The sequence below is a fragment of the Populus nigra genome, chromosome 4 (genome assembly GCF_951802175.1).
Source record: "Populus nigra chromosome 4, ddPopNigr1.1, whole genome shotgun sequence".
Classification (NCBI taxonomy): Eukaryota; Viridiplantae; Streptophyta; class Magnoliopsida; order Malpighiales; family Salicaceae; genus Populus; species Populus nigra.
In genome coordinates this window covers 2,687,118-2,758,180 of record NC_084855.1, presented here as the reverse complement: position 1 = coordinate 2,758,180, position 71,063 = coordinate 2,687,118, and the positions used below count along the sequence as shown (strand labels likewise).

Genomic DNA, 71,063 nt, shown 5'->3' with positions numbered 1-71,063 from the left:
GCATGGTTAAGCTAAAAAATATGCATTGCTGCGACTGCTCTTGTCATTTTGATTCTTTCAATGCTAGAAATCACTAATTAGTTTAGGGAGGATAAATGCTTTGCAGATGGGGAAAACAAAGTTGTTTCTAAGAGCTGAACAGATGGCTGAGCTAGATGCCAAAAAAGCAAGATTACTTCGCAACTCAGCTACAGTTATCCAAAGGCACTTTAGAACTTACACCACTCGTAAAGATTACATTGTATTGCGGAAGTCCTCTATTCATATACAATCTCATTGGAGAGGTGAGTCAATTAGCAACCATGTAGTCTGTTTTTTGGATGTTGACATGTATCCGAATTTCTTAGCTGATGTTCTTTATAGAATTTAGGTGGAAGTTTTTCGTGGTTACTGGGTCACGGCTTGAGTCGCTTGACTCTCTTATTTCCTGAACAGTGCATTTTTTTCTATCTGGAGATTTGATCAGCTAGTATCAATAGTTCTTATTTCTTATTTCTAATTTCACGCTAATCTTGACGTATAGGAAGACTTGCTCGTGAATTATACAAGTACAAGCGAAAGGAGGTGGCAGCAGTCAAAATTCAAAAGAATTTGCGTAGACAATTGGCCAGAAGGGCATATACCGATATTAGAATATCTGCACTTGTGGTGCAAACAGGTTTTCGGGCAATGGCTGCACGGAAGAATTTCAGATATAGAGAGCAAACCAAGGCAGCAACTATTATTCAGGTTATTTACCTAGCTGATTCGATGTTCCTTGACAAGTGCAATTGCAGATCTAGTTGTTAGCCATGTTCTACCAGAAAGATCATTACTTAAATTAAGTATTTGCAGACTTGTTGGCGCTGTCATAGAGCTGTGTCATACTATAAGAAGCTGAAGAAAGCATCAGTTATTTCACAAAGAAGATGGAGGGGAAGAACGGTCAAGAATTCAGAGGCCGCAATTATCATCCAGGTTATTACCTATCTGTTTATTTGCTCCTTGACAGATTGTATACCTGGCTGTTTGTGATGTTCTGCCAGAATGATAGTTATTTTAAGATATTTTCAGGCTTACTGGCGTCGCTATAGAGCTGTCTCTTACTATAAGAAACTAAAAAAAGCATCAGCTATCTCTCAGTGCACATGGAGAAGAACTGCTGGGAAGGAGCATTCAAATGTAAAGATGGTAGGTATCAACATAAGATAAATCTTTAGTAACTAGTTCGTGCTTCCATTGTCATGTTTTCTTGACTGTTGATGTACCAGTTAGAAACTATCACTTGTAATCACTCACTTAAATATTTATTTCCTTTAAGTACTTATAGAGGTTCTATAAGTACTAAATCTTTGATTATGGTATAGGAGCACCTAGTACCCCTAGATTGGCTCAAATCAGAAGCTATTCCTAGTCTGGATCACGGGCTTCCAAGTAACTTCCGCTTCCATTCCTGAAGCTTCCATGTTAAAAGCCCTCAAACTTCTCTAAAACTGCAGGGAACTTACAAAACCAGCTGTTGGAACCTTTCGCTGCATGCTTCAATGTCCAGCACACTCCTCTCTTTTATTTGTAAGTCATGCATATTCGACAGTAGATGATCTGTTGGATGAGACGGTGAATAGTGAGTGAGGTTCTTGGTGGGTTCCCAGTTGAGATGATCTTGGGTTGCCTGTTGGGTTCCCTTCTCATGTCATATTTTGGTCTCATTAAGGATTTCCCGTGGAACATCAGCAATAATAGACTTGAATTTGAGAATTGAGAAGTGGTTGACAGGTTGGATAAATTTATATCTACAGGTAGGAAGTTAACGTCTCATTTTGGAAGTATTTATTGAACACACATATAAAGTAAGAATAAACATAACCCCTTGGGAATTGAGAGGCGTGCAAAATACATTATGTTTAACAGATAATTAAAGTAAAGTAATTGTATCAAAGATTGATACCTTTCTATGAATACAGCTTCTCAGTTTTCTTTCCTGAGTTGTGTGCGCTATTGTGCATTTTCTGTTTTCCTCAGGCAATAAGAGAAACAGGTTCAGATGAAGAAGAAAATTATAAACTTGAAAAACAAGTGGAGGAACTCAGATGCTGTTTTCCGTCAGAAAAACATCCAAAGGTAAGATAAGATAAGATACGAATGCCATATAAAGCAACATGTTTTCTTTGTTTGGAAAAGATTTGTATATTTTGGTTTTGTGCTTTTCCATGGGGGCTGTATTGACTGAAATATTGGTCATTGCTTCATACAATTATTGGCCTTAGTTGCAATCATGTTGTTGATGATCTTTTCTTGCCAACATATGTTGAGAATGGTTGTAGCCCTCGTGAGTTTTAGGAATGTGCCTTCTGTATTTTTGCGATTTTATATGAGTGACAATCTTTCTGATGTTCAAATTTATATATTCAGATGGACTTGGAAGAAACAAAAACACAAGAAATAGATGAGTCGTGGTTTTCTCTACAAACTTCCCAAAACAAAGTTGACGAAACAAATGCATTGCCTCCGGAGGAACATTATGCTGCACTGAGAACAATTGCAGTTCATCCTGCTGTAATAGAAACCTCAACTCCAATCTCAGATTCTAAGAAGGTTGAGAACCTCAATGCTGAAGTGAAAAAATTGAAGGTGATGATATCCACTTCAGAGCTCTGTCATTTGCCAATTTTCAATTTCACTCAGTTCAAGGGTATGATCAGTTTTAACAATTAAATAGTAGGGACAAATAGAAGGTGATTAACACAACACAAAGGCGTCTATTCCAGAAGTTCCCCCCTAATCAGGAACAAGGTTAATCACACAACTAGCAAGATGCTTTCACTGTAATAACTCGTGGGGAAGAAAATGACTTTAGAAAAGATTCAATATTCAGGAGGAAAGAACTGAGAAATTCGGTTTTTTAAGTTGAAAATGTAATCAATGTTAAAAGATTATGGGACATTTCTCTATTTGAAATTATTTTTTGTCTAATTGTAGAGTTGCTTAAATTTTTATTTGCTTTATTCAATTTGTGGCAACCGTGAAATTCATGAAAATAAGGTTAACAGAATGCCAGTATTTCATAGGGAACTTTTATTCTTGAATTCCCCCCTATCCTTATCCTTTCAGGGTGTTGCTGGTTAAAAGGCAGCATTTTTGTTTTTGCTAGTTACTGTCTTTTTACCTGGTATAGAAAAGAATTCAAAGTGAGAAAACAGTTTATGCCATTGCCAATTGAGAAAACGAATATAAATATTAACAGTTTAATGTATGAGTAGGTTTGTCAGAATACTTAAAATGGTGAAAGCATCTTACTAGGACCAGATTTTGCTAATAGTCAAAATCTCTTTGTCCTTGCTTGCATACTTTTCAAGCTAGAATTTGTAATTTATATTGTTTATGAGAAATGTGGTTTTTGGTTTCTAAATCCTATAGTTGGATTCTAATAAATGTAGGCCCTTCTTTTATGTTGGACAGGCCTTGTTGTTGTCAGAAAAACAAAGAGCTGATAATTTTGAAAGGACATATGCAGAAGTCTGCAAATTAAGTGAAAAAAGACGCAAAAAACTAGAAGAAACTGAAGGAAGAGTCTATCGACTTCAGGCCTCACTGAACAAGTAAGGATAGTGTGATAAACTGAAAAGAATAACTTTGCCTTAAGATTTATATTTTTAGATTTATGTTGCATGTCAATTATAGAGTCCAACACACTGCATCCTTGACAAGTAATGTATGAAATAAGGTGCGATATGTCTATATGACAGTTTGAACCACTCTTCACACTTTGTTGGATCTCTGCACTGTCACATCTGCCTTGTTCATGACAATTTATAAACTAATACTTAGTGTGACTAATACATGACCTGTTTTAGCGTGTCTCAGGATGTTATATTCCATGTCCGATCAATTTGCAGAGCTGAAAATGATCTTATATGCTTCATCGAACTCAAATTCAACTTCCCTACCCGTTAAAATTGATGTTCAGGCTGATGTTGCTCCCAATAACTCTGATGCCTCATCCAATGACTCTGATTTCACTTTTCCAGTTCCTGACCTTACCTCAGTTGACTTCTCTTCCCCTGATCCTAATGCTTTCCAGCTGATAGTTCAGGATCTTTCAACAACAGAAATTTCAGGTCAGCTTGCTTTCCTGATTGAAATTGTATCTGCAGATTTTCATTAAAATGAAAGCTCGTTTCATTAAATTCTTTCTTCCACTAAACAACACATGATTCAGAAATTCGTTACAATATTATTTTCCCCTTGCTTCAGTAATGAAGACTGACGTTTCTTTCTATTGATGATTCACCGTGCAGGATCTGATAACGGTGATAAAGAGGGTGCATTTGATGACTTCTTCTGATGGAACTTATTTTTGCTTTCCTTCCTTTTTAGCTATCCAGTCTGTACTTGTTGGCATGGCAGAGTAGCTCCTACAAATCCCTGTTGGCTTAGATATTAACCACATTTGCCATATAGAGTAGGCTCCTCCGCTTGGACTTCTACACACAACATCATATACATAGCTAGAGTTTCTCTCAATATTTCTACAGTAATTACCAAGGTTAAACGGTCAAAAGGTTACTTCTATGGAATTGTAAATTCATTGTTGGTACTACTAACATCCCGGATGAGTTTACCTTTTCTTCTAACAAGGGCTGAAAGTGAAAAACACAGGTCTCTCAACTTGCTGTATGAGTTTGTTTTGCCTTTCACTTTGTATTGCTTCTTACTTACTGTTCAACTATGTAAAAGTGCAAGGGAACCTGCACTGCTTCATCAAACTCGACAAGTTCATTTTAAGAGAAGCAGCATGGGAACAAGGATTTTCTCATTAATTTGCACATGCCGCGGAGCACCAAAGTAGCAGCTCGGATGCCGATTCCCTTTAGGAAAACCACCTTTGGTATTGAGATTGTCTTAAGGATTTCCAATTTTTCCAAGTATTATGCTCACTTTAAATTATATTTGATATCCCCTTTCCTTTATATCATCAACTGGCACTTCTGTTTAGTCTCGGAATGTCTTGGGCTCTTTGCTACTTAATGCGTGATCTCTGTTGTTGAAGTTGCAACATACATTCAACATTTTCTGGCTGTATTAATACTCGTAAGATGGTTCTGTATAATTTTTTCAACTTGGAGGTTTTGGAGCATCTTCGAGGGGAGAATTAGCTCATCTTTTCTTTATAATTTATGTCTAGTTTCCAACATGTTCCTACGAGTTTAATTACTTCCATTTTTTCTCTCTCTTAAATATAAGGTTATTCTACTGTCTAAACATTTTTTATTATTATTATTATTAATTATTTGATGCTTCCTCTTTTTGATTTTGAGAAGTCAAAAACAGATTAAAAATTTGATTTTTTAGTTAATTTTTTTAATTATTTTTGCTATCACAAACTAAACATCTAATTACATAGCGATCATTTAGGTTTTGTAAGTAAAAATTATCTTATAATATCTAATGAAAGACAAGATGATAAACGTATTTATGAAACACATTTAATGGTTGTAAAAATGTAATTTTTCATGGATATGATTTTTGAGTTTTCATCTTCATGTTTTTATATTTCTTACATGTATAAGATTTATTTCTCTCATAAGATTTTTCTTTGGATTTATAAAAGAATAAGAATCAGTTAAAAAATAAAAATAGTCAACATTTTGTTCAATTTTTATTTTATATTTTGGACTAAAATAAAGTAAAAATTGCTAGCGTAAATATAAAATTAATGAAAAAAATACTTCCATTTAGTAAATGAATAAAAATTTTGCAAAATCTTTTTCAGTTTTTGTCTAAAATTTGAACCAATAAAATCTTGAACAGTCCCTTTAAAAGTCAAATTTAGCAAAAAAAATAATGATTTACTATAGATGGATGGACTAACACTTCTTCACATACCAAATCCTTCAGATTCAATTGTTCAAATCATCACCTGAACCAATATATATATATTGTCATTAAACCTAACACATAAATATATATAGTCACACATCTAGTTCCCTTTGTCTTGAAAAGTTAGGGGTACTTCACAAACCACCATTTATTAATGTTGTAAGAGAACCATCCACTAGATCTCCCCTGGATTTAGCAAAAAAAGAACAACGCTGGCGCCCTAAGTTTTCAATGTACATAATTTGCTGGGGTAATATACAGATATAGCAGCAGACATTTGCAGGTGAGTACACTTGCATTGATGGGATTTTCAGTTTCTGGCTCATAACTAGCCCGAGAGTTCATGAAGCAACAGCATTTCTCACTTCATTGAGCTTTCTCTCCCCTTTTCAGCCTCCATTTAAACTAACTGGTTTGTTGTTAATTTGATCTTCTTACGTTGGATTGAACCGGAAGTGTATGTGTATAGCCATGGACAGGAACTATCTGCAGAAAAGTACCACTGTTAAAGACAAATGGGAGTGGAACAACGTGATCTTTGAAGGAGAACATTCAACTGGTATTTCATGGCCGAAAAGAAATTACACATGCAGCTTTTGCAGGAGAGAATTCAGCTCAGCTCAAGCACTTGGGGGACATATGAATGTTCACAGGAGAGATAGAGCCAGGCTAAAACAGCTGCCTTCTTGGTTTTTTGAATGTCCAAAACCTACTTCCATGTCTAACCCTAAACCTTTACCTTATCCCTCATCCAAGTTCTCACCATACCCTGATCACACTCATGATCATTCCTTGCTCTCTCCATTCCTCGCTTCTTTCTCTTCACCTTCTTACCCAGAAAAGAAATCCATAGTTGAATGTCCTCAGAGTATAAATTCAACAAGGAAGATAAGCGATATGAGAGCTGTGGTTGGTGTTGGAGAATCGAAGAAGAATTTCGTACAAGATGGTGATCAGCTTAAAGTTTCGAGGACAAGTGGGATTATTAGCTTGGACTTGGAAATGAGATGTGAAGATCCGAAGGAGGTTTTGGATTTGGAGCTTCGACTTGGCTGTTTTTAGGAAAAAAACATTGAGTACTGTCCATTAATATCCACTCTGAGTTCACACCAGTAGCTAGATCTTTGGTTCTATCGATCTCTAAGCAGCCTGATCAGCTTGCAATACCTGCCATGCATGATCCTTGCCGTCTTCGTAATCTACCATACATTACTAATGCGCAATGCTGTTTATGTATGGCTTTAATATTCAGCTAAGTATGTTTTTAATTCTAAACTCTCATGATTAGTTTGGGGAGGCGGTGTCCTTGTTAATTAGGTTAGCTGTAACATAGTCGAAGATGAAGTTGTTGAGATACATCTTTCATTGTTTACATATAATTCGTAATTAAGGAAGATGAAGAGGAATATTTTAGTTGAGTATTTCTCTTGCTAATTAACGCAAACTATTTTCCCCCGTAAGAGCTCATTTTTTCTCTCATCTTAACTCATTTTCCTGCTACGTGCCTTGCAGTTGAATTGTTGTTTTATTATTATTATTTTAAATAATTTTTTTATATATATTTTATATGTTGATATCAAAAATTAAATTTAATATATATATATATTAATACATTTATAAATTAAAAACACTTCAAAATATAACCTATACTACACTTTTAATTAACCTCTAAACAAGTAATAATTAATGCTTTGAATTTTCCACGCAACAACCTTTTACAAAAATAATTTTAATTTACATCTTAACTCATTTTCCTGCTACGTGCCTTGCAGTTGAATTGTTGTCTCATTATTATTTTTTTAATTAATTTTTTATATTTTTTATATGTTAATATATATCAAAAATTAAATTTTAAAAAAATATATATATTTTTAATACATTTAGAAATTAAAAACACTTCAATATATATATATATAACCTATACTACACTTTTAACCTCTTTAAACAAGTAATAATTAATGCTTTGAATTTTCCACGCAACAACCTTTTACAAAAATAATTTTAATTTGTTAGCAATATCTATTGCATAGTACTTGTGAAACTAGATGTGGCCTGACGAATCGACATGAAAACTCGTAGACCTGGATGGCTTGTTTTTTAAACTATGATATACAGTAACATCTTCACGCTATAACTCCAAGTCTTGGATCAATTTATATGTCGGGCCACGTCTCTTCACTCTATATATATATATATATATATATATATATATATATATATAATAGTGATTATTTTTTATTTAAAAATATATTAAAATAATATTTTTTTATTAAAAAAAACGTTATTTTAAAAAAATCAAAACGGGTTATAATTAAGAATTCCTATGCTGCAGCACTGGGACCATTGCCTTGGTACAATGATTCAAGATTTTATATCGAGGTAGTGTCTCTTCAGAAATATTGTGTTTCCCAATATCTGACCCTTCGCACGTTCCCACCATTGTCTTTGCTGGGAACATGATGGCATTTCCTTAACAAGACACACAGAGCTCGCTGTGCATAGCTACAGAAAATGACTTAGTTCCATCAATCTCCTTGTAAATAATAAAGTGGTGAGAGGGAAGGAGCGATCATTAAATTCGAAGGACGAAAAGGTATGAGCTTTGAAGCGTCAGGTAGATTACAGGGAAGGAAAATAAGAAAAGGGCAAGAAAAAATGGACATGGTGGCGTCGAACAGAACCTGCCAAAGTGCATATTTTAGTGAAAGAGAGAAGAGAATTAATGGGATGGAGAGGAAGCTGTGATTCATCCTCACGCATCCCTGCTTTCTCCCCCTTTTCACCCACCACAAGTCTTTTTATTCAACCTGCTCTTCATCTATCATTACATGGCACACTAATTAATGCTTAATGCTAATTGAGTTAATTAACAAAAAAAATTAAAAAGACAAAAGGCAAGAGACTTTTCGGGGCCACGGCCGAGGCCCCTTTCAAGGGTTTCTAGGATTGGTTTCGTGTATCAAATTAAATATTTTTTAAATCAAGTTTTAAGCATATTATTTTTATATATTTAAACAAAAAAAAAGAGTTTATTTTATATAGTAGCCTTTTTTTTTAATCGATAGATTTCGGATATAGTTAATCGAGCCATGCATATGCACGACAAAGCATGATAAACAAGTCTGTTAAATGGTTGGATTTATTATATAAACGTAGATGTTTTTACCTAGAATTGCATAATCAATGCGGCTGTGAGGGCGACAAAAAATGTTGAATCTTATGATATGAAATGCTTTTTAAAAGTAATTTTTGTTTGAAAATATATTAAAATAATATTTTTTTAGATTTTTTTATTTTTAATATCAACACATAAAAACATCAATTTTATATTTTTTTCAAATTAAATATATTTTTAAAATACATCCAAATACGCAAAAACAAAATTTATGCCATGCAATTTATGTCTTGGCATATCTTGTCCCCGTGCTATGGGCCTGCTCCGCCCTAGCTCCACTCCACGAGTTCACAGCGGGTCTCGGGGCTCCTCTCCCCAGCTCCGTTTTATATATTTCTTCAGAATTTTCTTGACGCAGCTTCCCTCACAATGATAAGCCACGCAGATCAACCAGAGTCATTAGGCCAAATTCCAAGTATATATGATGAAGGAAAGTAATTGCATAAGCCATGCAGCAAAGGGAACGTGAACAATATTTACATGGATATGCAATTATACAGAAAGAAGAGGAGCAATTTCAATACAAGACCCGGTATTGCGATTTATCAGTTATTGCTTTTATTGTTATAGTTGTTGCGATTAATATTCAGTACGTTTAATTCCAGTTTGTACGTGGGTAAACTCACATAGAGCGTTACCCACTTTTCCTTAATTCTAGACGTTATCTGTAACGGCTTTGCTTACTTAAAGCAGCCGGCTTTGCTTATTTAAGGCAGCCAAGAATTATGAAGAGGCAGATGATTTGATATTAACACAATTTGTGGTTCTTTCTCACCCGAAGAGAAACAAACAGTTTCAGCAATTACTTGCTAAATAATTGTTGAACTTATCATTGGTATCAGAGCTTACAAAGGATCTTATGGGCACTAATAAGGAACGTATTGAGCAATTGGAAGAGGGGCTGCACCGAATGGAGCTGGGCATAGCTGATAGGCTGCAAAATCTAGAGGAAACGCTTAACCGACTTTCTGATGTATTGCTTGCAAATCAGGAGCCTCCAAACCAAGTCAACCAGGAGCCTCCAAACCAAGCCAACCAGCAACGTGAAGGACAAGAAGGGGGACGCTTAATTGTCTCATCCAAGATAGCAAGACTTGAGTTTCCTAGATTCTCAGGAGATGATCCCATTGAGTGGTTTAATCGTGTGAATCAATTTTTTGCATTTCAAAACACTCCAGAACTGCAGAAGGTTTCCCTGGCTTCTTATCATTTGGAAGGGGAAGCCAACCAGTGGTGGCAATGGGTTTGACGGTTGACTGAAGAAGAAAGAAGAGTTTTATCATGGGCAAACTTTGAAAATGAACTCTGGGCATGTTTTGGTCCTTCAGAATGTGAGGATTTTGATGAGAGTCTTTCAAGAATCAGGCAAGGAGGTTCACTGCGAGATTATCAACGCGAATTCGAGCGCCTGGGCAACCGAGTACGCGGATGGACTCAAAAGGCTCTTGTAGGTACATTTATGGGTGGTTTAAAAACTGAGATTTCAGATGAAATACGCATGTTTAAACCACATACATTGAAAGAGGCCATCAGTCTGGCCCGAATGAAGGATGATCAGCTTAACCGACAGAGGAGGTTCAACAGACCAGCACCATCACCACCACTGAGATCTATCATTTCTCCTCTCAGTTTCAATCGAGTTGTACCAACGGTTCCTACTACTCCTATTCAGTGCCTCACTTGGGAAGAAATGCAAAGACGACGAGCTCAGAATTTATGTTTCAATTGCAATGAAAGATTTACTGCAGGACATAAGTGTCGTGAGCCTCGCATCTTAATGTTAGAAGGGTACGATGACAGTAACATTATGTTATGTGATAAGGAAGGTGACGACTAAGCATTTCAGGAGAATGCTGAAACAATAACCGAACCAGAAATTACACTACATGCATTGACAGGTTGGGTTGCACCTAAAACCATGCGCATCACTGCAAGAATTGGATCGAGCGATGTCATCGCACTAATCGACAGTGGATCAACTCATAACTTTATTAGCGAATGATTGGCCAATGCATTACGTATACCAGTGGTGCCTACAACATCCTTCATTGTGCGGGTTGCAAATAGTGAAAAATTGAAATGCCAGGGATGTTTTGAAGCAGTCAGAGTGGACCTGCAGGGCACCTATTTTTCCTTAACTCTTTATTCTCTTCCACTTACAGGGCTGGATTTGGTGATAGGCATCCAATGGTTAGAAATGCTAGGTTCTGTGGTTTGTAACTGGAAACAGTTAACCATGGAATTTCAGTGGAAGAACCAACTCAGGCTGTTACGTGGAATGGGTGATGAAGGCATACAACTTGCGTCTATCACTGAACTAACCAAAGCAATTCACCAGCACCATGCCATTTTTACAATTTGTTTACATATTAGTACTGCGGAGTCAAAAATACAGCCAACGCATCCGGATATGGAGGCTGTTTTGCATGAGTTTGCAGACATTCTTAAGGAACCAACAGGTCTACCACCTGTCATGAGGTTTGATCACTGCATTTCTCTCAAAGACGACACAGAACCTATTAATGTTTGGCCATATCGTTATGCATATTATCAAAAGGAAGAGATTGAGAAGCAAGTTCATGAAATGCTAAATTCCGGCCTTATCAGACCCAGCACCAGCCCTTTTTCATCACCGGTACTGTTGGTGAAGAAAAAAGATGGAACATGGCGTTTTTGCACAGATTATAGGGCTCTCAATGCTGCAACCATGAAGGACCGCTTCCCTATCCCTACAGTTGACGATATGTTAGACGAGCTCTATGGTGTTTCATATTTCACCAAGCTTGATCTTCGAGCTGGATATCATCAGGTACGGGTTAATCCTATGGATATATAAAAAACTGCTTTCCGCACTCACAACGGACACTATGAATATTTGGTTATGCCTTTTGGGTTGTGTAATGCTCCCTCGACATTTCAAGCTATCATGAATTCAATATTTCAACCTCATCTTTGAAAATTTATATTGGTTTTCTTCGATGATATATTAGTCTATAGTCCTACGTGGGACATGCATTTGATACATGTACGGCAGACTTTTGACATATTACAGCAACATTAATTTTTTGTCAAGGCTAATAAGTGTGCTTTTGGTCAATAAGAGCTGGAGTACTTAGGGCACATAATCACCAATCATGGCGTGAAGGTAGATGAAAATAAAATTACAGCAATGGTAGCATGGCCACGACCTACTAATATTTCAGAACTTCGTGGGTTTTTAGGGTTGACAGGGTATTACAGGAAGTTTGTTAAAAATTATAGCATTGTGGTGTGGGCTCTCAACAATCTCCTTAAAAAAGGCCAATTTGGGTGGCATGAGGAAGCTGAAACTGCCTTCCTCGCGCTCAAACAAGCTATGACAACGACACCAACGTTAGCAATGCCTAATTTCAAGGATGTCTTCACTGTAGAGACCGATACCTCAGGTGATGGTATTGGCGCCATCTTATCCCAGCAAGGCAAACCAATTGTATTTATGAGTAAGGCACTCGGAGTAGCAAAGAAATCTTGGTCTACTTATGCTAAAGAGATGCTGGCTATTCTTGAAGCTATAAGATTGTGGTGACCATACCTATGAGGCTGAAAGTTCTATATTCAGACGGATCAACGCAGTCTAAATTTTTTTCTTGAGCAACGGATCATCACACTAGAGCAATAAAAATGGGTCCTCAAACTCTTAGGCTATGACTATGAGATCAAATACCGGCCTGATCGAGAAAATGATGCAACTGATGCTCTCTCTCGTAAACAGGGAAGTCATATTCTTCATCATCTTATGGTTTCTCAGGTTACTTTGTGGGAGGACATGAAACAGGCGGCAAAGATAGATTTATATATTCAGTCCATGAGTCAGATCGTCGCGGATCAGTTGCACAGCAACTTTGCTTGACGGAATGGTTTGCTTCGTTACAAGGAACGAGTCATCATTCCTACAGACCCTACTCTACGTGCAAAGCTGCTGCACGAAATGTATGATACAAAAGTTGTTGGCCACTCTGGTGTTTTGCGCACTTACAAGAAATTGGGGCAACAATTCTATTGGCCAGGAATGCGTAAATCAATCCAAGACTATATCAAGAATTGTGTGGTATGCTAGAAAACCAAATCAGATACATTGGCTCCTGCAGGTCTGCTCCAACCACTGCCCATCCCGTGCCAGGTATGGGAGGACATTACACTTGATTTCATCGAGCGTTTACCCGCTTCTCAAGGCAAGGATACCATCATGGTTGTCGTCGATAGACTCATCAAATCAGCTCATTTCCTGCCATTAAAACATCCTTTTACAGCTACGAGTGTTGCAGAGAAATTTATGGAAGGCATTATTAAGCTTCATGGCATGCCAAGGTCTATAGTCAGCGATCGGGATCCAGTTTTTGTTAGTCATTTCTGGCAGGAATTCTTTAAGATGTCAGGAACAAAGTTGCAGCTCAACTCCGCATATCATCCATAAACGGATGGCCAAACCGAGGTTGTCAATCGATGTGTTGAACAATATTTGCGATGTTTTGTTCATCAGTGGCCAAAGAAATGGAGTCTTTACTTACCATGGGCAGAATGTTGGTATAATACAACATTCCACATCTCAATCGGAATGACACCTTTTCAGGCACTATATGGCCGGCATCCACCAACTATTCCATCATACCATGACAGTCTATCATCGGTGCATCAAGTGGATCAGCAGTTGCAGGAGCGAGATGAGTTACTTCAACAGCTCAAAATCAACTTGGCACGCTCGATTAATAGGATGAAACAACTCGCAGAAAAAAAGAGAAGAGATGTCTCATTTGATGTGGGTGATTTAGTCCTTCTGAAACTCCATCCATATCGACAGCATACGGTTTTTAAGCGAGAATACCAGAAACTTGCTAGTTGCTTCTATGGACCCTATGAAATTCTGGAGAAAATTGGACCCGTCGCTTACAAACTCAAGTTACCAGCAGAGTCACGTATTCATCCAATATTTCATATCTCTTTGCTTAAATAGTATCACACCAACACAGAGGTTCACAACCACAGCACAGAGATACCATCCTTCAATGATGATGGGGAAATTCTGCTGATACCACAAGATGTTCTTAATCACCGCTGGGTAAAACAGGGTGCCCAAATTATCGAAGAAAGTTTAGTTCACTGGAAGTATCTAACTGTAGAAGAGGCCACATGGGTATCTACCAAACAGCTACTGGAATTGTTTCCAGATATCAACCTTGGGGACAAGGTTGCACGTGATGGGAGAGGAATTGATAAGCCACGCAGATCAACCAGGGCCATTAGGCCAAATTCCAAGTATATATGATGAAGGAAAGTAATTGCATAAGCCATGTAGCAATAGGGAACGTGAACAATATTTACATGGATATGCAATTATACAGAAAAAAAGGAGCAGTTTCAATACAAGACCGGGTATTGCGATTTATCAGTTATTGCTTTTATTGTTATAGTTGTTGCGATTAATATTCAGTACGTTTAATTCCAGTTTGTACGTGGGTAAACTCACATAGAGCGTTACCAACTTTTCTTTAATTCTAGACGTTATCTGTAATGGCTTTGCTTATTTAAAACAGCCGGCTTTGCTTATTTAAGGCAGCCAAGAATTATGAAGAGGCAGACAATTTGATATTAACACAATTTATGGTTCTTTCTCACCCAAAGAGAAACAAACAGTTTCAGCAATTACTTGCTAAATAATTGTTGAACTTATCACACAAGCTCTCGCATCAACTTATGGTATTTCTCATTTTCTTTTTACGAGCCAAGAAAAGAAAATTAATGTCGTTTTGATTACTTCCATCAACAAGTCTATTGGTACAATGAATTTGAGATTTTTTTTCAATAATGAAGTGCTTTGTTCTTTAATTACCGCTGTAAAACATCAAATTAGACCACGAAAAATAAGATATTATCATTTTAACAAATAATTTAATCTTATAAAATCTAATAAAACTGACCCAAATATAAAATTTAACAGTAAGAAATAAATGGAAAATAAAAACAATATGTTGTCTACTATTTATATATTTGGTCTAGGGGCTAGGACGGCTTCTTTTAATATTCAAGGAAAAGGAAAAGGAAAACAATCGATTGAACTTTATTTTATAATCCAAATTCCAGATAACTTATCTATTTTTGAATAATAAAACTTCATTTTCCGATTCAAGAAGTTGACCAGAAAATGTGACCAATGACCAAGCCCGTTCAAATTGATTCTTCAATCAAATTGACCGTTTGAATGCTATGGGATTTGCATCTACGTGCTTGACCTAATGGTCAGTACATAGATTGACCGACCAAGCCTGTGTTTCCAGCAATTTCAATTCATTAATGCTCTTGATTTCCTTTTTTATAATTATAATTCTTTTTGTGTAAGTACGTCCAAAGGTTGAATAATTAATAGGGAAAAAAAAAGTCATTGTGATTTTAATTTAGATAATTCATGTGGTTTGATACGTTAGAAAGACCCCTTCATCCATTTTATTTTATTTATTTTTTTGACTTTAAGGGCTGGTTCTAATTTTTTAAGAAATAATTAAAAAAAATTAAACTACTATATATCTTTTTTATATATGCATTTGATTATTAATTTCTTACAAGATTTTTCATTTACATTGAGTTTTTTTGTTAACTTTTTTATTTATTCATGTTGGATTTGTTAATATTTGTTTTATGATTTTTTATATGTATTCATCAGATTTTTCCTGAAAGATTAATTTGAAAATCATGCATTCAAAATATATATATATATATATATATATATATATATATATATATATATATCTACTCTATCAAATTAATATGTTTCATATTTTTTCTTTCATTGGATATTATGAGACCATTTTTTTATTTATAAAACCCACATAATTAATCACTATAATATTTTCTAATTAGTTTGTGATAGAAAGGAATTAATCAGTTTTTATTAGTTTTTGACATTTTAAAATAAAATAGAAATTTAATTTTTCTAGTGTTAATAAACAAACTATATATTTTTAAAAAATTTAATTATTCTTTCTGGTAATTATATAGAACCAATGTATAATAATTTAACACGTTTTTCTCCATATTTAAGAGATAAAATTAAAAAAAAAATTGATTGACTATAGATGGAAGGATTTGTGATACCTAACAGACCAAACTATGAAGACTCATCAATCGTCTATATTAAAGTCACAGAGATGTCTTTATCAAAAACCAATATCACAGAGGCCCCTGGTGTCACTAAACAAGAGGGAATGTGGAAGAAAATAGTGTTGAAAATTTAAAATCTATCCATATCAAATTGGCATTAGTTTATGATATAAAGATAGAACATTTATGAAGTTCCGAAGTTTTTATTCTCATGTTTACATCTAGCAATAAATAGAAGTTAAAGAAAGCTGATTTGGTAGAGAAATGAAGGTCGTGGCAGCACTCACACGTAGTTGTCGTCCATGATACAGTCCACGTCCTTACTGCCCAAACTCTTCCTCTTGCATTTTTCTTGGCAGAGACCATTGACCCAGTCAAGTTCAGTGCCCTAAATTACACTCCCATTTCTCGTACCAATCTCATAGCCTGTAAAGAATTTCGATATCCGGTGATGCTCGAATGATTCGAGTGCTGTGTCTGTTTCTGGTCTTTCGAACCACTACTCGCCTTTTTGTCGCCCACATCAGGAAAAAAGGAAAATTAAATCTTCTATTAGATTTAAATAAATCTTCCTAATACATAGGCGCATGCCATGGTCTTCACTAGGAACCAAAAGGGTACGTTAATTGTTAAGAGAATCATCTCAATTAATTAAATAAAAATAATTTATTATTATTCTCTAACATTAATTAAATCATATATATTAACGTTTTTTCCTTGTGTGTGTATATTTACGAAACATTACTGCATAAATTAAGTTGATGTAGAAAAAAAATTAAGTATAAGATATAATTCCCTGGCTGCCACTTGTGAATAAATATTTTTATACATCGAGACTGATGTAAGATGCAGTTTTATTTAATGATCTGACGTCCCACCAATCTCAGTGCTGCCATTTTCCAAGCACACTATATTTACCTAGACTCCAAAAAACAAATCGGCCTGCGCATATATGAATGTGCATATATTACCAGCTTCAAATAAAATTGAATTTTGAGGGATTATTAGGAGAGCTTGGTTTAAAGTATAGATCAAATTAATTAATAGTTTTTTTCAATGTTAATATATAATTTTTTCCATATTATTTTTGTAATTGATATGTTATTAATTATTTCATTTTATAATTATTATATCATGTCATTAAATATAAAAGAATTCATATTCTAAATATAATTTATTAACCTTGAGGAGTGTATCTCAACTGGTCAGACTTTAGATTTGCTCTCTAAAGATCACCAGTTCGAGTCTCATAAATCTCAGGATCACCGGAAACTTACATGGTCGTTAATTTCAGGGCCCGTAGGATTAATCGAGGTGTACGCAAGCTGATCCGGACACCCATATTAATAAAAAAGAATTTATTAAATTGATGGTTTGGATAAACTTAATAATTTATAATAAACTCATGGTTGGTCCATAAACAATCTTATATGATGAACTAGAAATAAGTTCTTTCAAATATTCATTGATGGATATTGTGCTACTTAATTTAGGAAAGCCAAGATTGTTTTTTAATTACCAAATTAGCTTCTCAAAAATGCTAAACGCTCTCTAACCTGCCAAATTAAGCAGGTTAAGACCAAACCTTCAATTCTATGAAAAATATATAATTTTGAATCACCTGTGATGATATTTATGCGATGTTGACTGTGTGGTGACATAAAGGTGATGTGTTTTCCATTAGTTATGGCCTATACTTGAAGACAAAGTGTAAACCACAAGAACACACTGTTCCTAGGTCATCATATATTCATTAGGAAGTTTCCGACATCTTTCCCTTGTGATATGTGAAATGCAACCTCAATTATAACATAGACTGGACGATTATATGCAAAAGACTATACATTCTGTGCCATTCTTTGTTTTTGGCTAAACTTTTTGTGCCATACTTGCGCTCCCCCAAGAATTTTGATCAGACCAGGCAATATATACAGGTAACGGTTGACCACCATGGAATAAACACTAAAAACAATAAGATTGTTGAAATTAATTAGCAAATATAAGTAACGGTTTGCCCTTTTAGTCAAACCATTTGATATATATATATATATATATATATATATATATATGGAAACAAGTGAGCATCAGAAAGCTCCTTCAATTTCGCTCGATAGAGCTAATTAATTAGCAATTCATAGTTTTGTCGACTTGACCTAATTAATTAATAAATTTGGCAGGCCCGTTAATTGTGAATTGCAGCTAGCTGATTTTTTGGCAAGAAGTGTATGATTCAATAGATACTTGAGGTGACTATGCAAGAGAACTTAATAAATGGCAATGTAACCTTGATCATGGAGGACTTTTAACCTTTTGCATGGACTTTATAGATGTTCTCAAAAGATACAGTTGTCGACCATAAAAAATCAAAAGAGAAATGTTTTCTTTAAATTTTTTTATTCAATATATAAAATGTTGATTTCATTCATAAAAAAAGTAAAAACTACCAAAATAATCAAGCTTAATGGAAAATAGATGTGAAAATATATGTATAATATGCTATGGGATGCTATATTTCCATGTATAAAAATGAATTAGAGAGAAAGAAATGAGAAAATTAAGACCGCGTTAAGAAAGCCAACATATATAGACAAAAGCTACAGGAGGTGTCATAAGGAGACAAATGAGGAAGAATTATCCTTAAAAAAATGACTGTCTGTAAAAGATGGATCCACTAATTAACTACAGCCGGCTAACAGAAACCCTCTCCTAGCAAAAATCTAAGACTTTTCTCTCTCAAAATACCTTCTCCCTACAACTCGTCACTTAGGTAATGTCTATGTCCTTTGTCTGTCTCTTGTCTCTCACCCTCTAAACCTTTACATCTCTATAATATACCAACATCTCCACCCAGCCTTCCTTGCTCACTAAGCATTATCCCACTATTTCAAGTGAGAATCTTGCAAGTTTTATCATGGAATCAAACCAACATGATGAAGACTCGAAGAGCTCAAGTGACGAAGAGGAAATTACCGACCGATCCGATCAAGATACGGGCACCGGCCGGTCCTATGAGTGTGTTTTTTGCAAGAGAGGATTCACTACAGCACAGGCTTTGGGAGGACATATGAATATTCATAGGAAAGATAGGGCCAAGTCAAGGCCTAGCTCAGTTCCTTCACTTTCAAGCAAAGTTGATGAGGATTATGCAAGTTTTCAAGGCTATCCTCCAATTCAAAGCTACCCACCTCACTACCCTACGCCTCATGAGGTACATATAAATTACCAAACGTTTTTTCCGGCATCGACAACATGGGGTATAGGATCCTCATATGCACAGCAACACAATGGTGATTTCTATGTGCAAAGTCCACATCATTTGTATCCATTCGGAGACGATTGGAGAAGGAGTCTAAGCCTGCAAATCGGTCCATCCCATGTGGATGATAATACCAAAGAAAAAATAGAAGACGGCATTGGAGCAGATGATGAATTGGATTTGGAGCTTAGACTTGGTCACGATCCATAATATTCTAATTAGGTATTTGAAACTTAATTACTTAATTATATAGCTGTATTTAATTTATTGTGCAGCTGTGGATTCTCCGATATTTTCATCGAGTGAGTACAAGAATTTTATGGTGTTTAATTAGTTTGCTTAAGTAATTAAGTACTATATTTTGGAATACATGTTTGTGGCAATTGATGTGCCGAGAAGACATGCATGGTAGAGCTAGGGAGAAGGAATAATTAAAGATTTTCTTCTCTTGGCCCCTCAAAAGGAAGGAAGGGGGGGATTACTATTTCACTCTATGATCATCAATTGCAGGCTACTGATGTTGAAGGTAGTTTTGTTGTAGCCTTCATCCAGTGTCTAATAACCCTAGATTCATTTAGGGTTCTGTAAGTTTTCTTTTCTTTACATGTGCTGTCAAATTATGATGTAATTCTACTTATTTAAACAGTACTTAATAAAGTTTTGCATTATTTCATATTTCAGGAAGCTTAATTCCTTATCATCCTACAATGAATTTCCATTAACTAGCTAGATGTCAGTGTTCATGCTAATTATTAAGAGTGAACATATATATACCAAGTTAAATTTGCTAGAAACCCTAATTGCTTCGTTAAAGTGGAAGGAATGCCAATATATATATATATATAACCCACCAAATTAAGTGTCCTTTTAACATTCTTTATTCTTTCTCCCATAAATGATCATATATACAGTTTATCCTATCTACTTTATTGATTGCAAATGAGTTAGCAGTTACTAAAAAATGTTGTAGATATATTGTGAAGTTGATTTTAATCTTAGAAAACATAGAATGAAAGCTTAATGGATCATTACTGAAAATTAACTCGTTCTAGATTGGAAGTATCCGATTCCAAATATCTCGAGGAAATTATATATATGGGGCTAGCTTAATTTAATAATGAGGTTTTAAATTAGTGAGCTTAAATATGCTTCTTCCCTTTCAAGGACTAGATACTGCCTGTATAATTGAATAATAAGCTATGTATTGTTCATATATGTTTAGATTCATGTGTGTGTGGAGTTATTTCACTTAGAGAGATGGGGCAAAGTTGGAAGCATACTTATGCATGAACTAGCTAGTTTCTTGAGTTGTTCTTTTCTTATCTAAAATGATTGCTAGGACAAGTAATTGCCCTAAGATCCCAGTACTGTTCCACCGTCTATCTATAGTTCACAGTGCTTATGCATCAACCTTATGAAATCTCACAATGATTATGAGCCAGTTCTCTTGAAGCTCCGATCTGGTCATCATATGATTTAATTCCAAGTCTTTTGCTCTCTGGATTGGTAAATATTGTCTTGCTATGTTTCAACTACTTTTTTTTCTTTGTTAAGGTGACTTTGTTGTGTTTCCATCCCCTTGTTGGTTTGTGTAAACTTTTTTTAAATTATTATTAAAAAATTCTGATCTTATTTAGCAAGAAAGGGGAGTATACTTACTACTTTGAACATCTTTGTCATGGTTATTCTCAGATTAAACAATGTGTATACACTTTAATGGTTATGATCTACTTGAAGCTGGTTCATTTCTATCTAGTACATTGATGACATGCGTGATAATTCTAAATTTCCATTTGCAAAAATTGTGTTTATTCAAGGAAATCTAGATATAAATTTCAATATAGTTTGCTTCGTTATGATGCATTTATATATTGGATGCATGTGTAAGTGATAAACATATATCTAGCGATGAAAAAAATTCAAAAATTAAGGTTTTTTAAAATATAATAAGGATTTAAAATTTATTAATTTAAATTTTTGAATTGAAATGATATTCATCAATGTAAATCCTTACATGAACAAGTCGAATAAAAATATAGAAGTTCATGCTTCTCCTCAAATACATAGAACTTCATAGTTAAGCTAAATTCCGAGATCTATATATTACACTTGAATTGCTAAATAATTTTGCTAAAAGAAGAGATTTATTAGGTAATATAAAAGTGATAAATATCTTCGATTACAAAAACAAAAAATTAAGGTGTTTATACATAAAATAAACATATACACAAGCCATTAATTTATGCCTTTTTTAAGTTAGAAGTAATATGTGTCATGATTGTATGAAAGTTATCACACATGCAAGTTGAATACAAACATAAAAACTCTCAAATATATAAAAAAAAGCTTCCTAACACACACACATACACACCTAATTTTTCAATTTCTTAGCAAGGAAAAAAAGCTAAGATAATTGGTGTGAGCCCCCCACCACACACACACACACACACACATTATACTATAATTTAAAAAACATGGAAAAAATATTATACATTTAGTGTGGACATAGACTCATTGCATTGTGGGCCATAATATAAACATAGAGTATTTGCACTGTGGATCACATTGTAGCATCATGAAAGTGTTGTTTTTACTGTTTTTTAGTCAAAAAATATTGTTAAGTCTAGTTGGACAACCAAACCCAACTCTATTGGGTCTGGCTTGGCAGTCAAACCCAGATCGCTTCCAACAAGTGTTGGGTCTGGCTTAGCAGTCAAACCCGATACTATTGGGTCTGGCTTTTAGCGAGACCCAATTATCTCCAATTTTGTCTCTTTAGATTTTTTTTTCTTTTATCTTATTTAATTTTTTTCATATGGTAAAGAGAAAATAAATTGATGAGACTTTTTTATATTGTACAAAAGTTGGGTGATGATAAATTTTTTTCATTTGAGATTGGGTTGGTTGAATTTCTTTTTTCTTAGCGTTGGGCCCTATTGCCAAGCAGAACCCAATAGCATTGGATTGCCATCAGATCCAATGCACTTAATATATTATCTATACTCTTCATATTTTTTTTACATTTGAAAAAAAAATTGTTATTGACCCGCTGCGGAGCGCAGGCCAATATGCAAGTGTGTGTGTGTGTTAGCAAGGTCGGAAAGGGTAGTGTAATTGTTATAGAATAATATAAATCATATCTTGAGACCTCACCCAACAACTTAAACTATTTAGTTGAGATGATTCTTTGACATAGTATCAAAGTCTTGATGACCAAGCGGTCACGAGTTCCAATCTCATCATCCCTATTTATTTAATAAAAAATAAGTATAAGGTAATGTGGGTCTATGCAAGTTTCAAGTTCAAAAAGTTTTTATTTAAAGGAGTGTGTTAGAGAATAATATAAATCATATATTAGGACCTCATCTAATAGTTTAAACTATTAGGTTGAGATGGTTCTTTGAGAGGAATGTTGCTCTTACTATAATTTTTGCTTTCTTAGAATGTACTCCAAACTATATATTAATTATTACATAATGTCCTCTCTAACTTTGCAGCAACTAAAATTTTGTTTGCAATTGGTTTTTGTTTCACACATGCATGGTTGTGTGAGTTTCATTCTTCCCGATGAAGATGAAGTTCCTTAATGAGCAATTAAATCACAAATTCTCAATCTAGATACATAGCACAGAAGTCACCAAATTACACCCAGATGAGGTCTAGAAGCCATATATATATATATATATATATATATATATATATATACACACACACCCAGATGAGGTCTAGAAGCCATATATATATATATATATATATATATATATATATATATATATATATATATATATATATATATATATGTCTTTTTTGTTTGGACCTAGCTATACCAAATTAATTTTGGAATTATGTTCTCCTGTGATATTTAAATCATGAAATAAACAAAGAAACAAAAAAAAAAAAAACCACTGGCATACGTGATATAAGATCAAGATAGGAACTGATCATTTCTGTCTTTTGCTAGAGTAAGTAATCAGTCTCAAATTAACATACCCATCTTATCCACAGCTGGAATAGACAAAAAAGACATATATATATATATATATATATATATATATATATATATATATATATATATATATATATATATATAGTGATTAATCAAATATGTAAGAAAGCTATAATGGTAACGACCTCATCTCATTTATAGTAAGTGCAGATATTTTTGAAATTAAGTGGATAAATACATGTTGTCAATTCAGTTGTTCTTTTATATATATTATGTTTTTTTCTATATTTTTTATCTTACTTGTAATATAACCTTTTTTTTTTTAATTCGTCTACTTCCTTCCTTATTTAGTTTTTTAAAAGGAAGGTTAGATACCTGTAAACTCTTATAATAGCCAACTCAAGAGTTAATTTGGCTCAATAACTGAGTTATGGTTTAACTTAATTTATGTTATTTTTTTTATAAAAAAAAAAAAACTCTAAAACAATGTTATTTTGATTAAAAAAAATCTAATTTATACTAGTTTTAGAACAACAAGTTATCGAGATAAACCTGTGCTGGCATGTGTTTTTAATTTCTTGAGCAAAAATTACTGTCACCAAGAAATGTAGGTAAAATCGTTGCATTTTTTCCTAAGTGGTCAGTCCAAAATGATTGAATTTCGAACCTATACATTTAAAGGTCTCAATTAAGGTATTATCAAAAAAAGATGTATGAGATATATATATATATATACATATAGAAAAAATGGAAAAAACCTCAACAAAACGCACCAGTGGTCTAGTGGTAGAATAGTACCCTGCCACGGTACTGACCCGGGTTCGATTCCCGGCTGGTGCATTCTGATTTTGAACTTTTCCCATTGATTTTTTATGACTCCATCCCCCGTAGCCATGCCCTAAGCTGATTTTTTATGACATTGAATTAAATAAATGATGGGTCGTTTTTCATTTTCCAACCACTGAAGACGTAAGATGATGGTGATGTATGATGATGAAGACTGGAGTACCAATTGAGTATATCTCTATAAACTAGGCGGTAATCGTTGCGGAGTAGTTGGGAGTAATTGCTTGAAATACGTCCACCTGGTTTTATAACACAAAGGAAAGACAAAATCTTCTCGTTTCTTTTACCTCCAGCACTCATATCTTGTTGATTATGACATTGTCATGAATTTCCACAAAAACGCCGTGGGACAACGACCAGGCTCCAAATTGCACACCTCACAATTCCAACTAACATTTTAATTGCTCTTTGGAGGGATGCAGCTGCTTTTCATGCTGCTAGTGAGTCATGATTTTGCCGGCTTCAACGAAAGCGTCTGGCTGGCCTAAACAATGCCCGGGCTAAAAGGGCGACAGCAGGGTATGGGAGTCCAGAAAGTAGTAATCAGGTGGAAAAGCTGCTTTTAGCAAAGCCAAGACAAGTCCGATGGAGCCTTGGATGAACTTTGCGGCCTCATATTACCTCAAAAGATTAAGCTACTAGATGCAACGGAAAACAAAAACAAGGGGTGCGGTGCGAGGACTTTACATCCATTCCATGCTTTCAACACACTTTTAAGAGATGGAACAATCTTTACACAAAGCATGCCTGGGAGAGTATATCACAGACAGGGACATTGATTACAGTGAGCATGTAAAATGGGGTGTTCCCAGTTCTAACACAAGGCCAGCAGCTGTATCAAATCCATCGTAGCTATATCACCTAGTGAGATAGTATATAATTAGGAATATGACCACAAATGACGCCACGAGTGTAAGCATTCTACGGCTTGATTTGGTTTCAAATACCTAAGTAAAACAAACCAACCATCAGTCACGCGGCCATTAAATGAAAGGTGTTTGGCAAGAAAACATTGTATAAGAAAGAAACACAAAAGAGTTGAATCTGCAATTACTTGAGAAGCAAAAGAAGGAAATCAAGTAATCTACATACCATCTTAAAGCGATCCATGGTTCCCGACAGCACTCCCCTGGAAGAATCCATATCATTGCCCTAAATGCGAACAATATCAGATTATTTTACCAGCAAAAACAAAACAAGAAAAGTAAGCTCATGGCTGCAGCATACATACCATTCTGTCTAGCATAAGATTATGGTTGTCCACCTCTTCGTTTATATCTCCTGACAGCTGCATGATTAACTTATATTAACATAGGGATATTTTACTAAAGCAAGAAGTGTAATTCATGTGCATATGAATTTATATGAATTCTACCAGCAGGACACTATTTCCAGCTTTAATTTTAATTCCAGATACTGGGTAAGCTTTCAACAGCTAGCAATTTGAAATTTGAACTGAATAAAAAGCTCATCATATAGGTATGGCATGCTAACATGAAATTTAGAGATCATAAACTGCTCTTCCTTAGACACAGGATGATTTCCAAGAAAGGCTAGTTACTGAATTCAGATTGTTGAGAAACCCGAGAAAACAAGAGTTTAGGAATATTATGAAAAGCTTTGCAGCTACAACAGCTGGTAAGGCAAACCTTTCACTTATTTTCCCTCTCATGTTTTTAGGTCTAAACAATGAAATGGCAGCATAAAGTAGCCTACTAACAACACTACAATACTCTCATCATTTGCATTCAGATTGCTGAAATCCAGAAAAACAAGAATTTAGGAACATTCAAAGAAGCCTTGCAACCACAAATACTAATGTTTCCGGGTCTCAACATCCAGAAAGCAGAGCATAAACTAGCCAGATAACGATACTACCATGCCCTTATCAATTGATTGACAGCCTACTTTGCTAGCTGGGAAACTCACTCTCTTCAGCAGACTGACTCTATCCTCCAACCCTTCCAAAGCTCTTTCATTATCTTGCTCATCAATCTCGTGGGAGGAGTATGAGGATGAAGCTCCGATGCCACCCTCCTCAATGCCATCAAAAAGAGCAGCCCTATTGTTACGAACATCCCTGGGCAAGAAAGGATTCTAGTAAGATGCCAAAAATCAAGTTGATGCCGCAAAGGCACAAACAGTACACATTAACTAAATAATATGGGCAGCCTCCACTAATATTAGGAGTAACTCAAGTAAACTAGGAGGGTAGTTGATAGATCAAGTTAAATTTCAGTCTCCATATTCATTTTTCCAAGAAATTGTATCATGCTTAACTACTAACAAGTGTCTTCACTTATACCAGAACCACCAGAAATGCATAGCTTTTTCATGATTGACGAGGATATTAGAACAATGACTTGTGTCACAATGCAAAATCAAAAGGAGAACTTATGGTAAGCAAAAGGGTGGAACAAAAACTTAATAAATACAATAGCAGTGTCTATCTTATCATGTTTTCATGAGTGTGTTGGATAGGGCACACAATGTAACGCATGTTACAGAATGATTTTATATCAGCACACTCACTTTATAGAAATTCATGTTGTGGAAAACCATCTCACACCAAGACATATTCTCCATGGCATAAGTTTCATCAGAGTTCAATCCAGGAAGGCTTTCATCACTACCACAAACAAAGTCGATGCATTATCTAGAACCAAACCTTTTAATGTATTAGACAACACTGGAGAGCTTTTTGTAACAGCACACCTAGTGGCATTAGGTAAGTGCAGGAATAAGTTAGTTTTGTAAAGCAAACCTGAAAGAACAAAAGTGGACAGTGTCTTGCTACCAATGATGAGGGTAAACTTAGAGAGACAGAGAGTGATAAAATTTATGATCCCAAGTGACCAGAGTTAGTGATAACATACCATATTTAAAGGACTTTCTATCCTAGGCCAAAACTCTTAAACAAGTGAAGAATCTATGTTACATCCTAGCTGTCAGACAATAAGAAACCAGGAAAAAAACCTAAAAAACCAGTTACATCTTCAAGAATTTATCAGACAGATTTTTACAGCTGATGCCAGCATCACACAAAAAAAATGACTCCTGGAAAATTGCCACTGGCCTCGTGCTAGATCAGATACTATGGTGCATATTCAAAGTGATGTTTGAGGTGTAATTTGTCCTTATTCTAACAATCAGAAGAGTGTTTTATGGCAGCTAAGCTCTTCCAGTGATTTTACTGGGAAAATCTTTATGGGATCACATAGGGACATGCAAGTAAGAGTAGAGTTGTACAAGCTAGTATGGGGCAGTTTGCACATACCGATGCATAAATGCATCGCATGTTTAACCATTCTGAACAGACTCACCACCAAAACTAAACAGATTAGAGCAGGAAGGACTGATATAAATAAATGTCTGTGATATGTGTCATCGAAGTCCTGGAGACAGAGATCACTTGTTTTCCTGCTGGTACAAGAATTTAATATGACTCGGCACAATGTATGAGCCACTTTGACAAGCTCAAGAAGGAAAAGGTTCGTTTAATTTGAAAAAAACATGCGCCGCTGCTCCGCAAACAAAATCCTAGAGCCTCCCTCGATCACTCATCCATACCGTTCAATTGCATCAATTTGAGAGGAAAAAGGGGGGAGATATAGTAGGAATAGCTAACTAACTAACCTCCGCGAATTCATGGCTAGAAGATCACAGAACGTATACCTTCTCCTGTAGCAACAATCTTACTCAGCTTTTGAAAATGCTGCAGCCAAAGAAAAATTATTGATCTAACTGTGATGGTTACAGATTATAAGTTAGAGTTGCTGTTGAGATTCATAGAGTTGGAAGAGATTGATGATCAATGGAAGCGAGAGAGAATCAAGATCTTATAGTGAAGGAATAGCACAGAAAGTAAGAGATGGTGAAGAGGGAGAGAACTACACGAAACGTTACCTTTTGGAGGGAAACAGGAATTTACGCTGCGGCAGGTAGTGGATGGGGAAGGAAGAAGTGCAGTTTCTTGGGATTTAGATATTTATAGGACAAAGAAAGGATTGGATGGTCAAAACGGTGAAAAATTGAAAGGGCAAAAAACACTTTTCCCTGTTATTACTAATACTATCCTCCAAAAGGGAAAAAATTGCAAGAGAGGGCCTAGATTCAGTAAAACTACGGGCTTTTCCCTGATTACAAAAGTCCAGGAAACACAAGGACATGGTATGAATCAGGCTCAGGTCGAATTAAAAAAAAATTGGAGTGTGAAAAAAATCCCCAGGTATTTCCAGTGTGTTTTTCATATGGGATTTTTCATTTATTATGAATTCAAAATCTAATATATATTGGATGATATTTTTTTAATATATTAACATGGTGATAATATTTATTTTAATAAAAAATAGTGAAAAAGTGGCATGTTAGATTAACACTTGTCAAATCTAGAAAGTAAATTGCGAATGATGTCATGAAAACTATATAAATTCATATAAAAAAATTAAAAAAAATATAGATTGCAATTTCCAATCAGCTTGATATCAAAAGATAAAATTAAAAAAATATCAATTAACAAAAAAAATATAAGAAAAACAAAGTCAACCCGGGTTAACTTGCTAAATTAATATGAAATGCAGTTATTAATCAACCTATCATTTAATGATGAAAATTAAATAAACAACAACTTGAGTCAACTCATGATAACCTGTTAAATTTCTGACCCATATCATGACACCAAGATAACTATGTAGAAAGTAAGATTAAAAAAAATCACGAAACTCAATTATAAATCAACACAATACAATGTTGAAAGATAAAAAAAAATTTAAAAATCATCTATAAAACGATGACTAAGAGTTCGTTTGTCTAAGCGTTTACACCTGTGTTTGTTATGTAACAGTGAAAATATAGTGTTTGGTTATGAAATCAACTGTGATTTTAGTACGTGGGCCCTACCATTAACTGCGTCGAAAACATTGTTTTGTTGAAGCAGAAATTATCTGCTTCTCTCGTCGCATTCCTACCTTTTTGCTGCATGCGCACATCCTGCTAATGAACAGTGCAGCATGCTGCACTGTTTGCGTGCTGCACTATTTCTGCCGAACCGGTTCCGGTCCAAAATTTAAAATGTATTTAAACAGGTTTGATCTAGTAAAATAAAAAATAAAAATTATTTTTTTATTTTTTTAATTGTATTTTATTCAAAAAACTAGTGTTTAATATTATTCAATGAAACTACATAAATTAAATAAAGATCGCTTGATGACATAGCATTTGCAGAATTTGATCGCAATTTCAATTTTGTTCCTGATTATATTTTACCTGATGTCGTTGCGTGCTTAAGAAACTAAAAAAACTGTAGTCCTTGTCGGATGTATTTCATACTTGATGGAATTGTAGATATTATAATGGAACAATAAAAAATATTTTATATAAAGTATTATTTATTTTATGAAGTAATAGCAATAGTTAAATCTATAACATTTAAATTAAAAATCATCAATGTTAATATATAATTTTTTAAATTATTTTATAACCTCAATTCCAAAAGCATTCTTAACCAAACACATTAAACTACTTTTTGTTCAACCTCAATTCCAACCACAGTTTTAACCAAACACTTATTTTTTCAAATAACCTCAACTAAAAGTACTTTTTATAAAACAACTTTTTTCAAACCACAATCACAACAGCTATTACAATACCAGACACACAATAAATATGACATCCAAAAACAAATGACAGCTCACTTTGCTCCATGGAGAGAGCCAAATGTGAAAGCCTGGGAGAGGAAAGATGGCGGAGGGAAGAAAAAAAGAATGGGATGGTGGAGCCAAACCACAACACCTCCATCACCACACACCACCTCGGAAATAAGATATCATTGAGACAATTCAAGCGACACAAACAAATGATGTTTGCGTAGTTTGGTGATCGCCACATGCGCGCGTCCAAGTACAATGACCTTTCTGCCTATTGACATGCTTGTTATATAAGCCACTTCTTCCTTTTTTTCGTTCATTTCAGTTCTTGAATATATATTTCATTTTCAAATTCGACTTATGAAGCTTCAATTATTTTAAATCAATAAAAAAAGTTTTTCTCAACACTAAAAGAACCCCATACAAAACCAATTGAAGCAAACCCAACAATCCAATCCCTAAACCTTCAAATGTTCTAGATCAACGAAGTCTAGTATTGTTTTATAAATTGAGTGTCAATTCAACACCAAAAATTTTCCTTAATAACCTTGCACAAAGCCAGTTAAAACAAATCATCAGATTTGATTCTAAATTAACCCAACTTAAAAAGATAAAATAAAAAATAAAAAAATTTGAGTGAAATCAAAAACTTGTGGCACTTTTACAATATTTTTTTGTCTGGTCTACTGTGAAACCAAAGTTTTTTAAGGTCTATTTGTTTCATGTAAAATATTTTATATGAAATATTTTTCAAATTTTTGCATTTTTGTTTCCTAAAAAATGTTTTTTTATGTTTGTTTCCTATAAAATATTTTATAGGAAAATAAGTTAATGTAAAATATTTTATAATTGATCTTCAAACTTAGTTTATTTGCTGGAAAATATTTTTAGCTCATAAAATTTCGTAAAATATTTTATAAATAGCAATTCACTCATAATATTATCCAACTAATTTAATTGTCACTATCATCACCTCCTTCATTATCATTGTCATATCATTACTATCCCTTACCTCTTCCGTCACTATCATTATTACCACCTCTTCCATCACTATCGTCACCCCGATCACCTCCACCTTTTTTTTATTATCGTCATGTTATCATCATAATCATCTTTATTATCTCACCACAACCACTTCTTTCATCATTATTATCGTTATCTCAACACAACACTAGTAAAAAAAAGTTATATATAAAATATTTTGCAAACCAAATATTAAAAATATATTATATATATAAAATATTTTACATGTTTTTCACTAAAAACACTTAAATTCTTTAAATTTATTAATAATTTAATACAAAGGCAAGGGAAAAAAATCAGTGCATCGTACTCTTTACAAGTAGCTTGCAAAAGCGGCAGCAGCAGATTCTTACAATTCTGTGGGTCTCGTGGTGGTGCCACTGCAACAAAAACAACTCCAGAGCAGCCTTGCCTTTTTAGCACCATCACAACCACTGCAATCTCATGGGTTCCTTGGACACAACCACCCCAACAGGATCCCGGTCCAACATGGAGCAATTTCTTTGTGAACGGTTGGTCGACCAGACCCAGCCTATCTACGAGCGCTTTAGAGCTCTCTTCTCTCTCCGTAACCTCAAAGGCCCTGAAGCCCGCAACGCCATCATTCACGGTTCCTCTCTCTTTCTCTTGCTTGTCATTAACTTTACTTTTGTTTCGGTTTCTTAGCCAGAGAAAGGTGTCGTATGAATCGCTTGATGGATTGGGCTTTCTGAATCAAAATTTATTTCTTTTTATTTTTTTTTGCTGACTTATCTTAGAAAAGAAATTATAATCACGGAATTTGAGTTTTTGGAGCATGTATTGTTCAGCAATCGATCGTCGAAAGAAAGTAACTGTCTTTGGTTTTTTTTTTTAAGTTGAATTTCTTCTCTATGGATAAGTTGGTTAGATACATTATGGGCAAGAAGAGTTTGATAGCTTTTACTTGCAAATATGCTGAAAAATCTTTGGAGAATATAAGTTTTGATTTTTAAGTTAAATTTGTAAATTAAGCAGTTGTTTTTCTATCTAAATGAAGTTTATTTTGTTTTGGAGAATAAAAGTTCTGATTTTTAAGTTAAAATTGTAAATTAAGTAATTGTTTTCTTTCATTTTTTTTTCCTCCTTACCTCTTCAGCAACAAGGGATTCTTCAAATTTGCTGGCCCACGAGGCTGCCTTTGCGTTGGGTCAAATGCAAGATGCTGAAGCTATCCCTGCTCTGGAAGCAGCTCTAAATGATCTTTCTTTGCATCCTATTGTCCGCCATGAGGTGCGTTCACATCAAGTTATAGTATTTTTTTTCTTGGTAATATTGTTGACGGTACTAATTGTTTCCATATTGTTTATGCTGTTATATTTCAGGCTGCTGAAGCTCTTGGTGCAATTGGCTTAGAGAGTAATGTTCCTTTTTTGAAGAATAGTTTGACTAATGATCCGGCTCAGGAGGTTAGAGAAACTTGTGAACTGGCTCTCAAGCGAATTGAGGAAATGAATTCTACAGGCAATGTTGATGGATCATCAGTAGCAGAAAAATCACCCTTTATGTCTGTTGACCCAGCTGCACCAGCTTCGTTTTGCTCTTCTGTTGATGAGCTGAGGTATTTTGTCTAAGGACTTGATATTTTTTCCCCTTACATACTAGATTTTGTTAGGTTGTTGACTGAACTCAATTAACTTTTAAGGGGAGTTCTTCTGGATGAAAAAAGAAGCATGTATGAGCGCTACGGTGCTCTTTTTGCACTTCGGAATCATGGTGGGGATGAAGCTGTTTCTGCTATAGTTGATTCTTTGGCTGCAAGTAGTGCATTGCTCAAGCATGAGGTTTGTTGAGCTTCCTTAAACCTAGTTATGTTTATGCTAATTTTGGTTTGTCCTACATTGTCTTTTCAAGTGGATAGTGTACATAATCATGTAGATATTCTAGTGGAAATTTCAGCTTGTCTGATATTTGGTGGGTGTTCTGCATTGGTAAATAGAGATAGCGTCTAGTGAAAAGCACCTCAGTTCTTCCTTTCTGAGTTTATTTGGAACTACAATGTCTCTTTAGCTTCAATTTGATTTTTTTATTGCAAAACGCTGTTTCATGTTTTCTGAATACCTTTTCTGTAATTTTTCAGGTTGCTTATGTTTTGGGCCAATTGCAAAACAAAGTTGCTTCCGCTGCACTTTGTAGAATACTTAGAGATGCAAATGAACATCCAATGGTCAGACATGAGGCTGCCGAAGCTCTTGGTTCCATTGCAGGTACATCATCTGATCTTCCCTTTGTTGTGTTCCTGTGATTTTTCTTATTATGATCACGATCCTAATCCACCAAAAAAGGATGAAAAATTCTTCTAGTTGAAAATCTCTGAAATGGTTGTAGATGGTATAAAAAAAGGCATGGAATAACGTTTTTGTTGGATAAGTTAATGATGCTCTGATATAACATCCTTGTAGTGATCAACATCTAAGTATTGCTTGAGGTTTGAAGAGAGATGGGAGAATCTTGTGATGCTTCTCACAAAAGCAACTCCTCGCAATTACATGCGGGTGATGATTGCTGCTCATTTTACATAAACATGAAATTGCACACAACATGGATTTTTTACTATAAAAGAGAAGGAAAAAAAAGGCACCTGTGTTCTTATTTGTGAAATATGTGAAGATTCTGTGCTTCTCTTGCTAATTCCCTTTCTTAACTGTCCTGGTCTGGGCAGTGTTTCCTGTAGCAGTTAAATCCGGTCCTTTTTCTGTCTCAATGTACTGTGCAATCATCATCGCACCTCTTTTTCCTGCATGTTTGCGTGCCAAATGACCTTTGAACCTTGACTGGTAGACTATATTCAGTCTGGCTACTCTAATAGGTATTGTTTTTAACTCTCATAGATGAGCAAAGTGTTGCACTTCTTGAGGAATTTTCAAAGGATCATGAGCCTCTGGTTGCGCAAAGCTGTGAAGTTGCTCTGAGCATGCTAGAATTTGAAAGATCAGGAAAATCATTTGAGGTATGCATTTGAACATTAAACATTAGAAATACATTATATTTACTGTTAACATATTTTCAGGAGAAGTGACTGGTACTCTCATCTTTGCAGTACCTCTTCATGCAAGACCCTCTCGTACAAGCTTAAATTAACTGCACCTCTTCATGCAAACTTCACCACTTATACACGTTACAAGTTTTGTTTTTTATCTAGTCAATGGATTCCTTCTGCGAGGCAGTCTTTTTGGGATCGTAAGTTGGGAAGGGTGTCATGGATCATACAGAGACCCGTCCTCTTCAGGGTCATGGCCTTGCTGATTTATTTATATAGGGATTATATAATATATTGATGCGTGGGAATATGATTTGTTCAAGTTTGTCACAAAATAAAGATTGCTTATTTTAGTCCTTTTATGTACAAGCGGGAGACATCTCCATCTTGCAACCTCTTGTGCATTCTTTTATGTATGATAATGTAAGAGAAAACACTATCTTGAGAAGGGCTGTCGTGCTATAGCCATTGGATTTTAACCAGTTAATGCTATTCACTTCATGCAAAATTACCAAGAAATCTTCTCATATAGGCAAGTTCAGATCCCCCCACCCCACCCCACCCCCCCCCCCCCCCCCCCCCCCCCCCCCGGCGAAGAAGGCATGCTGTATTTATGAGTGATGCTCGCCGAATGCTGAAAGCCTATAAATGTCAAAACCCACTATGATATTTGCTGCAAATTATCACATTATGAAGTCATGGTTGGTAACTTGATGTTTTTCAAGTTACCCGAGGAAAGAATAAGAAAATCGGAGCCAAGAAAGGAACGTAGATGGTAAAGTTGGCTGTAAAATGTGCACAACTAAACGTGAAAGAAGACGAGCAAGAGCAACTCATTCTTGCTTTAGCTTGATCAGGAGCAAGAAAATAAGATCTCCAAGCTGCCGTTACCTGATGAAGCTAAAACAGGGTTGACTCCCTCTCTCCGCCCTCTTTTTTTTTTCTCTCTCTTTTTTGTTGTGATGTCTGTGCATACATTCGTGGATTCAAAGATGCAGATCTACGTTTGTTCGAGTTTTCACATGCATTTACATTACATCTACCTAGCTACTCTTCTGCAAGGCTGATGATTGATCACTGTGTTAGTACAGTTCGGAAAAGGGATTCGCTTTGCTGACCTTGTCAATAACAATAAGGGTGCTCAGGATTGTTATTCTGTTGAGGAAAACCCTGTGGGGACAATGCTTCCTAGTGAAGTTGCCTTGGGGGAGGTCCATGAGCTGAAGAAGACAATGGTAAGTACACGTACCATGACGGACATGTGTTTATGTAAAGCACTCGGTGCATGCTTTTCCTCCTAGACCATGTGCAAGGTTTGAATTGGCAACTTTGTGTGCACCAGTGGACATGTCAAAGAAAGCCCATTATCTAGCTATGGATATTTTAAGAATGTGTTTGTTTTTATAATTAAAGTTGAGGTTGATGTTTAAATATGGCTCTAGCTTCTTCGTATAATTTGGTATTGTGTTTTAAATGAGAGGTGGATAAAATTTGAATTTTTTTATTTAAAATTAATTTATATATATATATATTTGATCATTTTAATATGTTGATAGTTGATATCAAATTTGATTTTAAAAAAAATTATTATTTAGATGTATTTTCAAGTAACAAATACTTTGAAAAGCAACTTGCTACCATACTCTCAAATACTCTTATAAGTGAAGTTGCCTCAAGTAAAGATACCCTCACTGGCTCCCATTGTTGGCCCTGTCCAATCTGTTGCATGATTTTTGAAATTAGCAGGCACTAGATGTTTTTGCTCGTGCTACGTTGTTGGTGGATCAATTTTTTTCTAACAAAAAAAGATATTCAAATGATGATAACTTTAGTGAACTTAGATTAACTTGATTAATCCATGATCCAAGATAACCCTAAAGGAAGAAAAGGGAAAAAAAATAGAAAACTCAAGGCTCAGTAGCCTAAAGTTAAATGATAAAACTAAAAATTAAAAAAATGACCAAAATTAAATCGAGATGGTCTTCAAAATCAACAACTTTGGTAATTGAGACTGAGATGACTATATAGAAAACCAAAAACAATTCTTGAACAAAATTCTTAACCATCAAAAAATTAAAAAGAAAACAAATAACAGTTAAAATAACAAGGATCAAATCTGGTATAAAAACTAATGAAAGAAAATAATGAGGGACTTAATTAAAAAATAAAATAAAAAGAGGATAAAAAAGAGCAATTAAAGGAATGAGAACTAAATATATATATAAAAAAATGAAATAAAAAAAAATAAAAACAAAAATAAAGAGAATGAATACCATATTTAATATAAAAACAAAACAAAATAAAATGAAAAATGATAAAACTGAAAAAAATGTAAAAAAAAATGAAAACAAAGAAAGATCCTAGTTAGAAGAAAGAGGATCATAATTAAATTTTTTCCATTATTTTTTTATCAAAATAATATTGTTTTTACTTTTTAACTAAATAAAAAATCAAGTGATTAGCCAAGGGAAAATCATGTCAACACTCATTGATTTTTTATTATTAAGATAATGTTATCTTTACTTCATGCATAGTAAAAAATCCAATTGACCCTAGTAACCCAGGTTATTCGACCTGACCCATGACCTGGGACATAATAAGGGTCAACTCTTGGACCGGGTTTTAAAATCATGATAAAAAAACACTAAATATAATATAAAAATTCAATAAAATTAAACAATGAGAGATGAAATTACCATAAAATAATTAATCAAGAAGAGAATTTAAAATAAAGAGAATTAAAATCATAAGAATGGAGATCAAGTTCAATAAAAAAAAAAAGCAAATGATTAGGGATTAGATTGAAAAATAAAATCCAATTAAAAAAATAAAAGCAAGATAAATAAGAATTAAAAGAATAATAATCAAATAGAAAATTAAAATTCTGGTTTGAGAATGAAAATGATATGGAATAACAGAGGAAATTGTGAGGTTTTATTTACCGTTGCAGAACCAGGAATTAAGATCATGCAATTTTACTTTTTACAAGAAAGAAACACAAACCAAAGAGCAACAAAAAACCAAGTTTGTATGAGGAAGAGGTATAGGCTGTGTCTACAACTTGCATATCTTTATTGGTCTACAGCAGCATCAAACAGCATTATCAAACGCTAGACTTCTGGTTTTTTTAGGGGCAACTAGCATTCATTCCAAACAAAGAGTAATAAGTGTGCTTACCCCACAACTTGCATACCTTTACCATGCTAGTATTTATTTATTTATTTATTTGCTTTAATAAGGACACACATGAGAAAAACCAATTTCTTCGAGTCCTTAACTGCGAAGAAATCAATAATTAGAAAGCCAACAAGATTGATCTTCTGTAAGTTTCATGCTTGTTGTAAGCATGCAACTATTCACTCATGAATTAATTAGGTGTTGTATTGTAACTAGTCAAGTGTTTTATAAATGTTATATTGAAATTTTTTTTTAGTTAACTTGGATCAATCTATCTATCTGATCCGTGACTTGATCATTATATTAGATCAATCATCAAGTCGAGTTTAAAAACTATGCTAGAAACTTGACCTCACAAGTCACCCTCTTGACCTTTTTTCTTCTTCTTCTTTAATATCTTGTTCATTATTATTATTATTATTATTATTATTATTATGATAGTGATTTTTTATTTAAAATATCTATTTTAATATTTATACATCAAAATAATTTAAACAAATATATAAAAAAATATTTAAAAAAGTAATTTAATTTTTTATAAAAATATTTTTCCAAACGGATCCAAGTCTAACTTTTAAGCTATGGTCACATTACTGAAAAACCCTCCCGATGGAAAGCATTCAAAGCACTTTACAAAAGGAATTGGAAAGTAATAGTCTGTGCATTGGAAAGTAATAGTCTGCTTGGGAATGCGGAACCGTGTTTCTTTAAATTTTATTTTATTTTTTTATTTTATTTTATTTTTAAATTATTTTAATATGTTAATCTTAAAAAAAAATTAAAAATTAAAAAATATATTTTAAAATAAAAAATATTTTAAATTACAACCGTTATAATAATTTTTTAAAATGCCCAGGAATCAGATTTTTTTGGGAGCAATGATGCCATTGTTCCTGGCGGCAAACCTTTTGGGTTCAGATATTATTGAAAGCATGTCATGCTTGTTATTTTGTTATTTTTTTAAAGTTTATATATATATATATAATAACTTATTATTAAAATTAATAAATTTACACATATTAATTATACTTTAAATTTAATTTTTAAATAAAAATATTCTCCTTTTAATAATTCAAAAATACAAGACAAATACATAATTTATTATTTTATGTATTTTACTCAATCCATGACAGATAAATATATTAAAAATAAATCTTAAATTATAATGATACATGTTTATCGGATGATATCACAGCAGATATCAGCAGTTTAAGTCTATTTATTTCTAACTTGTGAGTTTAATCGGTATAAAACTATATGATATTATCAAAATTTTCTGATTTGATAATTTAATTTATAATTTATTATTCATAAACACGCAGTTTAATGACTTTTTGAATGAAATAAATCCAGAAAAAGGGCAATCTTATGCCAAATCCATGTTTATCTCATGGTATTATTATATGTAGTTTTTTTTTTTATAAAATATTTAACTAAAATTGTGATATGTAATTTACGTTGTGGATTTTAATATAATTACATATAAAAACTTATTAAACATGAATTTTAAAATATAAAAACCTATCGTTACTTAAACAATACTTAATTTATTTTAAGTAAAAAGTATTTTTAACATCAAAATATATTAAAAATAATTTTGTATTATTACTTTAGGTTGAAAAATAAATAAAAAGATAACATAATCAGAAATATGAGAATATATTAAAAATTCATTATCAGAATAAACAAAATTATTTTCTTAAGAAGATAAAAGAAAAAAGGATTGGTAAAGTAGAGCAGCGTAAAACCCCAAAAACGCGCAAGAGAAATGCCATCGTCACCATCCATCAGATTTTTCTTTCCTCTTCTTTCTTCTCTACCAAACACCCAGGTATATAAATACAGAGACTGACACACACACACTCACTCACTCACTCTGGTTGATTACAGATAGGAGAACAATGGCGAACCCTCAGAAGGCATGGAAGGCGGAGTACGCCAAGTCGGCTCGTTCTTCCTGCAAGACCTGCAAAAGTATCATCGACAAAGAGATTCTCAGGCTCGGCAAAATGGTCCAGGCCAAACAATTCGACGGTTTCATGCCTGTATTCTTCCCCTCCTTTCATCGCTCTTTCATTATCCCACTGTCTTTTATTTTTCTTTTTCTTTTTTGCGACGCTTTCTTTATTTTGACAAAAAAAAGGTGTAAAAAATTGTCAATTAACGGGTCTCGCTTGCTTCCCTAGGACTTCACTTCATTGTTCAGTTTTCTGCCGAGGCTCAGGTCTATACGTTGAGGCTTAGTTACCGTCGATACGCAATTCCATACCTTGGTTTACTGTATCCACCTTTTTTTTTAATGCCTTAAAATGCATGCGATTCTTTGAACCAGGCTTCGTAATTGACCCCGGTGTCTTGTTCACATTCTTGAAACTGTAGCTGCTCAGGAATTATATCCTGATTTTTATTATCTGTTCGATATACAATGTACTGCAGGAAAGAATGATTGAACTTCGAGTTGTAACTTCTGTTTCTTGGTTTTCTTACTCAATCGAAGAAAGATAGACACATATTTTAGGACTCATATAGTTGTTGATGTTTGCGATTTCTTAGATGTAACTAAGTTTTCTCTCTCCCTGTTTTTTTTTTCCTTTCTGAGTTGACCCTTTTGAATTATATCCTTTATCTTGCCTGTTTTTTTCCAAAATATAAACCTAAAAGAATGAAGTGTGATGTGCATCTGTTTTCTGAATAGATGTGGAACCATGCCAGTTGCATATTGAAGAAGGCAAATCAGATAAAATTGTAAGCGTTTTTGTCGCTGGTAATAATTATTTCCGAGATAATATGGATGGATGCAATGATTAAACTTATGTATATCTTCTTTCTATTAGCATTGATGATGTTGAAGGTATAGAATCACTTCGATGGGAAGATCAGCAGAGGATTAGAAAATATGTTGAGGAAGGAGGTGGTGGTGGTAATGACGGTGGTAGTTGTAGTGGTCCTCCAAGTGCAAAGGCTGCAAAGGCTATGGAATATGGTATTGAACTTTCACAAACTTCACGTGCAACTTGCAAGAGTTGCAGCGAAAAGATCATGAAAGGAGAGGTAACTTTACACGTTTCCTGGTTTGGTAAATTATTTTCTTTTTCTGATTTTGCTTCTTTTCACAAGAAGATTGATAAACTAATCCACATATCTATGAAAACTCCTTATACAAATAATTCAGATATCAGTTGATATCTGGTACAGCAAGGTATGATTGGAATGAATGATTGTTTATTCTATGAACTTCAATTCTGAGGGGCTGCAGATTATTATAATGGATGTGTAGGTATTTGATTTAGGATGGTTTCAGAGCTTTCACTTACATTTTATTTTGCAATTCCTGCATCAGTACTTGTGCTTTTTTGGCTGGCTGATCTGAATGCATTTGCCTCCTTTAGTTCTTAATAGCATGTACTGCAATACCTTTTACTTGTTTTACTAGTGGTGTTTGATTCTCTCTTATGAGGCCTCACGTTGCTTTTATTGGCTAAAAAAACAAAAAGAGGAAAAAAGAAAGAGTCTTGCTGTATTTCTCTCTATAGGAGCTGGAATTAACAAATGTGTGTGTTATAAGAGCATATAAGTCGCCACCATATTAGGAAGTTGTTACTATTAATGTGACAAATTCTTGATGTTAGAATAATATCTTATAAAACCATGAGATCTGCAAAGGTCTTGCTGTGTATTCCTTCACTTTTATTGTGTTGATTCTATCTCACATAATAACAACTTCAATTTGGTAGACTATTTGATCTGTTGAATCTTTTCTTTAATAACTAGATCATGCTAACATGACTATTAATTAAGCTGCTTACATTTCATCTTTAAAAATATGAAATCAATCTAGGTTCGTATTTCCTCCAAGCCTGATGGACAAGGACCTAGAGGATTGGCATGGCATCATGCCAATTGTTTCATGGATTTGTACCCATCTGTCCAAGTGGATAAGTTGCCAGGATGGGAAAGCCTTGCAGCTCCAGATCAGGCGGTGGTTCATACTCTGGTTAAGAAGGTTCCTTCTACTGCTAAGACTGGTATAATATAGAACTAACTGTGCTATGCTGTCGTGACTGCTGTGTTTTTATATAGATACACATTTCACTGGATGCAGTCTCTTTCTCATTGCTGTTGTCTTCTTAGGCATTAAAAATGAGGGAAAAGAGGATGAAGAACTTCAACAATCATCTTCCAAAGCTGGAGCAAAACGTAGAAAAGATATAAGTGGTGATCAGAAGTCAAAAGTTGCCAAATCCGAAGCACATGTATCAACTAGCAGGGCTGCATCTGCAAACAATGATAGTGAATTGGATAGCAAACTCGAGTCCCAATCCAAGGAATTGTGGGCCCTAAAGGATGACCTTAAAAAGCATGTGACAACAGTAGAGTTGCGTGCAATGCTGGAAGCGAATAGCCAAATTTCTAATGGATCAGAACTTGATTTGCGAGACCGTTGGTAATATCTTTTAAAACAATTCGAGGCATGCATGTTATGGAATGTGTGATTTCTGCATTAGCAACCATATACAAGTTTTGCGTTTTATCATGAATGCTAATGCACATGTTTTTCCATGTTACTAAGACTTAAAAGGGATAAACTTGTAATGTTTTGAGATGATTAATACTATCCCTGGATAGATTTTTATTGGTGTTGCTGGGGTTTGAACCTGGGGACACGTACTGCTGAAATGATTGTTAGTTCCACAGATGGTGAAAGGTCATGGACTTTTCTGTGCAAGTCCAGTTGTAGCTTGTTGCAATACTCCAATTTCTTAATGTTTCTCCCACTAGTAATGATCATGGAATTATCATTGCCCTGATAAATAAGCTTGGATTTAAATACACATGGAAGTGCTTGTTCTTAACATGATAACTGTGACTGTTAAACCACTTGATGGATATATTCAATAAATTTATGAGTTATTATGAGTTTGTAATTGTCATTATGACATCACTATAGACCACGGATTCCCCTTGCATGGAATTTTGATGCAATCTTTACTGCCATAATTCCTTTATAGTGCTGATGGGATGGTTTTTGGAGCACTTGGCGGCTGCCCGATGTGTTCTGGCTCTCTTCATTATTCTGGAGGTATGTATAGGTGCGGTGGGTACCTGTCAGAATGGAGCAAATGTTCATATTCAACTCGTGAACCAGCACGTCTTAAAGGAAAGTGGAAAATTCCTGAAGAAACTGATAATCAATACCTTATCAAGGTATACTATTGTGAGTTGTTTCATGCAGTTATTATGCTAATGGTGAATTGACTCACTGCTTGCTTTGCAGTGGTTTAAATCACAAAAGCGTAACAAACCAGTTAGGATACTTCCTCCACCATCATCTAACAACCTTTCTGGAAGTCAAGCTACCAGCAGCCAGTCTCAGTCTTCAAAGAGTGAAAGTCTGGGAGATTTAAAAGTTGCTGTTTCTGGGTTACCCAAGGAATCCCTGGTATGGCATGTATTCTATAGTTTGGTGAAATTATTTGTCAAATATTGTTGTGGCTGACTCACTAATTTTGATCATTTTATACTTGGACTAATTCTTCAGAAAGAATGGAAGGGAAAAATCGAGGCAGCAGGTGGGCAGCTTCATGCCAAGATCAAGAAAGGTATTTGCTCCATGGTTTTGTTTTTGAATTAAATAATTATTGCTGCTATGAAGAGACTGACTCTTGCTGTTGATTTAAGACATTTCTTGTTAGTCATTCTGCTTAATGAGTTACATTGCAGATACAAACTGCTTTGTTGTGAGTGGTGTAATGTCTTCTGAAGATGCTGATATGAGGAAAGCAAGGTAAAGGTGCTTTCTATTTGCTGATCTTACTAAATGTCTTCTTTATTCATCATAAGTTGACTTGGTGTCTTTTGGCTTGACAGGAGGATGAAATTGCCAATCGTCAGGGAGGATTACCTGGTTGACTGTTTTAAAAGACAGAAGAAGCTTCCATTTGATTCTTATAAAGTTGAAGCCTCGGGTGGGGTTTCTAGTATGGTCACTGTCAAAGTGAAAGGGTGTAGTGCTGTGCATGAAGCTTCTGGTATGCAAGACACTGGACACATCCTTGAGGATGGGAAAAGCATCTATAACACAACTTTGAACATGTCTGACTTATCAACTGGTGTTAACAGGTTATCTATAATGTCTTGTGTCTTTTTGTGGTATAACCTTATTTTCAGCTGATATCTTTAGTTTTCCTTGGTTTTGAGTGATATTGCTCCATTGATTTTTTTAAAGTTTGCCTACATTTATTGCTTAATTCCTGAAGATGAACTGGCTTTGAAGGGTCAATAAGCTTTGTGTTGAAAAAGGATAGTGACAATATGGCCTGCGCTCATTTAATTGTGTCTAGTGCTAATTAGACTTTTGAAGTTTGAGATGACCAGCTAATGCAAGAATTGATTTAGATTCACTACTTTGTTTATGAGATATTTTCCTCCCTTCTAACTTTGATCTGTTTCCTGTGTAAAGCTTCTACATCCTTCAGATAATACAAGATGACAAAGGGTTAGAGTGTTATGTGTTCCGTAAATGGGGCCGAGTTGGAAATGAGAAAATTGGAGGAAATAAACTGGAAGAGATGTCAAAATCAGATGCCATCCATGAATTTAAGCGTTTATTCCTTGAGAAGACTGGTAATCCATGGGAAGCATGGGAACAGAGAAAGGATTTTCAGAAGAAACCTGGCAGATTCTTCCCATTGGATATTGTACTTGTTTATTTTGTTTTCCAATCTCTTGTTCTTCTTAGTGCTCCCTGCTGAGTTCTTAGTTCTTATTGATGTCTAAATTTGTAGGATTATGGAGTAAACAGACAGGTGACAAAGAAAACTAGGAGTGATGCAGACAGCAAATTAGCTCCTCCTCTGGTGGAATTGATGAAGATGCTCTTTGATGTTGAAACATACAGGTATACACTACTTTCCTTTTCACTTTTGACCTTGTTTGGGTAATTGTATGTGTGAAAGACCAGATCTTGTGGTTTGCAGAGCTGCTATGGTGGAGTTCGAGATTAACATGTCAGAAATGCCTCTCGGAAAACTGAGCAAAAATAATATCCAAAAGGGTAGTTACCTATTAAAAATCCTTTTCATTTGCTTTCTGATACTGAAGCAGATCTATTTCTGATGCAGTAAAAAACGTTGACGTTCTGAAATTTGATTTGTATTTCTTTGTGCCAAGAGCCCTGTATTTATCATTTTTTACTTTCCCAGGTTTTGAGGCTTTGACAGAGATCCAGAATTTATTAAGTAGCAATGCACATGATCCTTCTATCAAAGAAAGCTTGATAATCGATGCCAGCAATAAATTTTTCACTGTGATCCCGTCTATCCATCCTCATGTTATCAGAGATGAGGATGATTTTAAATCAAAGGTACAGGAGGCCGAGTGTGATAACATCATTGATGTTTTTTACTCAGCTGCCCTTTTGTGCCTCTCTTATGGTGGATATGTGATTGGTTGGTTTCCCTATGGTCATAGTAATTACTAACTCATTTATTTGTGACTTGCAAATTGATGCTGTGTTGAATCTTAGTGGGGACTTCTTATATGCTGTATTAAAAAGTGTCCTGCCCGATCACAATCACTTACCCATGCACCTCTCATCTTAACCTTCTCTTTTAAGCCTCTCTGAAAGTCGAGTTATTTTCGCCCAAACTTAGAGAAAGAAGTGAAATTTTGCTGCCTCTTCTTAATGCATTGTATATAGAAGGTTGAAAATAAAATTTGAAGTCACTGGAAAATTATACCTTAGCGGCTCTCCAATGACTATTGATTAACTGAAGTTTAATGGTGACTGTATCTATCTCGTGTACCATGCCAGTATGAGGAATAATGTAGTTCACTATTTTGTTTCTACTGTAGGTGAAAATGTTAGAAGCTCTTCAGGATATTGAGATAGCTTCAAGATTAGTTGGCTTTGATGTGGATAGCGATGATTCCCTTGATGATAAGTATAAGAAGCTCCATTGTGATATATGTCCACTTCCTCATGACAGTGAGGACTATCAGTTGATTGAGAAGTATCTCCTTGCAACTCATGCACCAACTCATACGGTGGGTTAACCTTCTTTATAGTTCAAGCCCTCAGCACTGGCTCTGCTGGTGATGAGTTATTGTTCCTTATTTTTTTCTTTCTTCCCCGCCATCCTAACAAAGTAATCACTGGTGTTTGATCTTATTATCAGGATTGGAGTCTTGAACTGGAAGAAGTATTTTTGCTGGAGAGAAGAGGAGAATTTGATAGATTTGCCCATTATAGAGAAACGCTTAAGAACAGAATGCTGCTATGGCACGGTGAGTATCTCTTAATCAATTATATCTACATACAAACTGCTTTTGAACAAGGTTCATGGAAACCTGGAGCTTCAGCAGTAATGCAGCATGAATCAGATATGTAAGTGAAACCAAAAAGCTGCTCCTCTACAGGTTCTCGGTTGACAAACTTTGTGGGAATACTTAGCCAAGGACTTAGAATAGCTCCACCTGAAGCACCAACAACTGGCTATATGGTTCTCTTTCTCTCTCTCTCTTTTTCATTGTGTGCATATATGTGAACACTTATACATATTTGGGTTCATAGGCCTTGGATTATCATTTGTGATTTTCACACACATGCCTATCGTATCTTCCTCCCTTCTACAAGGCTGATGATTGAACACTTTGCATTACAGTTTGGTAAAGGGGTTTACTTTGCTGACCTGGTCAGTAAGAGTGCTCAGTATTGCTTTACCGATAAGAAAAATCCAGTGGGACTAATGCTTCTCAGTGAAGTTGCCCTAGGGGAGGTCTATGAGCTGAAGAAGGCAACGGTGAGTTCACATCCCATGATGTATATGGTTTGTTAGTGTGTGTATCTGCGCATGTCCACATGCCTGGCTTGAGTTGGTAACTAACATTGTGCATGTACCCATTCAACATGCTAAAAAACAAGGCCATTATCCTGTTGTGGGCATGAATGTGGGGTTCTAGAGATACTTGGCCTTTACCTTTGTTGCATGAAGTTCTTACTCAAAACATACTAACTTGTGCCTGCAAGTTTGGCACAATTTCCCTCATTCCACTTGCTGTAAGATTTCTGATTTAGTTTGCATAGTGACAGCTCTTCCTCACTGGATTTTCTGTAGTAGTGAAACTTGCTTTAGTCACCCAATATTCTCAAATGTTGGTAGGGTGGAAATCTGACACATCCTGTCTTTTGGTTGAATTTGTTTTTCCTTCTTTTCTGAATAAGAACCACAAGTTTATTTATCACAGTATATGGAAAAACCACCGGAGGGAAAGCACTCTACAAAAGGGCTTGGCAAGAAGGTACCTGAGGAGTCAGGATATGCGAAGTGGAGGAATGATGTCATTGTACCTTGTGGCAAACCAGTGTCTTCGAAAGTCAAGGCCTCTGAGCTGATGTACAACGAGTACATTGTTTATAATACAGCTCAAGTAAGTTCTATCTGCCTGGCAAAGTAGAAATTTTTAAAAACCTGCTGATGCATTTCTGTTACCATTTCAAATTTAAATTCAATTTTCAATACCTAATTAATTAAATGATATATCTCATTAGTAGAGTTTTTTGGTGGAAGTTTGGCATGGATTAAAATTCTAAGATTTGATCCACTTTCGGAACTATATTTTGACTACTGTACAACTTGATCAAAATGATCGAATCAAAGTCTTTTGCTGCTGTATCAGAGTGGTTATCTGGGTTCTGCCAAGTAACTGAAATAAGTAATGCTCAAGGCAGGATTCTTATGATGAATTATCTCTTACGATTACTTGATGATTTTCATATGATTATACTTATCGATGCCCCATATATGGAGCAGTCCTTAAAATAGTGGTTTTCTTGGACAGGTTAAAATGCAGTTCTTGTTGAAGGTGAGGTTTCATCACAAGAGAAGATGAGGACGTTGTCTTGCCTTAAAAGGATATAATCACTACATTCCCTATGAATTTCATTTTGGATACCGTAAAAGGGTTCTGTGATGAGATCTCATTTTGGGGTTTTCTGGAGATCTATCAACCTTGGCATTTTGCATGTGTAAATGGTGTTCCCTAGCATGGATTATGAAAACATGTCTGAATGTTTAATTATAATAACTTTTGTACAGATTATGGGAATTGGTATATTATGTATCCAATGCTTTATGGGCTTGCCCTCTTTTGCTATTCATGAGTTTTCCCCTCATTGTAAGAAGGGTTTTGGGGGTGCCGTGCTGGGATGCAAGCCTCCGAGCACCTGGGCCAAAACTACAGGTAGTCATGTTCAAAATTTAGTACTGCGATTGCACTCTTAGATAGCAAAAACTTTAGAAGTAGGACCGGGGCCATCTCAACCATGCATGTCGGAGTCTTAGCACCTAAGGTGCATGTGATTTGTGGTCCGTTGCTGCGATTGTGATAAGTTTTGGCTTCTCTATAAGGCATCTACCAAGTGATTGGATTAAGGAAAAAGCTTTAATACAAACGTAGAGTCGACTGGCCACATGAGCATGGAGGAGAAGCAGAACTATAAATTTGGAAGCTTACACTTTAATGTGGTGTCGGCCACATTTATGTAGCGGAGGAGGTAGTTGATAGATATCCCAATCTGTTCTGTAAACATAGAAGAAAAAGTGGGGCTGTATGTTTACATTTCAAAAGGGTATTCTATATTGGCTAATAATCTCAAAAATCATATTTCAGAGCTTTGTAAATATGAACATGCATGCACGATTGAGGGAGGAAGTTTTTGCTGTTAGAATGGAGGGCGGTGTGTTGGTTAAGCCTTCAAAGCTTGCATGTGTGCTATGTGCAAGGATAATGTTACAAAGGGATTCCAAAATCAATGATGATTATGTCATGGTTGAGAGACCAGAAGCTGGAAAGATTTGTCATGCCAATTCCCGAACTGCCTGAAACGGGTTGGCGAGGAAAGATGTGATGCAGTGCTAAAGCTGAGGTAAGAAGCATGATATGTGCTCACACTTTTCTATTCAAAGTGCCATTTTCCTTTTACAGGGTGACGAATCCTTCGTGCTGTTTAATCTGTCCCTTTGCCACACTATTTTATTTATGTTGTTTTAGAGGAGGGACGTGGCTGGCTGGTCCTAGCACCATTTCCATGACCTTACCTATCTCCCCACAGCTGGTTCGTTGTTGTGAGGATGTGTTACCTTTACGCTGGGCAAATATGTTAAATGATCGACTTTATGCGTTGAAGTTCCTTCACATGTGCTGATGCAAGGGGCAGTAATGCTTCGCATATTCTCTCCACAACAAACTAACGTCTTGTTCAATACCTTGAGCTGTGAATCATTGTAAAAAACATGCTTCACTTCAATTATATATGAGAATGATCGCCAAGTTAACATGACCAGAGCCATGGAAATGGTAAGACAAGTCTCAAAATATCACCAAGAAAATGCATTAAATAAACTTAAAATCATGAACAAATACTTTTAAGGAGCTCGATTAAAGCCCCCCCCTCTCTGTATCTTCTTTCCTTTTCCTTCTTGAGAGCGAGACAATCCATTTCTTGGATATTTGGACTTGCGAGCAATTGACACATAACATCATGGACCACCATGGTACTGAGGCCAAGCCAACCATAAGAGGTTGGTATGCTCTCTCTCTCTCTCTCTTAATTTTATAATTTTACGAGTTTGAATCTTAAAAGTAACATTTAAAGAAATTAAATTTTTTAAACATATTAGCTCGATATAAGAAAAATGTATTAAAATTGTTCAGAAATAAAATTTAAGTAAGAAAACTATTCTGAGAATATTATTTTTGTTTATAAAAAAATATCTGCCAAGCCAGCCATTGTATTCAAATCCCCTATCTAAACTATATTTTCTTTCTTTTTTAAAAAAATAATCATAATTCAAGCCACAAGATCCTTGAACCAAGACATTTAGAGTTGCCTCGTGTTTTGTCTCTTGTAATAAAATCGAAGCCTATGCACGAGGGCAAGGCGCCCCACTTCGGTTAGCTTTTCTAGAACTGAACACACTTTAGGCAGGCGGGCACTCACCCCATGACATGATCGACATGAGAGCTCAGGTTTCCAAAGGCTCAAAAAGTCAGCTTCGCTTCTCTACGCCACCAAGGGGTTATACATATATAAATCCTTAATCTGTAAGTAAATTAAACTTAAATATCCAAATATTGCTTGTATTTAACTCTTAAAATAACTATTTTTAAGACATTGAGCTGGTAGTTAAAAAATAATAATGTCTCCACCGTTTGATTCCCCAAGTAAAATTCCTGATTTAATTGTAGTTAATTTATATTTTTTAAATACACCAGACTGATTTGAGGATACATATTTAAGATTGTTTAGAATAAAAAAATTTAGTTTCATTGGTGTACAAACTGGTATGAGATAACTCTTATCATTGAATTAAAATAATTTTAAGACTTAGAAACTTATACAAGTAATCATGAATTTGTCCCTTTAACACACATTAGTCCTTAACTAATCACTCACGATGTCTTAAATTATTAGATTAGTTGTCGGTGAACAATCACCGGAAGGTGGAGGTTTAACACCACAGCCATAAAGCGACAAACACATCAGTTCCCAGGTGCGGCGTTCGGCGGAAAAATAAAAACTTAGCAATCAAACGTCCCAAAAATCAAACTTAAAAAAGTAGCAGTAAGAAATTTCAAAAGCAAACTATATATTAAATATATTAATTAATCAAATCATAAGACAGTATTAGTGTATAAATCATGTTAATTGAGTTGGTCTTTGTTAATAAAATAGAAGCCTCATATTGCATAAGTCCATTGATAAATGTTCCCTCAAAACCCTACATGGTGGCCTTCGATGTCTCCCATTCACTCTTATAAGAGATCCTTTATGTCCCTTACTCCTAAAGCCCCCACCTCACTTGATCCCCTGGCCAACCATACCACACACACACACTAGCCTCATTCGTTTTTTTCGCACCATTTCCTAGTGTGCTCGTGTGCCTTTAAAATTTTTTTCAAGATTCTCTTCTTCTCTGTTTCTTTCTTTTGTTTCTCCCATCATGGCATCATCTGTGACTGGCACTGGCACTGGCACTGGTTCTCCTTGTGGAGCATGCAAGTTTCTCCGGAGGAAATGTGCCTCCGATTGTATCTTTGCACCTTATTTTTGCTCTGAACAAGGGACTGCTCGGTTTGCAGCCATTCATAAGGTTTTTGGTGCTAGTAATGTTTCCAAGTTGTTGCTGCATGTCCCGGTTGCCGATCGTTATGAGGCGGTTGTCACTATTGCCTATGAAGCTCAAGCAAGGATCAGAGACCCCGTTTATGGATGTGTTGCACATATTTTTTCCTTGCAGCAACAGGTTTGTGGAATTCTTTGTATCTTGCTTACTCACAATTTATATAGATATATATGTTTTTTTTTAGCATATTTTTCAAGCATATATACCATAGATCATAAAGGTATATAGTGCAAAATTTTCCTTCTTGACAGTTTTTTTTTTTTTTGGAAAAGGGATTTTTAGAAGTCTGGTTATTCATCTCCAAAAGGATTTATGATTTCCTCTGAAATCTAATGCATTATATTGTGTTTTTAAGGATTATTTATTTATTTATGTTCAACTCTTTCCGTAGGCTAGCAAGGGAGGATTAATTTTATTTCCAAAACCGATCAAGTTTTTTTTCCCTCTCTGTTGATGATAGAGGGTCTTGCTTGTGAGCCCTTGGTCCTCAAATCATGTAGCTGCAGGTTTCATCTTTACAGATATATATAGTGTTAGTGTACAAGTTAAGGAAGTTCTGATTTTTGGTAACTGTTTATGCTTTTGTAGGTGGCATGCTTACAAGCACAGTTGATGCAAGTGAAGGCTCAACTAGCACAAAATCTAATCGATTCAACACGCATTAATATAGAGAATACGCATCATCAGTGGCAAGGAAATAACATTTCTGGGGTGTCATCATTTCCATCTTATCAAACTTACATCAATCCAATCTCTCCACAAAGCTCACTTGATTCGGTTGACCTTAACAACAGCAATATTGATCATGGGATGATGGATATGCAAGATATAAAAAGCGGAGAAGAATTTGCATTCCAATCCTGTGCCAAGGTCAAAAGACCATACAATAGTGACTTGGGTGAGCTTCAAGCACTGGCACTTAGAATGATGAGGAACTAATTAACAGTAATTCATCATGAACATTATCATGTTTCTTTAATTTCTGCGCTAGCTCATCAAATGGAAAATCATGTATATATACTGAGATCAATCCCATCTAAAGAGACTCCAGTTTTGATCATCATAAAGCCTGATAGAGGCATTAATTTCGCTTCTGTTCAATCAGCACAAAATTACGTTGTAACAGCTTGAAAATGAAACTCCATCCCTCTCATAAGCTACTACCAATATTTAATTGCTAGCTAGAGTGGTTAACTTACTTTCTGAAGATAATTTAGTTTTCACCGAACAACAATAATGGGATTCTCAACTTTCAATTGTTTTACTTTCTTCTTCTTCTTCATCTTCTTTTTTACTTTAACTTGCAATGAATATTATAATTGGAGAAAATATTCTATATTCTTCACCTATCAAGTTGGGGGATAAATTAAGGTGTATATAGATACAAATTTGAACCCTCTTTTGTCTTTTGCCAAAAAAACATACCATACCACCACTATTATAGGTGTTAACTAGAGACGACTATCTTAGATTAAATTGTAGTTGGAATCCCAAGGTTAATCTATCTTTCTTCTCTGTCAAGATTAATATTGGCCCCGGCTGCCCTTTCATCAATTCCAATTATCACTTAGGAAAATTTCATCTCAAGAAATGGGGATCTGGTAATATTTAGAGAGGAGATGAATGCTATGATTGTAGTTAAGGGCATAGGCAAGCACCCTTGTGGTTAGTACCCTTTAATGGACCCACTTGTCTCGGGTTTATATGTCCTAATAAGTAGGTTTACCTAACAAAAATACTCTTTTATGATTTTAGTACGTATAATCTATGACCTTGTATCCATATATGTAGACAATGTGTTCCCTTGATTGAATGCATTGGGCTACATCATGATCAAGTAGCTAGCTTTAACAAGTTTTGTTTAACCGAGTAAGAAGATGGAGGGTTGTTCTGCTCTCTAAAATCTTTAAATAATGAAAAGCAATTTAAAAAACGAACTAAATTAACGAGGCCATTGTCCAAAAAACAAGAAATGAATTTGCTAATTCATGTACATTGAGTAGATGTATTTACTATTGTGAAGGAAGACGACATTGCCGAACTTGTTTGTTGCAGCTTCAATATTGGTATCGTGTTGTGTGCCCAGAGCCCGTCGTCCGGAGAGATAGAGAGGGCCTTTAATGGGAGAGAAAATTTGCGTTATATATAAATGTCAATTTCTCTTCAAATCATGGAGGAGAAGGGGGAGGAGGAATTCCATGCATGAAACTTGAAAATGTATTGGTATTACTTTTTTAAGGCAATAATGATGGTGTCATAATAGTTGTCGTAGGTGTCCGTGCCGTGTTGATGGGTTAAAAAGTCACTTCTTAGTTGTTTGATTCAGAATTGTTAGAAAATTCGAGTATATTGGTTTTATCAGAAATTCTAAGAGTAAGAAACTGATTGTGGTTAGGAAAAATATTAGTACCCTACTACATTCTATCTGAGGCAGACTGTATTATATGATTTGAATGTAATTTAAATGTTTTGATGAGTTTCTAATCAATGACATGTTTATGGCTTAGGATGAGAATTTATTCTTGTAAATAAATCTGATGTTTCGAATCTATTACGGGCTCGTGTACCCAGATGAATTTTTATAGAAAGGTTTTTCGTAATAATTTGTATATTGCAATAAAAAAAACTCCCAATTTAAAATTTGTGAATATTCAAAATAATTCTGAGAATTTCCCGATCAACTCTCGATATTTAAATATCAGTTTACTTGTAAGTCCAACATTTATACCAGAATATTAACTATTAATTCCATGAATTAATGGTTTTAGGGGTTATTGAAATATTAGCCAAGTTTTCATGAATTCAATAAATTGATTATTAAATTCAAAATGAGTGCAAATATATATATATATATATATATATATATATAGCCTTATATATTTTTTGGGGAAAATATGATTTTTTGTATTTTTGAGAAACTTGGTTGTATGTAACATGCAAAAAGATATTTTTTATTATATTATTTTTTTTTGTATTTTTGTAATGCCATGTTTGGCAAAAACTAATTTTCCTTAAAATAAACTACCCAAAACAAGTCCAAGAGGTGTTTGTAAACACATCCTTCAACCAAAGAAACCTTAACAAAAAAAGCAAACCAAGCAAGGTCTAATGACTAGCCCGGTTTTGAATTGGCTAGGTTGACCCAAATGAACCAACTCAATCAGGGTTTACCTGACCGAGTTAACCCAAAAACAAACAAAAATAAAAATCCAAACTCAAAACAGATTCAACATAAGAAAAAACATAAAAATTAAAAATTTCTCAAAGAAAAAATAGATCAAACACAAAAAGTATGAATATAAAGAACACTCAAACTTAAACCCAATAATGTGACCATCAAACTAAACCAAATTTCAAGAAATAAAAAGCAAATTTTTAATCATAATCAAGCATAGATCAAGAATCAAGTGTTAGTTTGCTTTGATTATTTCTCAAACATCATGATTTTGTAAAAAATAGATTTCAATTTAAAACTAAAACCCATAAAAACATGTTATCAATGTTTGACTCCAAACCTGAACATTATCATAACTAAGAATACTTGAATAAAAAAAAACTAATAAAAATCATAAACGTGCAAAAAATTCCAAGCTCCAAAACTGTCAACCTAAAACAGCCTATATATTTATGCAATTTACATTCAAAATATTTTCCTAAACTTTCAACCAGTACCAAATAAAACTCAGAAATCTAGAAACATGCAAGAACAAAAAAACATCAACCTTTCTAACACATTTGACAAATTTTAAATCAAACTCAGATGCAAACATAACATATTAAAGCAATCATTAACATGTCAACACATTCAAAACATTGTATTTAAACAACATAAATTAATCCAGCAGGTCTCATAAGCTTTACTTTCAAGGTTTGCAAGAATATACCTTTCAAACTTGAAATCTTCAAATAAAAAATGGATTTCTATTGATGCGCTTCTTTTTTCTTCTCTCCAAACCCAATAAAAACAAATTGAATCCTTGAAATCATGAATTTGATAAGATTACTTAAATTTCACCAAAATTTCTTTTTTCTTTGTTTTTTTTTTCCCACTTATCTGATTATCTTTTTTCTATAGGCAGATCCAAAGTTTCTAGATGAGTTTCTTAGGTTTCTAAAATACTTTAGATAATAATACAATAACTCTACGTACAATGAACCATTGTTTCGACCAATCACCGGTGATTCAATAGTTTACCTGGAACGTTTGTCTGAATTGGATTTAAAAAAGAATTTTTTTCAAGGAATAAGAATGAAAGAGGGGAAATGAACCCTCTTTCATTAGCAAGATTGGTTGTAAGAGACGAGTGGTCCAATTAAATTTACTCGAAAAGACTTCATTAGCAAGATTGGAAAGACCATCACCGATCCAATCCTTCTTTCTTGGGACGCATATGTCCTTTCTGTAAGGTCCAATGTTATGCTTGCTTGTCTTGAAGGTACTTTGCTGTACTTGAAGGCCTATTTTCACATTTTCCAGAATTCTAATGAGCCCCCTCCCTTTATTTTTTTTTCTCCGAAGTGTGGACAGGTAAAAAATTTGGGTTCCAGCTAGCGACGAAGAAAAGGTAACGAGTGTTGCACTTAACTATCCTTATCCTCTGCATCTCTGCAACAAAGTTTTCAAAAAGAATCGATAACCTTACTCAGTCAAGCGGCATTGGATAATATTAATAAAATCCCAGGTTCTTCGAGCCCAAGACCATGAGATATATATATATATAGAAGTGTATATTATAAGTTATAACCATTTCAAGTCAAGCATCGACTAACAACTTTCACAGGCCAGTCTTTACAATTGGACAATCGAACACAAACAAAAAGGAGAGAAAAGAAGTAGAATCTGTTAATATACATTCCTCTATTGGACTCCATTAATTGCACTTGAGAAAGTGATAATCATATTATTCCAAAGGGTATCCATCGATCCCATTAATTAATTAGATGGATATTAATTGGTAGAATGTGGGCTCTCGGAAGAGCTGTGTCTCGAGAAAGTTCATTGTCTGAGAACCTAAAAAGAGAAGACAAGAAACAAGGACTCGACTTTAGTAAACACAGCCAATGAACTTAATTAAAGAGATCAAAAGAGAAAAGAAGCTATGTGGTCTCTCTTCTTTTCAATGGTCTCTTCTTAAAGGGGAGGAGCGCATGCTAATGGTGTTGGAGCCGTGACAAACACTTGTTCCTACCAGCATTATTTTTGTCTCTGTCAAAATATATAGTGCAAAATTATTTAAAGGATTCGCTAGCTGTGGACAAAATTTTGGGTCAAGCGTTCTGTTTGATTCACAGGTCTGAGAGGCAGAGAAGATATGGTATTAATATGGGAAATTAGAAAGTGGGCTCTTGCTAAATTTAATTGGTCAATAATCACTCATAATGTAGACCTGAACAACTTGAGATAAATTAAGATTTTGATGGTGTTAATCATATATATATATATATATATATATATATAATTATCCCCCATGGTTTAGTGCAACGGTCTAACCTTCTAAAAAGATAGTAATAAAAAAAAATGCACCATAAAATCAAGCTGGCAAGATTTTCAGAAGTGTATGAGGAGTGGACCATGCATCTACTCCATTCAAAAAAAAAAAAAATTGTGTTACCCTAAGAAAATGAAAAGGAATTTATGGTACAACTGGCTTGTTGTAAAGCAATTTTCATTCACATGACAGCCAGACAAGTGTTCGTGATGTTTCAATTTACTCCAAAGAAATACACAAATTATTAAACAAATAGAAAGAAGACAAAGGGGAACAGAAAGATCAAATAAATGGCTGGGGAGAAAAATAAATAAAAATAAAGAAAGAGTACCAAAGTGTTGACTAGGAGAATTTGCACGCGTGTTCAAACTTAGCCGTTTGATTGTGGGGTCAATGACGTATTGATTTGGATGGAAGAATACGGCCTCTCATGTAAGTTGAAACTGCATTTTCTCACCCTTTTTTTTTTGGTCAAGACACAACATTATCACCGCTTATAATTTATGTTGGCTAGAATTATTGGACTTAATTATTAATTAATCTTTATCTTTATAATTTAACAAAAATAATTAATTAACTAATTAACTTTAAAATGTGTATTTAGAGTTGAATCGATTCTGAAAATACATCCTGATATTAAAAAAAAAACAATTAAAGAATTGCTATTAGGTTGAAAAGTGACTGTGTTTAATGATTATACGCTCTTTAAGAATCCGAGTTTGTTGCGAATCAGCTTCAAAAATATAAGAAACTAAAAGAGAGAGAAAAAAAAAAGAGCCTTTATGGATTTATCTATTGGATTGGGCTAAATTTGATCAAATGAACTACTCTTTATACTAAAAGAAGTATGATGTGACACTTATAATTGTTATTAAAAGGTTTTTTTTTAATATCTTTGATATATTTCAGAATACAATCCATTAGTAAGTAGTTATTTTCATAAACTAAATTATGAGGAAGAGCCTACCAATACAAAGTCTACTAGAGATCATACACTTGTGTGTAGGTTAGAAATGCAAGCGGGTAAGATTCAAACTACTCTTTATATTAATGAAGTACTACTACATATTGGGTTGTAAAGTTTATAGCTATTATTAAAGGGTGTTTTTTTTTAATATTTTGGATATATTTCGGAACACAATCCATTGATAAGTAGCTATTTTCATAAACTAAATCACGAGGAAGAGCTTACCAATATGAAGTTTACTAAAGATCATACAATTGTGTGTGGGTTAGAAATGCAAAGGGTAAGATTTAAAATAAAGATGTCCTCACGCCCCGATTTACACTTTTATCGCTTGACTGCTATTAAAGATTAATTTCAGTAAAAATTTGCCATGAAACTTCTCAATTCACAACCAAAAAAATAAAAATCAATCTAAGAATCCTCAATGTTAATGCCCTTCCGAAAAAATAAATTTTTAGAAGGGGAGTGACTCAAATATATAAAAAATAATGAACCTAACTTTTCAAACTCTTAATTACCATGGTTTGGAGAATTAATGATCTGAACAACCATTTAATTTCTTAATTGTTATTAAATTAAACCAACCCAGTTTGTAAGAATTCGGACAACATAGATAGCTTGTATCACATCTGTAATAAAATCTAGTCAATATGAACCAAATGTATGGGATCATTTCTCACCAAGAATAGGCTTAAAGTCATGACCTTAATTTTCTCTACCATGTTGATCTTGTGCTCGTTATTGGATGCAGAAACAGAAGCAAGAAATTCTCAAATAAATTATCAACGAAGTTGAAGGATCCCACATATTCTAATAATTAATCGCATATATTCGAGTTAATACACTTAAATCCCTTACAGGATAACAACCAGGGATCAGAAACTTGTGTGTTTATATGATCGATATGCATATAATATTCAGATATATTATATATCCACTGTCCTTTATCAAGAAATGGAAGAACAAGTCATAATGTCCATTCAGTATGGGAAATGGAGAAATACTAATGATTAAGCATTCAAAGAACCAGCACTAAATCAAGCATTTCAGTGAATAGTTTCAGGCTTAATATCAAACTTGGGTCATCACACATTACTCATTCTCCAATAGTGCTTCATCAAGTGTACATGTGCGTGCGTGCGTTAGTTACTATATATATATATATATATAGTTTCATGAAGTATGCGCTTTACGCTCATAGATTACAATTTAAGTCGTTCCACCAAGCTGATGCTTTGACAAAGGACGGAGCATGGAAATGTTCTGCTCCTCAACATATATATATATATATCCAGTTTAAACTTCATTCATCTATTCCATGATGAAGAAGCAGGATGAATCAATGTATGAGATTCTGATAAATCAATGTAGGAGATTCTTTCAACTTTGTCTAGCAAGCAGAGTAACTCAACCCTGAAATTCAATATAATCCATGATATATTCACTTGAAAAGGATTCGAAGTTCTAATATCAAATTCATCCGCCAGTGACTAAAACAAGTGTCAGTTAATTATGTGGATTTAGCCACTACAATTCTCAAATTTTCAGTCTTTGTTACACCAAGTTCTTATACTAAATTAACCAATGTATGTAACAAAGAATCGCATGCATCATCGGTTATTTTCAACTTTCAAAAGAAGAGACTCAATGTAGTCATTGCACTGAGCATATACAACAAAAAGCAAGTTCCTATAGAAGCATAGATATCTTTAAACGAACGAAGGTGCACGAGCAGATTTTTAATTCAAAACTATCCCGAGGATCACATCTAACAAGGCTAATACCATTGGTCATATTTGGAATATCGAGCTCAAATTGTTAATTAACAATGGTACTGATGAGGGAAAAGATGCTGATAGGAGTAGTTAGGAGACATAAGAACGTACGAATTAATATTAATAGCAAATTCTTATCTTTTTGGACAATGTGTGTGTTCATACCTAATGTAAATGCATTTGGCAAGGAATCAACAAAACATTGGGAAACAAAACATGAAAAATGAGACAGTATGAAGACCAAGTAGGCTTACTCCCAATGACCTAAGAAAGGTGAAGGGAATATTTTATTTTCTCGGGATCATTTATGCTTATGAAAATGAGGCACTCCAAATTCGAGGCATGAACGCATAATTTGTTTCGATAAGATCAAGTGTTCTTCATCTAGCTTTCAGCCATTTATGTTTCATAATCTGCTAAAAGAATGGTTACATAAAAATAACATATACTGTAATAATCAAAGATACTAGCAAAGCAAGCAAACCTCAGGAAATACTGGAGTCATGCTCGGAAAGCTCTGTATAGTTCATATGTGAGCTAAACTATGTAGGTTCAACGCTCAGATTCCAATCTACTACAAGCATCTTATCCATTTCTTGAGAACAGGACCAGGTTTTCAACTATGGAGTATCGGACTACTATCCATGCTATTCTCCTGGAAACACAGACAATCTTGTATTAATTGAAGGCCTAAATCATGAATATATACTGCAATGAGTTATTGATTATTTTTTCTTCATTTTATAAGAGAAAATGTTCATTAATTTAGACCATGTGTGAGCTTTTTTTCCACTGAATATGATTAGGTTTACCAAGGGAAAGTGTAAAAAAGGAGACTAGGAAACTGTCATTATTAGGTCAGAAATCTAGGTCTTCATTAGGTCCATGAACAAGGAAAATCAGCAAGAAATAAAACCAGAATTTCTTAACTTCTTTCAGAGAATCCCACTATTATTATACCAATATCCAAGATTGCACTGGATTAAAGAAAAGGATATATAGTAGGGAGGATTTAGGGTTTCTGATTGTATGAACAATTCTAGGGTCCTAGCTAGCTTTTGTTTATAGCAACAAAGGTGCATATTTCAATGTATGCAGCAGCAATAACAAAATTGACAATAATCTGTCTTCACCAATTATAAATCTCCTGCGCCTTGGCCAATCTCTTCATGAATGTTGAGTATAGCCAAAGGCCATTGACTGAAGATCATCAGCATGTTGATAAGTCCATTGCAAGTTGTCTGTTTGCATGTCAAAGGATGACATGGAATGAGATGCCTCTTCAAAGCTATCAAATGAACTTGATGAATTTCCATAATTTCCCATGGAGTTTGGATCCATGATCCCATTTTCACAGTATGGCATGTTATTGGTGAGGTTATTTGGATTCAATTGCGGCACTGTGCTTGAATTTTCTGAGTGGAACCAGCTTTGCAGTTCCTGTGGATAAGAAGGTTTTCCATAGTACTTGTCATTAGGGTTTGTGGTGGCAGAGCCATTTAGAAAGGTTTGAGCTGCTTGTTCCTTGAGAGAAGCCAGCTGTGCCTGAAGATTGACAACCTGCAAAGTGAAAAGAAATTTTAATAAATGATGGGAAAGAAGGATTTAATTAGGGTTTCAACAATCAATTAAAATAACATCGACAAGTTCAAAGGGTACCAAACCTGTTGTTGAAGAGCAAAAATGTGAGAAACACAGCCATAAATGGGATCTTGAAGCCTGGCTTGAGCTTCATATGAGATTGTGACTGCGGCTTCACTACGATCACTTACAGGAAGGTGAGCAAGCAACTTTGACACATTGCTTGCACCAAAAACTTTGTGGATTGCTGCAAAATGTTGAGCTCCTTGTTCATGGCAGAAATAAGGTGCAAAAACACAACCTCTCACACATTTTCTTCTCAAGAATTTGCAAGCTCCACAAGGTGAACCAGAACCTGTCATCTTGATAATTTTAGGCAAAGGTGGGTTTTGATGTTTTTGTGTTTCCAGGTCTTAGCTTTGTGCAAGCATTACCACCATATATGCTTATAAACACTCGAGGAGGAAGGGGTGAATCATATAATAATCAATAATTAGCTACGACCGGTTCCCTTAATGGGCTACATAAATGATTATTTTTTTCCTTAAAAAAACCCATATTCCACCTTTCAATCTTAATTTTTTTATACCCTCAAATGAGATTCCTTTAAACACCCTTATATGACAAAAGAGCTAGCATAAACCAAACCCATTTCTATTTGCTTGATGATCTATTGGAGCTTAAATTTCATTAAATGTGGTCCTTATGCACAATTTCCAGGTGAAATTAGATACTGTGACCTGGAAAAACAGAGGATCTGACTAGACAATCAGCACTGAAGTTAATTGTGCTCATTTCCTTTAGCGATACCCTAGTATAATCACTAAATTCCTTTCACTTTCCCATGGTAGTTTCGGTCAAGTTAACCAGCACCATGCATCTTAATTGCAATAATTTTAGGCTAAGCTCTTACATAATATATTGATTAATTACATGTGTTTTAATTAATCGCACACACTGAGATTTTCCCATGAATTTTAATTTCTTCATGATAATTGATCTTGGAACTTCAATTCTCCTTTGCAATCTGATTTCTATATATAGACTGAAAATAAATCAAGTATTGTATTCCATGAATGCTTTTAAGCATGTGGGGAATCAAAGTTAATTTTCCAACTCTGCATGACAACACTTTTAGTCAGTCCGAATTACAGAACAAGATCACCAACATCGGCGGTCCAGGCGAAGCTTCCTAACATGTGAAGAACACTTCTACTTCTTAATATATGTTCAGGTTGGAATATCATAGCATGTGCATGCCTCACGCAGTAATCAAATTATCTGTACGAACCAAGATAGGGTCGGGTTCGAGTTAGTTAAGGTAGCTGAACATGCTTGGAACCAGAATCCAATAACAGATGTTCGTTGGATTGATTGAGTTTAACAGGTCATGCTGATCTAGCTTCTATCTACCCAAAAACAAAACAAAACCAGTCCCATATAAAAGTTCTGACACATATTCTAGCCAATCAGGTAAGTACATTTTTTTTCAGGAAAACAATATCAAGCTAGAAAACGATATTGATCAGTACAAATGTTGCTGAATAAAATCGGTTATTTAGGTTGAGCTTAATTGGTATTTCACAACATAAATAATGAATACTAAAAAATATATATATGTTTAGTTGCATAAATTGAGATGGTTTTGAAATGAATATCTATTTTTTAAAAATATGAAGTACAAGGGCCATATCTCATCTCAAATATTGATCTAGTTTATTTTGTTTCAAAACAATAATTAAATGCTATTTTAATGATGTATTGTACTCACTTTTACAAGTTAAAATCCTAGCCTCTCATTGATTAAAACCCTATAAATATGATAGTAATGGCGGAATTTGAAAGATTATATTCTATCATATTTTTTTTTTACATCAATGGATCTCAGGTGATCAGTAAAAGGATTACACATAATATTATTTTTTTATAATAATCAAGTGTATCAATAAAAAAATAATCATTTATAAAATGACACCTAAAAAATTGAATAACTGTTTATAAAAAAAAATAAAATGTATGCATTACAACTAAGATAAGAAAAATCAGAAAGAAACATGATAGAAGAGAAAAACCAAATTAGTGATGTGTATTTATCAGCATCCGAATACTCATCTCTCAAAAGAGGAGATTAAAGCCAAAATGTTGGATAAAACGCAACCTAAACATTACTATCAAGTTCAAATTAAGTAGAAGGTTAGCTTGATGCTCAACTCCTTGTTAAGGACATATAAAAACTATAAAATAGTTTAATTCTAGATGCATGATTGGCTGTTATTCGATCGATTCTCTTATTGAGTTCATAAAACTATAAAATAGTTCGGAAACAAGGACATATATTTTCAAAAAGCAAAAGATAAGGAAATAATGCTCCTGGTAAAATCATCATCATAATCGGTGACTTTGGCCTAATCTTTTCTTCCTAGCAACATCTTTGGTTCGAGAATTTCATTTTTTAATATAACTTGGAGTACTCGTGACTTCTCTTGGTTCTTAAAAAGATTTATCGTGATCATTTTAAGATTAAGAGGGTACAATCAAACTTGCTGACCAAATGCATTGAGCAGGAAAGCTGACCAAACCGAGTGCTCAAACGAGACAAGTTAATAGTTTAGCAATGGTACTTTAAGTTCGTGACATAGAAATGATCAGTGAGGATCGATAATGAATGATTTTCAATAGTTTTTTTTTTTTTTTTTTTGCAATCTTTCAATAAGTTAAGCTTTGAGAGCTTCGACAGGTAGGTGGCTCAAGATGACTCAAACCAGATCCATTAGGGAAACAACTATTGTTATTAGGGAAAATATTAATTGGTGGATTGTGATTAAGGGATTCTTAACACTGATTAAGGACAGATAATCAGACCGTGGAGGAACAAGAAGAGAAGCATATATTCCAAGAATGAAAGAAACAAGAGATAGTGACACTGGAATAGAACACTTGCCTATAAGTGAAGAGCAAATAGTAGAGAGAGAGAGAAGGCTTCCCCTTTACAGTCTCTGATTTGTTTAAGCACAGCTTGTCGAGCAATACTGTACTATTATCATTAACTAATCTTATATATACATATATATAATCATTAATCACTTGCAGTCACTTTCTTCTGTCACACATAGGCACCAACATGTAGCCCTTTCCCAAATGTGCACTTAGGCCCCACATCCAACCCTAATAATAATGACACCCTAGCTAGCTCAACACCCCCACCCCACCCCACCCCTCCCCTCTGATGTTAAGGCACTCTTTTAGAACTTATACAGTAATTGAAGGAAGTGAATTATTTGTAATATCTCTCTGCAACTTATTGCTTATCAGATGCTCTTAGCCACTTCCGAGTTAATAATGGCTTAGCAACTGTGCACAATACCATAATGCATGTATGCTACGGCAAAGCTTTTTGAACTATACAGTGAAAATTATATTGTCTTCCCTCCTCATAATTAACCTTTCTAGGCATGATTTTACAGTTTTTTTTTGGTAGTGTGATATATATATATATATATATATATATATATATATATATATATATATATATATGTTAACATTGACACATTGAGTTCAAGCTTATCAAAAATCATTTTTAAAAATATTAATTTAATATTTTCCTGCAAAAATTAACTTGAAAAATACTCTACCCGCATTACAAAAGACCCACGATCGAGTTATGCTTTCTCCTCATATGGCAGTGGTGGTTTTAGGTGCAATATTTAACTCTAATTACCCATTGAAAATCTGGGATTTGATTGAAAAAAATAAACTAAGAACTAAAACGTTGGTTGATTAATGAAAAGAATTGAGAGTAAATATATATGGCATTAATGAAAGAAATAAGTGTTAGCGTGGTTGGAGTTTCGAGAATTCAAACCAAGGAAGGACTCCTCACTAGCTAACTGACAAATTAAGTAAGATGATAATATTGTTAATTTCTGTTCAATTCCTTGGCTAATGTTTTTGTCTTGGATGCTAGTGATAAATGTCCTACAAGTTGATCATAATGTGCGCTTATTATGTCTTAATAAGGGCTCTACATTGCCCGATTGATGGGATGCTCAAAAGTGACCTGCAAATAAAACAAATTAAATACCTCCATCGCGCATCATACAGTATAAAATTGCAGCAATTAATTCTCCACAATGGAACGTTCAAGGCAGACAAGGGTGTAAATCCTATGGACCACTACTGGAAGGCAGCACATGAGCTGGACGTTTCAACTTGGGTTTTTGCATGGCGTCGACCTCATTGGCAGCCATTACTCCCACCATGGGAAATGGGCTCTCAATCCATGTGTACTTGTTGGCCACTTGAGCAAGAAAAGGGAGAGTGATCTTGGAGACAAGAAGGCATGCTAAATTAATTTATGGAATTATTAAATTCACATAATCTCTCCTTTAAGACAATAATGTAGGAGGGGTTCAACTAATCTTAAAAGCAGCACACCATGAACTCATCTCTATAAACTTTGTTTAATCTTTGAATCCAGAATTTAAAATTACAAGAAAAACTCCTGGTAGACCTTTTAGCATTCCAAAGGCTCCCTTGTTTGCATTTCTTTTTCCAAATAATAAAACCTGTCTCTGTGTATATACTGCTTCAACATCTTCCACCTCCTCCATTCTCTCCTTCCCCAATTCCCAAAGAAAATAATAATAATAATAATGTTTTGTGCTGGAAGGTGTTCTAGAAGTATATATAGTTGCGATTTTTTTTTATTTTTTAAAATGTTTTTTACTTAAAACTATATTAAAATATATAATATTTTTTTTTAAAAAATAATTTTTTATACTAACATGGGAAAACAATCCAAAAATATATAAAAATAATTTTAAATAAATTTTTTTAAAATTTTACCCAACCCTGAAATATGAAATACCAAAAAAGGGGCTTAGTTCGATATTAAAATATCCCTCCTTCAGCTACCCTGAAGGCCTAAAGAATGTAGGCGACTAGCTTCTTAACTACAGGGCCTATTTCTTCTTCTTTTTTTTACCTTCTTTATCATTTTTTATTCCTACTCGAAGGATGGAAGAATTTATATAGATATTCTTCTAGTTGAGTTGTGAGCTCCATGGTGAAAGACATGACTTCAGCTTGTAACCATGAACAGTACAAAATCATTAGGGAATTGTCGATTTTTTTTTCTTTTTTTCTTTTTTCTTTTTGGTTCTTAATTGAAAGGTTCATTGTGTTCAGGCTATACAATGAACCAGCATCGTGTTTTTTTAAAATTTAAATTTTTTTTTGTTAAAAATTATTATTTTTTATATTTTCAAATCATTTTAATATGATAATTTTAAAAAATAAAAAAATATTATTTTAAAATATTTCTAAATAAAAATCATTTTAAATCATAACTACTATCATAATTCCATGCAGCCCAATATTCCTAGTTAGCCCTCCCTTTTCATCAATATTCGTTGGTTATCATTCCAAGAGTGCTGTACAGTAAATTGATATAAAATCATTTTTAAAACTCATTCAATAATTAACTTAAGCTTTTCAGATGGTTTTTTTCATCATTCCAAGTATACATATAAACCTTTTCATCAATCATTCATAGTGTTTGAGGAGAGATTGGTTTTTTTAATAAAATATTAAAATATCTTGATCAAATGATTAAAATTTTAAATTTTATTATACTTATTTTTTATAATTAAATTAATAAAATTCAGTAAAGGTAGTAATAGGTTTATGTAAGATTTAGACCTAAAAGATTTTTACTTGAAATGATTTGTTAGAGTAATATAAAATTATTTATATAGTTTTTTTAAATTTTAAATTTTTAGATTATGATGGTTCTTTATAATGAATAATTAAATTATGTACTTAATTATTATCTTATTACATGGTACCACCTTAACCACGTACACTAAAGTGAAATGTGGAAGGCTATTCTATTTACAACCCTGGTCCTATTGGTATATATTGTTGGGTTCTTCATGATCACAATGGCGTTATGATGAGTTATTTCTCTTTTACTGTGGGAATTAAGGATTCAAATGAGGTTGAAATATTTGGCACAATTAAAGCTCTTGAATTATCTTCTTCATAGAATGATTTTTTTTGGAGAAATTTCATTTTGAATTTGATTTTGTTTATGTGGTAAATTGGTTTAAACCATGAAGATTTCATGAACTTTTTATTCTGAAATCTCATTTCTTCTCATAGTTATATATTTTTTATCTTTTTATCATGTTTCGTGTGATTTTGTGACTTGAATCTGATTGCTGTAAATCATGGTGTGTTTAATTTTAGATGTTTTTATAGGTTTATAAAATCACAACTCATAGTGAGTTTTTATATTTATTGTCATTATGTTATGCATATATTTTTTTTATTAATGTGGGTGTCCGGGTTAGTTTGCACGTATCTCGACTAATCACACGGCATTGAAACTAACGATCATTTAAGTCTATAGTGACCATCATATTAGCAACCACATGGCTCGAACTTGAGATCATAGAAAGAGCAAACCTCTTAATTCCAAGCTCTTACTTTTAGACCACCTATTATATGGTTATGTTATGCATATTTTTATTTATATTAGTCTTAGTAGGTGTTGTTATGCTTCTAGCTACTTATAAAAAAAGGATGAATTCAGTTTGAGCTAGGAAATGCCAGGACCAGGTTTTAAAATTTTGAAAAATTTCCCTTATTCTGTAAATTTTTTCAGAAGAGTCATGTGAAAATGACTCCTCCAAAATAAAAATGTTACTCTCTAGGCCCCCAATAGCCGAAGTCTTGATTCGTAACATTATATATATATATGAGATTAATGCCATGGATTGTACTACTGTACTTAAAAATATGCAGATAAAAATAAATTGTAATTATGCATCTAGCTAGTTCCAAATCGTGAAGGGTCCAAAGTAACAAATATGTCTAGCGGCTTGAAAGGATCCACGACACCCTCATACAATTAAAAAAAACACCACTATTCGATTACTCAAGGACTTGTTCTTTTAAAACTCATTCCACCCTTTTCTATGATTTGAACACGAAACCTTCTAGTAAAGATGCTTATAACTTATAATTTTAAATAATTTAATTTTTTTATGATAAAACTATCCTTAAATCAGCTTATATGTTACTCGAGATTAAATTATATATATATATATATATATGATATTAATTTTTGTATTTTTTATTATTATTTTTGTACAGATCATGGATGAGAAAACACAAAACCTAAACGGAAGAAACTTTTTTTAGCTCCATGCATGATTACATTTATAGATCTAAATGTATGTTTTTTTAATTAATTAATGACTTGATATAATATCAATCTGAAGATTCTAATTTCAAAAAAAAATTATTTTTTTAACCATCTAAGTTACCCCATGAGTTTATTCAATAGTAGTTTAATTGGTTGTCATATTAATTAATAATACAAGCACAAATATTATTTTTTAAAAGTACAAGGACTTCTATTTTGTTGTTATTCGAAAATGATCCCAACAAGGGACTTGCCAAACTCTCATGTGATGAAAACTTTTCTCCTTCGAAATTGAATTATATAATATATAATCTTTGGTGAAGCAAACACTCCCACCCCTACCAAGTTAAATTAAATTATATATATATATATATATATATATATAAAAAAAAAAAAACAGGAGTGTAATAAAGATGAATTTGGTCGATTCCTCGGGATTGCTGTGCACGTGCCCCATAGAATATACACGCATTCACTGATGCCATCTATCCCTTGATCCTGATGCTGACACGCCGCACGAGTGGTGATTTTGATTCTTTTATATATATATATATATATATATATATATATATATATATAATTGTATATTTGTCCCCATAATTCACCAGCGTTCCATTTCTATCACCATGGTTTTGCAGGTATCTAATTTTACTCATACAATTTCAAAATGTTTGAATTTTACTCTTTTCATAAATATTTTTATGAAATATGATGACGAGAACCGATGAAGTCTAAACAAATCCATGTAATATAGAGAATTCAGGTAAAAATAATACATAGTAATCCATCAAGAACACATTTTGAATTTTATATTATCACATTTAAAGGTAATTTGACAAAGATAAAATGAGAAAACACACAGAAACAAATGGAAAAAAAAATGGAGAGAGATGAAGATTTATCCGCTTTTTACCATTTTACACAATATGGTCTATTTATTATTATTTTTTGTAATATTGTTTTAGTTTTTCCTTCTTCTTTACACTTTTTTGGAAAAAAAATATTATTTTTTATTCTTTACACTTGGAATATTTATCATTTTATATTTGACCTATTTACAACATTATTTTTGTTTTTATCTTCAATTTTTGTAATCTATTTTCTTAAAATAAATTTTCTTTTCTTTACATTTTTTTCCCTAAAAAATTTCTATATAAAGATTAAGGAGATAGTATTTAACTGTAACAATTGCAATATTGTTTTATTTTCTACTACTTTAAAATTAATTTGAGATTTTACATATTTTTATTAACGTCTATGATCTTTATTATATATAAGCATCAAATTTTTAATTTACAATTATATTTTTTACATGATATCAAAAAACACATTAATAGCACACATTAATTATTTTGTACTAGAAAAAATAATTATTCAACCTACGTAAATCTAGGCAGGTCAAACGGATGCGTTAATTGGGTAAATAATCTGTGTTGCGATACTAAATATCTTGATTTATATTTGTCTCTTATTTTTTTTTATATGTATCGTCAATTTCTTTTTATGTTGAACTATCTCGACCCTGTGATTTAGAACACACAATAAACGTGTAATCTAGACATATCTTATGTCCGGCTCACGAGTTTCACGTGTTAGCCGAGCTTTGCCCGAGGCAATACTTTTTTATTTTTATTGTTATCTTATTTTTTTTGTATTATTAAATTAATCAAGATTTAACCCGGTTATTAAAAAAATTACTTCTTAAAAAACCATAAATAATAGTCTCATAATTTTTTTTTCTAGCTATTATCGTTGCACGGTCACCAATCTAGTATAAAAATAATGGTGGAATATTGGTGACCAAATAGGAGCAATAGTAACTTATGAAATTTGAGGAGAGGATGCTGCAAAACGATAAAGTAAAGGTCACCCAAAAACACACCGGCAAGTTTGGTAGGACAGCTAGCGTTATATAATTAATTTTGGACCGACAATTATGCATAAAAAAAATCAAATCGAGAGATCAACTCGAGAACTAAGTAAGAAGCTTACAAGACATGAATGGAACGAAAGTTCCAAGACTGGTCAAATAATCTTTGCACATGCAGATTTTAATTACTGATCAAACCAATTATGTCCTTTTCGTTAATTAATTTTTCTTAATTAATTGCGCTTGGAAGCCTTAACTTGACTTTGGATGGTTAAAATTAATTATTGATTGTAGAATAGAAGGGTTCTCGTGAGATATTAATTAGCACAGCAATTATATAATTAAACAAGGCAAATATTTACTCGCTCTATATATGTATTGAGCAGAATCACGGTTTTACTAATTATATGAGTACAATTATATATATATATATGGACCTCTTTGTTCGTCACTTGCATTTTGAAAATTTTTACATGATATATATTTAATAGTTTTGGAAATAACAAAATCAATGGAATGTGTCACATGATTAAAAAACTGATTTCATCAATAATAAAAAAAAAATAAAACTAATAATCTTTAAATTTTTAATAAATATTTGGTTTTTTTATTTTAGTTCTATTTCTTTTAAATTTAAAAAAAATATTAAAGAAATTATTGACGGACTAAGTCCGTCAGAAAATTCCAAAGAGTTGAAAAAAAACTACATGAAATGACACTCATTATTACTAACAGAATTATCGAATGACTAAATCTCTCATAGAGTTCCAGAGAGTTTGAAAGGAAATTACACAACCTTGTTACTAAGAATATATCAATTACCAACAATTTCAGTCCGTCGATAATATGAAATAAATCATTGATAGAATTATAAACAATTTTCTTTATTAGTGATATGACATGCTCACTGATAAAATTACTGATGGGATGATAACGATAAATTTTTTTGTTCAACGTACCTTTTCAATCTGTAAATCCACTAGTGTTTATATTATCAATGGAATAACTGACATAATAAAAGTCATTGATGATAAGTCTTTCAATGAACAGTAACAATTCAAGATTTTGTTAATAAATGTTTTTTTCAATAAAATTAATTTTTAAATATTAACGAACAATCCATTAGTAATATGTAAAATTTTGATGGTGATTGTGGTCGAATGATTAAAAAAACAAATCCTTAGGAATGAGAGGTGCTAACACGTAAATAGATAAAAAAAACTCCCAATATTACTTTGCTCACAAATCTTACTATATACACATGCAGTAATTTGCATTGTAAACTCTTATCACATTCTACCACATGCATATGTAAGTTATTTAAGTAAAGGAAAACGTATAAGCTACAATGTTAGGGAATCTATATATATATATATATATATATATATATATGCCTCTTGCTAATCTCTATAATTTAACTTAATTATTAAAGCAAAGAATTGGGTAGAAGTAGACAAAATTAAAAGAAATAAAAACCCTAAGAATCTACAAGTGCAAAGCCACGCGAGGTATTTCTTAATTAGCTTAGCTCACACATTAAAAACTAATGGCTTCTTGTAGCTTCAAGGAGAACATTATGTGGTGACTATGGACAAAGATGGAGCTGGAAAATTGATGCTGAAATGTGTCCCTCTAAGACCAGTCAAGCCGACACCCAAGTTGCATATGGGGCCATTGCACGTGTGTGGATGATTGCAAGATTATCTAAGGGTTTTCTTTATTGATTCCATGAATTTCTTGCTCTCAATCTAGCTAGAATACTAAAACTTACATTCATTGTTTAATTGATTCAGTCACGCAAATTCTCAGAGGTATCAGGCATGATTACAATGTCTTAATCCAACCCATCTCAGCCCTAGATCACAATGCAATAATTGTGTTGAACTTGGAAGGGATCTCTCACAAAACATGGGGAAATACATCATGCA

General features: G+C 33.8%; 8 protein-coding genes and 1 non-coding gene across 15 annotated transcripts in view; 7 read left to right on the top strand and 2 right to left on the bottom strand.

The window, feature by feature from the left end:
• LOC133692835 (myosin-16) overlaps positions 1–5,173 on the top strand; it is a 13,073-nt gene extending 7,900 nt beyond the window's left edge. For 3 of the 7 annotated variants that reach the window (XM_062113983.1, XM_062113984.1, XM_062113986.1), the window contains 9 exons: positions 107–284; positions 524–729; positions 835–957; positions 1,054–1,170; positions 2,002–2,100; positions 2,392–2,610; positions 3,439–3,578; positions 3,844–4,097; positions 4,278–5,173. In XM_062113983.1, coding sequence (XP_061969967.1) covers positions 107–284; positions 524–729; positions 835–957; positions 1,054–1,170; positions 2,002–2,100; positions 2,392–2,610; positions 3,439–3,578; positions 3,844–4,097; positions 4,278–4,324 — 1,383 coding nt within the window. In that variant the 3' untranslated portion in view covers positions 4,325–5,173. Of the gene's footprint in view, positions 1–106; positions 285–523; positions 730–834; positions 958–1,053; positions 1,171–1,346; positions 1,552–2,001; positions 2,101–2,391; positions 2,611–3,438; positions 3,579–3,833; positions 4,098–4,277 lie in introns of those variants that run through there. The other 4 variants (XR_009841997.1, XM_062113985.1, XR_009841998.1 and 1 more) reach the window with 4 other exon arrangements.
• Positions 5,174–5,939: 766 nt separating this feature from the next.
• LOC133692922 (zinc finger protein 11-like) lies at positions 5,940–7,277 on the top strand. Its single transcript, XM_062114098.1, has one exon. It carries the CDS (start codon positions 6,319–6,321, stop codon positions 6,919–6,921), a length of 603 nt encoding a protein of 200 aa, XP_061970082.1. The 5' UTR covers positions 5,940–6,318; the 3' UTR covers positions 6,922–7,277.
• An 11,587-nt stretch (positions 7,278–18,864) lies between these two features.
• LOC133690678 (transcriptional regulator TAC1-like) lies at positions 18,865–20,096 on the top strand. Its single transcript, XM_062110924.1, has one exon. It carries the CDS (start codon positions 19,077–19,079, stop codon positions 19,629–19,631), a length of 555 nt encoding a protein of 184 aa, XP_061966908.1. The 5' UTR covers positions 18,865–19,076; the 3' UTR covers positions 19,632–20,096.
• A 4,040-nt stretch (positions 20,097–24,136) lies between these two features.
• Positions 24,137–24,207, top strand: TRNAG-GCC (transfer RNA glycine (anticodon GCC)). The gene has a single exon. It is a non-coding gene; the product is annotated as a tRNA-Gly (tRNA).
• Positions 24,208–24,910: 703 nt separating this feature from the next.
• On the bottom strand, positions 24,911–28,241 carry LOC133691872 (bet1-like SNARE 1-1). The gene is made up of 6 exons (XM_062112490.1): positions 28,120–28,241; positions 27,850–27,928; positions 26,143–26,293; positions 25,445–25,501; positions 25,306–25,365; positions 24,911–25,160 (listed from the first exon to the last, which is right to left on the bottom strand). The coding sequence occupies exons 2-6, from the start codon at positions 27,861–27,863 to the stop codon at positions 25,071–25,073; spliced, it is 372 nt and encodes a 123-aa protein (XP_061968474.1). The 5' UTR covers positions 27,864–27,928; positions 28,120–28,241; the 3' UTR covers positions 24,911–25,070.
• A 2,929-nt stretch (positions 28,242–31,170) lies between these two features.
• On the top strand, positions 31,171–34,327 carry LOC133691321 (deoxyhypusine hydroxylase-like). Its single transcript, XM_062111778.1, has 7 exons — positions 31,171–31,491; positions 31,999–32,132; positions 32,225–32,460; positions 32,545–32,683; positions 32,980–33,106; positions 33,731–33,849; positions 33,940–34,327. Exons 1-7 carry the CDS (start codon positions 31,326–31,328, stop codon positions 33,973–33,975), a joined length of 957 nt encoding a protein of 318 aa, XP_061967762.1. The 5' UTR covers positions 31,171–31,325; the 3' UTR covers positions 33,976–34,327.
• A 4,465-nt stretch (positions 34,328–38,792) lies between these two features.
• On the top strand, positions 38,793–47,211 carry LOC133692225 (poly [ADP-ribose] polymerase 1). The gene is made up of 20 exons (XM_062113010.1): positions 38,793–39,101; positions 39,752–39,801; positions 39,891–40,107; positions 40,895–41,081; positions 41,188–41,500; positions 42,066–42,261; positions 42,332–42,496; positions 42,596–42,656; positions 42,778–42,841; positions 42,925–43,176; positions 43,517–43,754; positions 43,842–43,954; positions 44,034–44,110; positions 44,259–44,419; positions 44,911–45,102; positions 45,234–45,342; positions 45,475–45,557; positions 45,720–45,857; positions 46,303–46,485; positions 46,897–47,211. Exons 1-20 carry the CDS (start codon positions 38,958–38,960, stop codon positions 46,945–46,947), a joined length of 2,994 nt encoding a protein of 997 aa, XP_061968994.1. The 5' UTR covers positions 38,793–38,957; the 3' UTR covers positions 46,948–47,211.
• A 2,708-nt stretch (positions 47,212–49,919) lies between these two features.
• On the top strand, positions 49,920–51,441 carry LOC133692983 (LOB domain-containing protein 16-like). The gene is made up of 2 exons (XM_062114167.1): positions 49,920–50,363; positions 50,832–51,441. Exons 1-2 carry the CDS (start codon positions 50,061–50,063, stop codon positions 51,180–51,182), a joined length of 654 nt encoding a protein of 217 aa, XP_061970151.1. The 5' UTR covers positions 49,920–50,060; the 3' UTR covers positions 51,183–51,441.
• Positions 51,442–59,395: 7,954 nt separating this feature from the next.
• Positions 59,396–60,460, bottom strand: LOC133690515 (LOB domain-containing protein 29-like). Its single transcript, XM_062110741.1, has 2 exons — positions 60,139–60,460; positions 59,396–60,034 (listed from the first exon to the last, which is right to left on the bottom strand). Exons 1-2 carry the CDS (start codon positions 60,415–60,417, stop codon positions 59,642–59,644), a joined length of 672 nt encoding a protein of 223 aa, XP_061966725.1. The 5' UTR covers positions 60,418–60,460; the 3' UTR covers positions 59,396–59,641.
• Positions 60,461–71,063: the final 10,603 nt, after the last annotated feature.

Coding starts and splice junctions, on each gene's coding strand:
- LOC133692922 (XM_062114098.1), top strand. CDS start 6,319: ATGTGTATAGCCATGGACAGGAACTATCTGCAGAAAAGTACCACTGTT.
- LOC133690678 (XM_062110924.1), top strand. CDS start 19,077: ATGGAATCAAACCAACATGATGAAGACTCGAAGAGCTCAAGTGACGAA.
- LOC133691872 (XM_062112490.1), bottom strand. Junction 25,502..26,142: donor GAGTCAGTCTGCTGAAGAGA/GTGAGTTTCCCA, acceptor TTAATCATGCAG/CTGTCAGGAGATATAAACGA. Junction 25,161..25,305: donor CCATGGATCGCTTTAAGATG/GTATGTAGATTA, acceptor TGTTTTACTTAG/GTATTTGAAACCAAATCAAG.
- LOC133691321 (XM_062111778.1), top strand. CDS start 31,326: ATGGGTTCCTTGGACACAACCACCCCAACAGGATCCCGGTCCAACATG. Junction 32,133..32,224: donor ATCCTATTGTCCGCCATGAG/GTGCGTTCACAT, acceptor GTTATATTTCAG/GCTGCTGAAGCTCTTGGTGC. Junction 32,461..32,544: donor TCTTCTGTTGATGAGCTGAG/GTATTTTGTCTA, acceptor TTAACTTTTAAG/GGGAGTTCTTCTGGATGAAA.
- LOC133692225 (XM_062113010.1), top strand. CDS start 38,958: ATGGCGAACCCTCAGAAGGCATGGAAGGCGGAGTACGCCAAGTCGGCT. Junction 43,177..43,516: donor TTATCAACTGGTGTTAACAG/GTTATCTATAAT, acceptor TCCTGTGTAAAG/CTTCTACATCCTTCAGATAA. Junction 44,420..44,910: donor AGGATGATTTTAAATCAAAG/GTACAGGAGGCC, acceptor TTTCTACTGTAG/GTGAAAATGTTAGAAGCTCT.
- LOC133692983 (XM_062114167.1), top strand. CDS start 50,061: ATGGCATCATCTGTGACTGGCACTGGCACTGGCACTGGTTCTCCTTGT. Junction 50,364..50,831: donor TTTTTTCCTTGCAGCAACAG/GTTTGTGGAATT, acceptor ATGCTTTTGTAG/GTGGCATGCTTACAAGCACA.
- LOC133690515 (XM_062110741.1), bottom strand. CDS start 60,417: ATGACAGGTTCTGGTTCACCTTGTGGAGCTTGCAAATTCTTGAGAAGA. Junction 60,035..60,138: donor TTTTTGCTCTTCAACAACAG/GTTTGGTACCCT, acceptor TTCACTTTGCAG/GTTGTCAATCTTCAGGCACA.